Source organism: Elephas maximus, chromosome 2, assembly GCF_024166365.1.
Source record: "Elephas maximus indicus isolate mEleMax1 chromosome 2, mEleMax1 primary haplotype, whole genome shotgun sequence".
Taxonomy (NCBI): Eukaryota; Metazoa; Chordata; class Mammalia; order Proboscidea; family Elephantidae; genus Elephas; species Elephas maximus.
In genome coordinates this window covers 155,248,518-155,319,183 of record NC_064820.1, presented here as the reverse complement: position 1 = coordinate 155,319,183, position 70,666 = coordinate 155,248,518, and the positions used below count along the sequence as shown (strand labels likewise).

The window sequence follows — 70,666 nt, the reverse complement described above, 5'->3', positions numbered from 1 at the left end:
CTTGCTTTTGAACATAGAGTAGCTGGAGCAAAAGTAAGAAATGATGCAGTAAAAGAGCTGAACAGAAAATCTCAAAGGATGGCTTTAGTAGACAAAGTAAAGTATTATAATGACATGTGCAAAGACCTGGAGTTAGAAAACCAAAAGGGGAAGAACATGTTCGGCATTTCTCAAGCTGGAAGAACTGAAGAAAAAATTCAAGCCTCAAGTTGCAATACTGAAGGATTCTATGGGCAAAATATTGAACAAGGTAGGAAGCATCAAAAGAAGATAGAAGGAATATACTGTCACTGTACTGAAAAAAATTGGTTGACATTCAGTCATTTCAGGAAGTAGCATATGATCGAGAACTGATGGTACTGAAAGAAGAAGTCCAAGCTGCGCTGAAGGCAAAAAACAAGGCTGCAGGAACTGATGGAGTATCAATCAAAATGTTTCAACAAATGCATGCAACACTGAAAGCACTCACTCATCTATGACAAGAAATTTGGAAGACAGCTATCTGGCCAACTGACTGGAAGAGGTTCAAATGCATGCCCATTCCAAAGAAAGGTGATCCAACAGAACGTGGAAATTATCTAACAATATCACTAATATCACACACAAGTACAATTTTGCTAGAGATATTAAAAAATAGTTTCACAAGAGCCTTCACACAGACAGATATATGCACACCCATGTTTATTGCAGCACTGTTTACAATAGCAAAAAGCTGGAAGCAACCAAGGTGTCCATCAACGGATGAATGGGTAAATAAATTGTGGTATATTCACACAATGGAATACTACGCATCGATAAAGAACAGTGACAAATCTGTGAAACATTTCATAACATGGAGGAACCTGGAAGGCATTATGCTGAGCGAAATCAGTCAGAGGCAAAAGGACAAATATTGTATAAGACCACTATTATAAGATCTTGAGAAATAGTATAAACTGAGAAGAACACATACTTTTGTGGTTACGAGGGAGGGAGGGAGGGAGGGAGGGAGAGGGTTTTTTACTGATTAATTAGTAGATAAGAACTGATTTAGGTGAAGGGAAGGACAATACTCAATACATGGAAGGTCAGCCCAATTGGACTGGACCAAAAGCAAAGAAATTTCCGGGATAAAATGAATGCTTCAAAGGTCAGCGGAGCAAAGGCGGGGGTTTGGGAACCATGGTTTAAGGGGACTTCTAAGTCAATTGGCAAAATAATTCTGTTATGAAAACATTCTGCATCCCACTTTGAAATGTGGCGTCTGGGGTCTTAAATGCTAACAAGCGGCCATCTAAGATGCATCAATTGGTCTCAACCCATCTGGAGCAAAGGAGAATGAAGAACACCAAGGTCACACGATAACTAAGAGCCCAAGAGACAGAAAGGGCCACATGAACCAGAGACCTACATTATCCTGAGACCAGAAGAACTAGTTGGTGCCCGGCCACAATCGATGACTGCCCTGACAGGGAGCACAATAGAGAACCCCTGAGGGAGCAGGAGATCAGTGGGATGCAGACCCCAAATTCTCATAAAAAGACCATACTTAATGGTCTGACTGAGACTAGAGGAATCCCGGTGGTCATGGTCCCCAAACCTTCTGTTGGCCCAGGACAGGAACCATTCCCAAAGACAACTCATCAGACATGAAAGGGACTGGACAGTGGGTAGGAGAGAGATGCTGAAGAAGAGTGAGCTAATTATATCAGGTGGACACTTGAGACTGTGTTGGCATCTCCTGTCTGGAGGGGGGATGGGAGGATAGAGAGAGTTGGAAGCTGGCAAAATTGTTATGAAAGGAGAGACTGGAAGGGCTGACTCATCAGGGGGAGAGCAAGTGGGAGTAAGGAGTAAGATGTATATAAACTTATATGTGACAGACTGACTTGATTTGTAAACGTTCACTTGAAGCTCAATAAAAGTTAATTAAAAAAAAATAGTTTCAGAAGTACATTGACAGGGAACCACCAGAAATTGAAGCTAGATTCAGAAGAGAATATGGAGTGAGGAATATCATTGCTGATATCAGATGGATCTTGGCTGAAAGCAGAGAATAACTGAAAAATGTTTCCCTGTGTTTTATTGACTATGCAAAGGCATTTGACTGGGGTGAGCATAACAAATTATTGGTAACACTGTGAAGAATGGGAGTTCCAGAAGGCTTAATTGTGCTCATGAAGAATCTGTACATAGACCAGTAGGCAGTAGTTCAAACAGAACAAGGAGATACTGCATGGTTTAAAATCAGGAAATATGTGAATCAGGATTGTATCCTTTCATCATACCTATTCAATCTGCATGCTCAGCAAATACTCCGAGAAGCTGGACTTCATGAAGAAAAACAAAGCATCAGGATTGGATTAAGACTCATTAACAACCTGTAATATGCAGATGATACAACCTTGTTTGCTGAAAGGGAAGAGGACTTGAAGCACTTACTGATAAAGATCAAAGACTACAGACTTCAGTATGGATTACACCTCAACATAAAGAATAAAAATCCTCACAACTGGACCAATAAATAACATCATGATAAATGGAGAAAATATTGAAGTTGTCAAGGATTTCATTTTGCTTGGGTCCATAATCAACACCCATGGAAGCAGCAGTCCAGAAATCAAATGACATATTGCACTGGGCAAATCTGCTGCAAAAGACTTCTTTACAGTGTTCAAAAGCAAAGATGTCAGTTTGAGGACTAACATGTGCCTGACCCAAGCCATGGTGTTTTCAATTGCCTCATATGAATGCAAAAGCTGGACAATGAATAAGGAAGACCAAAGAATTGATGCCTTTGAATTATGGTCTGGGCAAAGAATATTGCATATACCATGGACTGCCAGAAAAACAAACAAATGGGTTTTGGAAGAAATGTGGCCATCATGCTCCCTAGAAGTGACGATGATGAGACTTCTTATGTACTTTGGACATGTTATCAGGAGGGACCAGTTCCTGGGGAAGGACATCATGCTTAGTAATGCAGAAAACCCAAACCCATTGCTGTTGAGTCAACTCTGACTCATAGCAACCCTATAGGACAGAGGAGAACTGCCCCATAGGGTTTCCAAAGAGCAGGTGGAAGATTTGAACTGTCTACCTTTTGGTTAGTATCCTGAGCTCTTAACCACTGTGCCACCGGGGTTCCCAGTAAAGTAGAGGGTCACAAAAAAAGAGGAAGACTCCCAATGAGACGGATTGGCACAGTGGCTGCAACAATGGGCCCAAACACAGCAACGATTGTGAGGATGGTGCAGGATCAGGCACTGTTTTGTTCTGTTGTACATAGGGTCACCATGAGTAGAAACCAACTTGATGGCACCTAACAGCAGAGTGCTACTCATGTCCCAAGCCATGCTCTTAACATTGTATTTTGACCCAGCTAAACCTTACAGCAACCCCATAACATGGTTAGCATCATCATCACTGTCATCCTGTCCATTTTAAAGCTAAGGCAAGTGATCCCAGAGAGGTTAAGTGACTTGCCACTGTCACGCAGCTGGTAAATGAAAAAACCAGGATTCCTGAGCCCATATTCTTTTTTTTTTTTTTTAACTTTTATTGAGCTTCACGTGAACGTTTACAAATCAAGTCAGTCTGTCACATATAAGTTTATATACACCTTACTCCAAAGCCCCACTTGCTCTCCCCCTAATGAGTCAGCCCTTCCAGTCTCTCCTTTCGTGACAATTTTGCCAGCTTCCAACTCCCTCTGTCCTCCCATCTCCCCTCCAGACAGGAGATGCCAACACAGTCTCAAGTGTCCACCCGATACAAATAGCTCACTCTTCATCAGCATCTCTCTCCTACCCACTGTCCAGTCCCTTCCATGTCTGATGAGTTGTCTTCGGGAATGGGTCCTGTCCTGTGAGCCCATATTCTTAACCCCAATTTTATGCTTAGACCAAGTTAACTCTTTGCTCAAGGAAAATAGTCAGTTATGTCAGTAAGGAGAAAACTCCAGACTAACCGTGTGACCGTGTGATGCTTCCCTGGTCAGTGTGGCCCAAACAATGCCTCAGGCCATCCCAGAGTTACATAAAAACAGATTCCTAAGAAGGTTTGAGGTGACTGGCAGTACGAAATGTTTTTCTGTGCTTCTGAGTCAAGGTAAAATTTGATTTACAATAATGGGCACAGAATGATCATGTTTATACTTGCAACCTGGCATTTTATTATTATTCTCCTGAATAACAGTGAAAAGAGCTTTGTAACCCCAAGGTAACACGACTCTCTGTAAGAAGGAAAGAGGGGTGAGATTTAGCAGCGGCTGCACCACGCCATCATAAATCAGTGTGTGGCTGTTTCTCTCAGAGCTCCAGGCTCACCTCCTGGCTGTCATAAACTTATAAAGGGAAGCCCCATGAGAATTTATATAATGATGGGAAGACTCATTTTGCTTCCTGCAAGAGCCTTTCTGAAGCAAGGAAAGAGTTAGGCTGATTAGATTCCATGTGAAGAAAGAAAATCAAACCAATGGTTTATAAGAAAATGTGGGTCAACTTGAGCTGTTTCCCGTGCCAAAAAACTGACCTTGTAAATAGAGAAGAACAAGCTGAATACCACCAAATAAATGAGTGGTTAGATGACTGAATAAATTAATGAATGAGTGTGATCCAGGATTCCTCCAGGGTGGTTCTTTCAGTGTGAGAACAGTTTGATCCTGGAGTCACCCAGAAATGCTGAATACATAACAAGGCCAATCAACACAGTCGGCTTCTGAATATTCATGCACAGATGATGCTCCCAGTCAATATGTTTGATTCTTGTGTTTACTGATAGATCTTCAAATTCACTGTGTAAACCAAATTCTAAAAAAAGAGAGAGAAGAAAAATGTAAAATGACAGAAAGAAAAAACAGAAAAAAAACTTGTGTTGAGAGCATACGTTATTTCTGTCATATGAAAATATTTATTATAAATAAAGTACTCTTTGTTTATCTGAAATTCAAATTTAACTTGGCACCCTGTATTTCAATTTGCTAAATCTGACAACCTTCTTTCTGGGCCAATAACCCCATGCAGAAGAGAAGGCTGAGGGCAGTATCTATGGGGCGTCCCTTCACCTGGGAGTCAAGAGTAAGGAAAGCCAAAGGAAGAGTTGGAGAAGCAGACAAGAGTCCACAGAAATATTGAGGGAGAATCAGGAGGGTAGAGAATTAGCAGTGACCCGAGGGAGTTGGAGCAAGGAAGATGCTGGGTAAGAAAAGCCTGAGGGTATCGAGTTTGGCCCTTACGAGGTTGCTGGTGCTTCTGAGAAGTTCTAAACCAGTGGTTCTCAGTGAGGCAGGGGTGGAGATAGAGTGTGCACGTCAGAATCACCTGGAATATATTAGAATTAAAATCTATATTCTAGAACTGTCCCACTTTCCCTCTGATGGCTGCAGAGAAAGGCATGTCTGTGTAGCCCTTATCAACCCAGAACCCATGTTGTCCAGTTTTGGGACCACGTTGTGGTTGCTAAAGCACAAAATAAGCTTTGAAAATAACATAAATCTTTTCTTGCATTTTTCTTGAAAATCACGAAGGAGATCCAAATCCATAGTTTGCAACAGCTCATTCCCAGAAGTCCCTCCCACCCTCAGCCTACTTCCTTCACAGTCCCTGCTGTTCTCTAGCATACCCCTCTCCATAATTCCCTCCACCTTCAGCAATCCTCCTCTCCATCTCTCTTTCCTTTTACTATGTAGATCAACTTAGCCTTTCTTTTCAGTAAAAAGGTCCAACCAACTTTCCCAAATCTGTCGCAATGACTGAAAGATGAAGCCTTTTAGGAAGGGCAGAGGAAATTGAGCCAGCAATTACAGAATTTTCTTTGGCAGGCTGGGGAAGCGAAGGGCATGAATTTTTTTGTCCCATCCCCGATATTGTGAAAAGCTTTCCAGGTGATCCTAATACCCAGCCTTTTTTGAAAAATGCCACTCTTAACAAAGACACAAAAGCTTTTCATTTCTTGGAAAAAATCCTATTTCTTAGCAAATTTCCCCCTGCAAAGTGCTTCTTCTTTCTGCACTGGGCCCAGCAAGAGGTGCCATTGTGTGGGAGTGGACATCTGCCATCTGTCCCAACAAAGACCACAGTGCCGTACAAGTAGCAGGTGAACCAGAACACCTACCTGAGCCTCCCAGGCAAAATTCCTAATCAGAAAGACTCCAATTTCAGCAAGGTCTTGCTGAGAAAAGTGGCTCACTTGGGGTGATCCAGCCACCTCCCCACAACTCAAATGATCCTGACGATGAACCTCCCCAAAGTTTCATCAAAGCTCCTTGGTGCTGTTGCCTGTGACTGCTGGGCAGAATCATGAGGAGCCAGCCCAGGAGACCTGAGCCCTGGGGGTGAGCACCCAGCCCAGCAGGACATTCCTAATGGTGGGCATAATCCCAACCTTCATCCACGTGGCCCTTGAGTCACCCAGGGCTAAGTCTTACCCTGATGGTATGACCCCTCAAGGCTTCTCAGGACTCCAGGCATTTTGAGAAGCTCCTCCAACCTTGACTCTTCCTCTGCCATTCCTCAGCCCCTTCCTGTGGCCGAGGACCCAGGTGTGAGCAGCACCAACGTTGGTGGTAAGCAAGGCCTCCATGCATCAACTCCAGCCCTGCCCTCCTTTTAAAAATATATTGGACTTGAGATGTAGGTAGATTACCTCTACCCCTTCAAATCTATTTTCTAAACTTGGGGTAATGAAGCCTTTTCAGACCAACTCCAGGGACAGCCCCATTTACCCCTTGGCTTGTGGCAGCTAATGATCCACTGAGCCCTGCAACCAAACAGGAGATATAGTTACTGACTGGGGTGCTCAGTCTAGAGCTAATCCCCTTTTAGAGGCCTGGTGTCTTGTTTTCTGGCTTTGGATTCTTAAAGGATTGTCTTAGCTTCATGTCCCCAGTGGGAAAAAAATTAAAACAACAATAAAAAACCACTTATGAAATCCAAATTCAAGCTTTCTTGTGACCTGTGAATCCTGGGAGTCTAGTTTTTGCATCCATGGTCCCAGTCAAGGCAACACAACACACACATACCCAACAGGCACAAATATAACAACATTCTTTTAGAAACAGAAATGTTAACACAGGCAAAATCATGAATTCCATAATTCCTTCTGTGGACATGGGTCTGCATTAAGTGTCCCTTTAAGAGATCATCTGTGTGTATCTTCTGTTGTGCTCTTCTGGGCACAGCACAGACATGGAATTGTAAAGATCTGTGAGCCCCAGGCACCCCCTTCCTGTCTAGGTGGCTGCCTCCCATCAGGCCTCTGTGCCTTTTTCTCTGCCTCTGGCCACCAGATGGCATTCTGGAAGCATTCTCACCACCAGAGTTTTCTACACCAAAGCTCCCCTGGCTTGTTCCTAATTGGCCTCCTTCCTCTCTGTGCCTTCTGATGCATTTTCCAGAGCACAGCAAGAGGAGCTTTCTGAGGCGCAAATCTGCATGATCTTGGGTAAATTACCTAACCGTTTGCATTTCATCTTCTTCAACCTGGAGGCCTAGTTGTGGGGGTGGCACGAGATGATCCAGGTAAAGCACTCAGGACAAGGAATGTAGCTGTTCTTCTCATTATCCTGCTTAGAGCCTTCCAGAAGCTTTCTATGGCTTTCAGGACAAGGCTCAAATCCTTAGCATGGGATCCCAGGCCTTCCATGGTGTGGCAGTTCACCTTCCTCCTCCCCACTCTACCACGAAGAACCTCTTGAAGTTCTGAAAGAAGCCAGCTCACCCACCTGTATGCCTTTGCCCATTCTGCTCCTCTGCCTGCTTTGCCCCTCCCCTGCCCACCCACCTTACTTTGGCTGACTCCTCCCTGTCCTTCAGGATGCAGCTGAGTACCCCCCATGAGAAGCTTTCCCTGACCCTCAAGCCTGAATCCAGAGCCACTCCACTGGTCACCCTTTCCACCTGCGCCCCACCTGCTCCTTAGACGGTAATCCCCTTGGGAGTCACTTTGTCTTACTCACTGCCTGGCACATAGTAGGATGAATGAGGCTGTCATGCAGACTGACCGTCACCATGGGGCAATGAGCACGAGGGGCATCTCTGAGCTCGGGGTGCTGCTTAGCAGCCAGGGAGCACGGACTGTCTTCCCGCAAGCACAGGCAGCACTCTGTCGATCCCCCAAGATGAGAGAGGCCTGGGAATGAGCTTTCCTGGCCAAGAAGGCAAAGAAAAAAGCAAAGGACAGGATGATACTATCCTCACCTGAACTAAACCCTGGAAAATAATAAAAGGTAAAATAATAGTCCCGTGTATTGAGTGGTTTCTCTGTGCCAGGCACTAGGCCGAGCCACAGGTGTATCAGCTCATTGACTTCTTACCATAAACTCATGAGGAGGGTGACATTAACCCCACCCTACAGAGAAGGAAACAGGCTCAGAGAGGTTCAGTGACTTGTGTGACATCTCAGAGCTTGTGAGTGACCTGTCTCCAGAGCCACATCGGGAAATGGCCCCAGGATTCAGGCCCATGGTTCAGGTGATGGTTCACAGGCTTCAGGGAGATGCTTGGGTACCCTGAAGTGTGGAATGTGGGGTGAAAGAACAGGGTTGTGCAAAAGAAAGGACAGAGGGGGAGAAGAGACCTCAGCCATGCAGACCCAAAGGGTCCCTAGGCCTGGGATGGTCCCTCTGACAGCCGGGTCCTGAAGGCCACAGGCCTTTATGCCAACAAGCCCTGCTGATTGGGGTCATTTGGATCCAGATGGGGCACCTCTGTCCCTAAGGCTTCAGGTAAAAACACCCATCTAGGGGAAGCTGGTCCTTCACCATCACCTCAAATACTTTACAGGCCTCTGGAATCAATCTCTGGGTGGAGTGAAGGTTGGGAGCTGTGGGCAGCAGACTGAGGAGGGAAACGAGAAGCAACAAGGCAAGCTCAAAGGCCACTCAAGCAAACTGCCTGCCTGCCCCCCTCCTGGGCCTCACCTCTGTGAGAAGGTGAATGGGAGCAAGGGGGCACCTCAAAGTATCTAGGGGATTGTGGGGTAGGGCAGCAAGGGAGTTATAGGCCAAGAGACTGTCTTAAACAGAAGTGGGGAGAGAAGAGTTGGAGGAAGGGAGGGAAAGACATAGACAAAAGGGCGAGGAAACTGTGGGAGAGGGAAGAGTATAAAACTCCCTGAGACAGAGGAGCAGGAGGCTGGGGGTTCCCCAGACAGGGGCACAGACTGGACAAGACTCAGAGAACAATGGACTGTGAAGCTGGGGGAAGCAGGAAGGGAAGGGGGAGGGGAGCCACAGGGTCAGGTCAGAGAGGTCTTCTGGAGGCAAGGTGATGGGGTGGGCACTCTCACGGGTCAGTGTGGGCAGGGGGCTGCCCCAGGAGCAGCACAAGAGCCAAGGCAGCCACAGGGTGGGATAGGCCATGCAGATTTCAGCAGCCACCACAAATAATACCTTCATTGCCTATGACTCTGGCAAGGCCCAGGCTAAAGCCCTTCATGTATTACTTCATTTAATCCTTACAACTTCCTACTGAGAGAGTTACTGTTCTGATCCTTGTGCCCACTCTATCGATGAGGTTGTGGAGGCCCAGGGAGGTTAAGTGACTTGCCCCAGATGACCCAGCTGGTAAGTTTCAACCCTGGGTTTGAACCCTGACAGTTTAGCTCTGAAGACCACTCTTTTAACCACAGCTGCTTTTCAGTGAGACAAAAATCGGTGGTCAGGTCAGAGTCAAGAATGAGAAGTAGACTAGTGTGGGAAAAAGAAAAGTGTGAGAGAAGAATATTGCGGAAAAGACAGGAATGGGGGAGATGAGGAAGGGAGGAGAGACAGGGAACTTGACCAGGTGGGCTCAGGTTCTCTGCTCACTTTGCATGTTGCAAAGGTTCCTTCCCTTCCCCTCAGCAGCCGCCATGCTGCGAGGACAGCACCTTCCCATCCAGCCTGTCCCTGGAGTCAGCTGCATCTTGCTCAGCGGCAGGCCACTCAGCTTCACAGGAAGTGCTCTTTCTCTAACTGGCACTGAAACTCCCAGCCCTCCCTTTTCCTGTAGGTGGGGTTTCCATAGGAAAAAAGCTGCTTCTCTATTTCCCCAGCCTACCAACTGTTTGGAAGTCAGATCCCTGCATCCTGCTCTGCTTGGTCAAGTTCCCCTTGGGCCAGCTCTTGTCCATCACTGGCTGGAGTGGACCAGCTGGTGCCTGGTGTGGGGCCTCTCTGGACAATTTTACTTCTTTGGTGCTTGAACCTCTCAGATATCTTCAGATGAAGATGGCCCTGCCTGGGAATCCTGCTTGTTCCATCATCTAACTATGGGACAAGGTCGTAGCCATGGGTTTGGGGGCAGGAGAAAGGAGCTAACCCAGCCATCTGGAAAACACTGGAGGACTTGCCCAGCCTTTAAAGGACTCTAGTGCTTTCTGAATCTACCCCACTCTGGCGGTAAGCATGATGCAACTTCTGCAGCTTCTGCTGGGGCTTTGGGGGCCAGGTGGCTATTTGTTCCTTTCAGGGGAATGTCAGGAGGTGGCTACTCTCACTGTGAAATACCAAGTATCAGAGGAAGTGCCGTCTGGCACAGTGATAGGGAAGCTATCCCAGGAATTGGGCTGGAAGGAGAGGCATGAGCTGGAGGTAGCTGCCTTCCAGGTCTTGCAGCTGCCTCAAGTGCTCGCCATTCAGGTGGATGCTGAGGATGGCTTGCTCAGCACTGGGAGGCGGCTAGACAGAGAGCAGCTCTGCCGGCAGCGGGATCCCTGCCTGGTTTCCTTTGACGTGCTTGCCACAGAGGATTTGACTCTGATTCACGTTGAGATCCAGGTGCTGGACATCAATGACCACCAACCGCAGTTTCCCAAAGGTGAGCAGGAGCTGGAAATCTCTGAGAGTGCCTCTCTGCATACCCGGATCCCCCTGGACAGAGCTGTTGACCCAGACACTGGCTCCAACACACTGCACTCATACACTCTGTCTCCCAGTGAACACTTTGCCCTGGATGTCATCGTGGGGCCTGATGAGACCAAATATGCAGAACTCGTGGTGGTGAAGGAGCTGGACCGGGAAATCCACTCATTTTTTGATTTGGTGTTAACTGCCTATGACAGTGGGGACCCCCCTAAGTCAGGCACTAGCCTGGTCAAGGTCAATGTCCTGGACTCCAATGACAATAGCCCTGTGTTTGCTGAGAGCTCGCTGGCACTAGAAATCCAAGAAGATGCTGCCCTTGGTACTCTCCTCATAAAGTTGACTGCCACAGACCCTGACCAAGGCCCCAATGGGGAGGTGGAGTTTTTCCTCAGCAAGCACGTGCCTCCAGAAGTGCTAGAAACCTTCAGTATTGATGCTAAGACAGGCCAGGTCATTCTGCGTCAAACACTAGACTATGAGAAGAATCCTGCCTATGAGGTGGATGTCCAGGCGAGAGACCTAGGTCCCAATCCCATCCCAGCCCATTGCAAAGTTCTCATCAAGGTTCTGGACGTCAATGACAATGCCCCGAGCATCCATGTCACATGGGCCTCCCAGTCACCACTGGTGTCAGAAACTGTTCCCAAGGATAGTTTCATTGCTCTCGTCGTGGCAAATGACTTGGACTCAGGAAATAATGGTCTGGTCCACTGTTGGCTGAGCCAAGAGCTGGGCCACTTCAGGCTGAAAAGGACCAATGGCAACACATATATGCTGCTAACCAATGCCACGCTGGACAGGGAGCAGTGGCCCAAGTATACTCTCACTCTGTTAGCCCAAGACCAAGGACTCCAGCCCTTATCAGCCAAGAAACAGCTCAGCATTCAAATCAGTGATGCCAATGATAACGCACCTGTGTTTGAGAAGAGCAGGTATGAGATCTCCACTAGGGAAAACAATCAACCCTCTCTTCACCTCATCACTGTCAAGGCTCATGATGCAGACTTGGGCATCAATGGAAAAATCTCATACCGCATCCAGGACTCCCCAGTTTCTCACTTGGTAGCTATTGATGCAGACACAGGAGAGGTCACTGCTCAGAGGACACTGGACTATGAGCAGATGGCCAGGTTTGAGTTCCAGGTGATTGCGGAGGATAGGGGGCAGCCCCAGCTTGCATCTAGTGTCTCCATGTGTGTCAGCCTCCTGGATGCCAACGATAATGCCCCAGAAGTGGTTCAGCCTGTGCTCAGCAATGGAAAAGCCAGCCTCTCAGTACTTGTAAATGCCTCCACGGGCTACCTTCTGGTGCCCATCGAGACTCTCAATGGCTTGGGTCCAGCAGATGCTGACATACTACCACCGGCCACCCACAGCCCCCCGCCATTCCTTTTGATGACCATTGTGGCAAGGGACGCAGACTCAGGGGCAAATGGAGAGCTCCTCTACAGCATTCGGAGGGGTAACAAAGCTTGCCTCTTTGTCCTCAGCCCCCACCTGGGGCAGCTGTTCATCAATGTCACCAATGCCAGTAGCCTCATTGGGAGTGAGTGGGAGCTGGAGATAGTGGTAGAGGACCGTGGCAGCCCCTCCTTGCAGACCCAAGCCCTGTTGAAGGTCATGTTTGTCACCAGCGTGGACCACCTGAGGGACTTGGCCCATGAGCCCGGGACCCTAAGCACATCCGTGCTGACGGTGATTTGCCTGGTTGTACTGGTGGCCATTTTCGGGTTGATCTTGGCTCTGGTCATGTCCATCTGCCGAACGGAGAAGAAGGACAACCGGGCTTACAACTGTCGGGAGGCTGAGTCCACTTACCGCCACCAGCCCAAGAGGCCCCAGAAACATATTCAGAAGACGGACATCCACCTTGTGCCTGTGCTCAGGGGTCAGGTGGATGAGCCTGGTGAAGTTGGACAGCCCCACAAGGACACAGGCAAGGAAGCGAATATGAGTGAAATCTGGGACCCCTACCTGCAGGCCCCCTTTCACCTCACTCCGACCTTGTACAGGACCCTGCGTAACCAAGGCAACCTGGGAGAACTAGCTGAGAGCCAGGAGGTGCTGCAGGACACAGTCAACCTCCTTTTTAACCACCCCAGGCAGAGGAATGCCTCCCGGGAGAACCTGAACCTTCCTGAGCCCCAGCCCACCATGGGCCAGCCATGCTCAAGGCCCCTGAAGGCTACAGGCAGCCCCACTGGGAGACTGCCTGGAGACCAGGATCTTGGGGAGGCTCAGCTAAGCCCACCAGCCTCCTCGGCAACCCTGAGGCGGAAGCGGAATCTCAATGGCAAAGTGGCTCCTGAGAAAGAGTCAGGCCCCCGTCAGATCCTGCGGAGCCTGGTCCGGCTGTCCGTGGCTGCCTTCGCAGAGCGGAACCCTGTGGAGGAGCTCACCATGGATTCTCCGCCTGTTCAGGTATATCAGGTGTGGGCGGTCCCTTTCTGGTCACCTCTGGACCACCAACAATGGCATCAGACACCCCTATTACCTTCACATTCCTTCCATCCATACCTACATGGTGCATGGTGTGGCAGTGGTTCAGGGCACAGCTCTGGGGTCAACAGAACTTACCACCTGTGTGATCCTAGGCAAATCACTCACTGTCTCTGAGCCTTAGTCTCTTTATCTGTAAAAGAGGGATGATAGGAAGAGTATCCACCTTGTAGAGATGTCCTTAGGACTTGATCAGTTAATCCCTAGAAAGCATTGGCACGAGTAGATACATAGCAAAAAACAAAAGACCGTTGCTGTCAAGTTGATTCTGACTTATAGCGATCCTATAGGACAGAGTATAATTGCCCCATAGGGTTTCCAAGGAGGGCCTGTTGAACTGTTGGTTAGCAGCCAAACTCGTAACCACTATACCGCCAGGGTTTCCAGACAGCAAAGGTAGCGATTAAAACCACAAGCTTTGGAGCAAGGCTGCCTGGGTTCACATCCTGGCTCTATCTCTTCCAAGCTGTGAACCACAAGGAAGTTACCCAATTTCTCTGTTGAGGGTGTTGATGTTAACAGCACCTACCTGCTAAATTTACTGTGGAGATGAAACAAGTTAATGAACTTAATGCCCTTAGAACAGTGTCTGGCAGGCACGCAGTGCTCAGCAAATGATTACTATTGTCCTAAGTACTTTGCAAAGCACTTTCTCATATCCACTACCCTCGTCTCATCTGGGCAACCTCCCTATGAAGTAGGCCTGCGTGGGCATCATTGCACCAGCTCAGAGGCTACATTTGACTTGCCTGAGATTCTATAGCCCATAGGCTGAGTGCAGTGGAAACAGCCTTGGAACTTGGGAGTTTAGGCAGATCTGGGTTCAAATTTCAGCACAGTCACTTAGAAGCTGTGCAATCTTGGACAAATCTTTTTACATTTCCTCACCTATAAAATGGGGATTGTAATTGCAAATTTTTCCTGCAACTACCTCCCAGAGGGGTGTTAGGATTAAACGGGATGATGAATGACAAAATATGTCTAGTGACTTGGGATTTCCTAGACACAAATGGGAAATCTTTTCCAGGGTTGGTGCTTGATCTCACACCCATATCCGCTCCTCTGAACCCTTGTATAATTTTCACTGCGCCAGGCTGCTTGCCCAAAGCACACTTCTGTTTGGTCAGGCCATCAGCTTAGGTTTCTGCAGAGCAAGGACACAGCTTCCTTCCCGCATTCTCTCCCCAGGAAGCCACCTGGAGTGAGCCCAGATGCTGTAGTAGAAGTCTTGCCGTGGGCTCCATGCAGCCCCAGAGGTTGCCAAAAGCCATTCATCCTTCAAGTGCTTATTGGATGAGCTCTTTGTTTTTGCCAAACACTCTGCTGGTTGCTGGTGAATAAAGACAACAGATTGAGGCACTATGGGTGATCCAACTAGGGCAATGGAAAGAAGGGTACCTACTTGGAAGTAACTTGAGGGTAAGAGGCAGCTTGCCCAATGTACATCTCTCGTGTGCTGTACAGCACCACAGGAGAGTCCAGGTACTAGGTATAATTCCAGCTCTGCCACTAATTGCTATGTAACCCCTGTGAGCCTCAGTCTTCACATCTGCGAAATGGGTGCGATAGTATCTCTTCCCTTGGGTTATTTTAAGGATTAAATGAGATTGTATACCACCCAATAAGTTATTAAGTGATTGTTATGGGATCTATTAATAAATGATTTTATACACTTTGGCTCATTTCATCCTCATAACTACCACACAACCTAGGTTTAACTATTATTCCCATTTTTACTGCTGAGAATACTGAGGTTCAGAATGCTCAAGTAATTCCTCAAGATCACACAGATGGGACTTGGGGCAGAGGCAGACTTGGGGTTTGAAGCTGAGTCTGACTGACTTAGAGTCTGGGCTCTGTGAAGTGACCCTGTGTGACAGTGCCCAGCACAATGCTGGGTGCACAGGAGCGTCCCTTAAATGTCAGCTATCATTCAGACAAAGGTTGTCAGGTACCTTAGGAGGGCTTCTGGGCCTCGGCCAGAGGCTCAAGTTGGGATCAGCCCTGGGGTGGGCAATGGGACTCTGACCTTCCCAAGTCACAGTGAGACCCCAGTCCTGGCCACCCTTCTTCTAAATCTCCTTTCAGGTTGGCACTTCCTGCCTCGAACTGCCCAGAGGGGCAGAGTTGGCCTCCTCATGGAGGAATAGGGTGAGCCTGGGAGGCAGGGGCTGGGTTTCCAGGAGTGATAACCCAAACTCCTTGCCTTTGAAGAACATTCTTAACTTTTTCAAACCATCTAATTAATCACAACCTGTGAAAAAGTCTGGGTGGGGATTTCTAGCCCCACCTTAGAGATGAGGAAACTGAGGTCTGAGAAGGTTCAAAACCCTGCCTGATGTTACACAACAAACTAGAAATGGCCTGAACTAGAACTCAGCCTCCCAAGACTTGGCCTGTTGCCTTATCCCTCACAAGGCCCTGAAGGGCCTGGCCATGACATCTCACCCACCCCCACTCCATTCTCCAGCTTTCCTGAAACGCCACCATCTCTTCCGGCCTTTCAGCCTCCCGGCCTTTCCGTTTGCAGTGCTTTCTGCCTGAAACCTACCCGTCACTCCTCCCCCAGGCTCTCACCCCAACTCACCTTACCAAACTCCTGTGGAAACTTCGGGACTCAACGGAGATGCCTGGCACATAGTAAGAAGTTAATAAACATTTGTTGATAAACGAATAAATTTTCCCCAGTACCCCTCTCTTGCCCCCCAATCAGGTTAGGGGCCCTCCTCAGCTTCCACAGACCCCTATCCTTTCCCAACCACCAATGCATCCTTCCTGTAGTGACCACTGCTTCCTGTCTTCCCTGAGAGACTGTGAGCCCCCTGAGGGCAGCGACTGAGTCTTGTTCTCCTTCTTATTCCCATACATACCAAGCACAGTGCCTCGCACAAACAAGTCCTTATTAAATACTTGTTGAGTGAATGAAAGGATGGATAAACAAATGATTAAATAGCACCTTTTTGCCTTCTCCACATCATACATCTGGCCCACAAAAATCAGCTGAGTGTTTGAATACTGTTGAAGGGGGAAAATAGCTGTTTGTTCAAGATAATCTTTATCAATGTAATAATAAATTTATGGTCAAGAAATGCCTTTTTCATCCCTATCCCACAGATTCCACCATAAGCAGGTCACTTTGGGGAGTGTGGGGGAGGAGGATGGGCCCAGGGGCCCCTATTCTCTCCCTCAAGCAACCCAAATCCTGGGATGACATGGCAAAGCAGGGAACCTGCCCACACAGGTCTCTGTCTGAGATACCAGGCACCATCCCCCACCTGATCACACAAACATCTGAAGCTGAAGGAAAGACTATAAAAAGAAAGCACCGGCACTGAGGGAAACATCCGGCGAGGAAGTGTGCTGGGTCGGAATTGTGTGGAGTCAACAGATTTTTCCTGTCTTGTAGCAAATTTCCCAGCTGCTGTCCTTGCTGCATCAGGGCCAATTCCAGCCCAAACCAAACCACCGGGGAAATAAGTACTTGGCCAAGCCCAGCAGCGGCAGCAGGTAAGCAGCACATAGCCCTGCAGGTTTCTGCAGCCCCTGCACCACCATGGCCCTTACCCATGTGATCACCTCTGTGCTGTGAGGAAGGGGTGAGCCCAGCCCCAGACCCTGCTTCCCTGGGAGAGTGCAGCAGACACCACTCATCCCCCATCCCAACGGGCTTGGTCCTGGCCAACTGTATTTATGGTATTTACAGGACCCAGAGTCACTAAGGAAATGACTTCATCCTCGGAGCTCTGACTGTCTTTCCCCTGGCTGCAGAGGTCCTGGGCTATCAGCTTTAAATCTGTAACTTTCGCCTGTCTTTCTCTTGACCTTAAACATAATATGAAGGCCCTCTATAAAGGTCACAGATGTGTGGGTGTGTCCCTTTGGGTAGTCCTAGAATTGAGGAGACCTCAAAAGGACATCTAATCTAACTCCTTCTTGTTACAAATGGAGAGACTGAGGCTCTAAGTAGTTTGATCCAACCTTATGTAAACTTGAGCAAGTCAGATAAGCTCTTAGGGTCTCAGTTTCCTCATTTGTAAAATGGGGGTCCCAACACTTCCCTTGTACAGATGTCGGAAGGATTTAATGATCAAATGTATTCTAAGCCCATAGTCCAGTGCCTGGCACATAGTAGGTGCTAAAGCAATAATAAGTCTTTTCCCCTTGAGGCAACTTTGCTCAAGGTCACACAGCAAGGGAGGTGGCAGAGTTGGGACTGGTTCTTAGGGCCTGGATTCCTGGTTCAGTGCTTTTGCCGTGACATCTTGTAGCTTCTTTTTAGCAAAGATGGTGAGAGGTACAGAGTAGGGGCGAGTGCACACACTCAGGCTCACATGGCCTGGGCTGGAATTCTTGCTCTATCACTTAATGCATGGGGACCTTGGGCAAGCTGCATAATCCTTATAAGCCTTGGTTGCTCATTTATAAAATGGGGGTGTTAGCAAAAGAACCCTTTACAGGTGTGAAAGGTTTAAATGAGAACGTACCCTGCTCAATCAACATTACTGTTGGAGGTAGTTGCCGTCAAGTCAGATTTCAACTCATAGTGACCCCATGTGACAGAATAGTGACCCCATGGGATGGACTGCCCCATAAGGTTTTCTAGGCTGTAATCTCTACAGGAACAGATCACCAAGTCTTTCTCCTGTGGAACTGCTGGGTGGGTTCAAGCCACCAAAGTTTTGACTAGCAGTTGAGCACTTAACTTTTGCACTACAAGGGCTCCTTCAATCAACTTCAGTTGTTGTTATTGTTACTCACCAACTTGCCACCTCCCTACTGGTTCCTTCACAGCAGCAGAAATGGCCAAGAAGGCCCCCAGGCCTTAAAGCCCCTCAGAAAGCCTTCCCATCTGCCAGGGAGAAGGGCCAGGTCACTGCCCTCATGTCAAGACAGTCCCAGCCGGCCTCCCCCCAGGGTTTATGGGAAAGAGCTGTAATCTCAATAGGAGCATGTCACCAGGGCTTTCTTCCACGGTATTGCTTGGGTGGGTTTGAACCACCTACCTTTGGTCAAGTGCAGGCAGCTTGCCTACAGAGCAGTTCTGCTCTACAACACACAGAGATGCCGTGAGTCAAAATCAACTCCGTGGCAACAGATTTTTTGTGTATGTTTTTTTATACAAAAGAGGGAGCTGGATGCAGCCAGTGTGAGCAGTTTTAGGATGCCTCATCTCACATCCTCCACAGACCTGCTCTTCTGCCCTGGAATTTGACCTCCAACAGGGAGGATGGGACATTCAGCCACCCATTCTACAAAATATTCATTACCTACTATGTGCCAGGCAGAGCCCTGGTGGCACAGTTGTTAAGAGCTCAGATGCTAACCAAGAGGTTGGCAGTTCAAATCCACCAGCTGCTCCTTGGAAACCCTATGGGGCGGTTCTACTCTGTCATATAGGGTTGCTATGAGTCGAAATCAACTTCATGGCAATGGGTATATATATGCCAGGCAGGAGCCCGGGTAGCACAGTGGTTAAAGCACTCAGCTGCTAACTGAAAGGTTGGTGGTTCAAACCCACCAGCAGCTCCAAGGGGGAAAGATGTGGCAATCTGCTTCCGTAAGAATTTACAGCCTTGGAAACCCTATGGGGCAGTACTACTCTGTCCTATAAGGTCACATGAGTCAGAATCGACTTGTTGGCAGTGGATTCAGATGTGCCAGGCACTGTTCTGAGAGAGTAGGGAGTAAGACAGACAAAAATCTGCCCTCATTGGAGCTCACGTTTTGATGGATGGACGAATGACTGTATTGCTTCCCAGGCTTTGAACCAGTTTGGTCTAGTTCAAACCTCTGCTGAGAATTTGCATTTCTAACAAGTTCCCTGATGAGAATTAGCATTTCTACCCCAGATATATTGAATTAAAATTTACATTTTAACAAGATCCCCAGTTGATTCTTATGTATAACTTCCTGGGAACTTGTTAGAAATTCAAATTCTCAGCAGGGGTTTGAACCGGAGGGAACCATTTCAAAGACCTGATTGGTTCAACTGAAGTTTACTAAATTCCTCCTACTCTGTGCCAAGAGCTGCAAAGGCATTGGAAGAACAATGGTAAGTAATAGTATCAATGCATTCATAATTACCTCCATTTGTTGAGTGTTTAGGAGGTGTCAGGCACTATGCTAAGCTTTTCATATACAAAGTCTAATTTTACCCTCACAACAACCCATTAAAAATAACCTGCTGCAGTAGGTAAAAAAAAAAAAAAAAAATTTTTTTTTTAAATTTATTATCGCCATTTTACAGATGAGGAAACTGAGATTCAGAGTAAGCAACTGGGTTGAGATTACATACCCAGGTTGGTCTGGCTCTGAAAGCTGGCCTATATATCTACTTCCCTACATGGATAAACAAATGCAGGTGTGAATAGCATGAATGAATGAATAGAATGAAAGAATCTATGCTTGCATTTCCTCACTAGCGGACTGGTTGGCTTCCTTTACAGGAGTGCAGTGCTAGACACGGAAGGCCCAGGTGCCAGGGTTGGTGGCCAGGCAGAACTAGACCAGGAAGAAGGGCTCTTGGACCCTGAAGAAGACCTGTCTGTAAAGCAGCTGCTAGAAGAAGAGCTGTCGAGCCTACTGGACCCCCACACAGGTAGGATATTCCCATGGTCATTCCAACACTGCTTCTGCCTTCAGAGTCCTCACACTCTCCGGCTTCAGAGTTCTACTCCAATCTACCGCAGGGAAACACAGCCATTATTTTTTTAGGGAGGAACACTGGCTATATTTTACTTCCCTTGGAGACTCAGAAGGTATTCGTTTGTTTAAAGACCAGGCTCTACTTTATTAATTTTAAAAGTCATCATAAGGCAGACAATTATTGAGCTCTTGCTGTATGCTAGGCACTGGGGAAGCATCTTGCTTACATTATCTCATTTAAGACTCCAAATAATTCTCTGAGGTGGGTATTATTATTAGCTCCAGTTTACAAATGAGCTAACTAAGGCCCAGAGAGGTAAAGTACCCACGGTGATTGAAGAGAAGCTGAAACCTGGGCCTGCCTGGCATCAGTTGTTGTTTGCTGTCAAGTAGAGTTCAACTTACAGCAATCCTACTTGACAGGGTAAAACTGCCCCATAGGGTTTCCAAGGCTGTAATGTCTTTTCTCCTGCAGAGTTGTTGGTGAGTTTGAACTGCTGACCTTTCGGTTAGCAGTCCAGCTGCTTACCATTCTGCCACCAGGGCTCCTTGCCTGGCATCAGACTTCCCCTTAACTCCTAAACCATTCATTTGCATGTCTTTGGTGTGTTTAAATTTCCTTTCACCCTGGGAATTGAGTCAACTCTTTAATGTGCTAATACTTCTAACTGAAGCCAAAGGGGGTTTCTTCTGTAGTGAAACAATTAGTTTTGACATAAATACATAACCGGAACTTTAATTCAAGAATTGGCTAGCTGTCCCCCGCCACCCCCGCGCCCCCTGCTGTGAACACTGGCCTGCCTTCTCTAGGTCGCATACCACACCTTGGACAATCCTCAGGCTATGGTTTTTCTGTTTATGCAGTTAACAATTTATTTCTCATGTAGACATATCCTGTCTGCTCCATCTGGCTGCAAACAAGCTAAAGGCATAGCAGGGACTTCCTTTTTCCTTGGTTAAAAAAAAAAAAGTAGGAAACAGCTATTGAGTGCTTTCTATTTGCTAGTCTTTGTTTTAAGTGCTTCACCAAAATCTTATGAATAGGTGCTATTCATTATTTCCCACTTATAAAGGAGAAAACTGAAGGGCAGAGTTGTTTTAACAGTTTGCCCAAGATCGTGCAGCTAATGGTTATTAACACAGGTGAACCGCTCTAAATTTTAGAGCTGAGTTGCCCAATAGAGTAGCCACTAGCCATGTGTGGCTATTTAAATTTATATTTTAATTAATTAAAACTAAATAAAATGAAAAATTCAGTTCTGCAGTCACACTAGCCACAGCTCAAGTGCTCAGCCAACATGGCTTGTGGCTACCGCTTTGGACAGCACATATGTAGAAAGTTCTATAGGACAGCATTGTCTAGAATGTACAACTGTCCTGTCCAATATAGCAGCCACTAGCCACATGTGGCTACTGACATTTGAAAAATGGCTATCCCAATGGAGAAGTGCTGGAAATATAAAATACACTCCAGATTTTGAAGACTTAGTATTAAAAAAATGTAAAATATGTCATTAATAATTTTTAAAATATTAATCATAGTATAAAATGATAATCATTTTGATACAATGGGTGAAGTAAAAAATATTTTAAAAATTAGTTTCAGTTGTTTCTTCTTACTTTTTTTTTAGAAAATTTAAAATTACAAATGTGGCTCACATTCTTTCTCTATTGAACTGTCCTAGGCTTGGAAACCCTGGTAGTGTAGGGGTTAAGTGCTATGGCTGCTAACCAAAAGGTTGGCAGTTCAAATCCACCAGGCACTCCTTGGAAACTCTATGGGACAGTTCTACCCTGTCCTATAGGGTCACTATGAGTCTGAATTGACTCAACAGCAATGGGTTTTTTTTGTTTTTTGTTTTTTTTTTGATTGGACTAGGACCTATGTGCTAGGTTCCCACAGGGTCCTGCCTCCCTACAGCAGAGCAGGCACTTAGTGCATGGGGACTATAAGAAGTGGGGCTGGAGTAGGGGGAATGAAGAAGGAAGCAGAGATAGAAAAAGCCTTTGCTGTTCATAGGGCTGGGCTGTGATGGGGCTACTCGTGTAGGTGCCTGAGACTGGGGCCTTTCCTACTCAAAAGCCCCATCTGATGATGTGATGATAACAGTATTTTACTGATTGCATCAGCTCATTGGATTCTCACAACAACATGACAAGATGAGTGCCGCTATCTCACCATTTTATGAGGCGAGAGAGGCTCAGAGAGGTTAAGCAATTTTCCTAAGGTCACACTGCCCCTAAGTGGCAAAGCTGGAAAATCAAACCCAGGTCAGCTGGCGCCCACCTCCAGCTGGCGCTGGTGGGTGATGCCAAGTGAATTCACTGTGCGTCTTCAGTCTCACCATGTTCTCATTCGCTCCAGTGATTTTCTCATTCCAAGCTTCGCCCTTTCTGAAGTTCTCTGACCCTTGTACGAGGAAAGGCCTGATTCTGTAACACCAAAAGTATTTCCATATTATTGCCTCAAGTCTCAGGGAACTAAGGTTTACAATTCCCGAGTGTCGAGGGTTAATATTTATGTTCACTCAATCATTCAGCAAACATTCACTAAGTCTGGGGCACCAGGCGAGGCCAAAGGATCCATTAGGGGAGGGGCTCAGCCCCACCTCACTGCCTGCATAGTCTAGCACTGACCATGAAAGAAGGAGAGTCATTTATCAGTATAATTACCTTTATTTTTTTAATAACTTTTTCAAATTACAAAATAATATTTCACTAATGTAGGAAATATAGATAATCAAAAAGAATAAAATCACTTCTGCCCAAGGGTAATTTCAGTTAACACTTTGGCATATCTCCTTCTAGCCTTTTTTTTTTTTTAATGCACAGATTTCAAACAACTCATCTTAAGGAAACATTACATAAATGTTAAAGTAAATTTTGTACCTCTTTTCTTTATGTTTAAATTTTTTTATAATAGTTGTAAATATATATATAACACATTTGTCAATTCAACATTTTTCAGGTATAAAACTTAGTGATATCAATTACATTACTCATGTCATACAACCATTACCCTTAACTGCTGCAAAATTTCCCATCGCCGTAAACAGAAACTCACTGCCTCCCAAATAATGGCTCCCCTCTTCCCCTTTCATTAGCCCCTGGTAGCCACTAATAAACTTTGGTCTCTATACATTTGCCTATTCTTGTTTCTACAGTTTCTTAAACACAAGGCTTCTACTTTCCTTTCTTCCCTCTGACTTGGCCTGTACAGTCAGACCAAGGGCTAGTTTTTTTAGAGCAATTTTCCGTGGAAGAGTTGGGAAAAGGAGAAGTGTGAAGATGGCATTGGTGATCTAAAACCAAAAACCAAACCCGTTGCCATTGATTCTGACTCATAGGACCCTATAGGACAGAGTAGAACTGCCCCATAGAGTTTCCAAGGAACGCCAGCAGATTCAAACTGCCGGCCCCTTGGTTAGCTGCCATAGCACTTAACCACCACGCCACCAGGGTTTCCACTGGTGATCTAGAGGACAATTTTTCAATTTCCCAGCCACCAGGCTGACTTGCCACTGCCTCTGCCTCAATCCCTTTTCTGGTCGGCCCTTCCCAGCATTTCCTGTCTGCAGCTTGAGAGGTGGAGGTGTTGAGGACATGGGGTCAGATGGTGACAGAGCAGGTCTGAGGACTCCAAAGGCCTTGGATGGGCACCTACAGCATCCAAGGGGAGGAAGAATCAGCTCTTCAGAGAGCCAGCAGGATGATGTAGTCACACGGGACTCGAAGTCATCAAACCTGGGGTCAAATCCAAGTTTGGTTGCCTAGTATTTGTAACTTCTTTGAGCTTCAGTTTCTTCATCCATAAAATGGGGATAATACTCTTGGCCTCAAAGGTTTGTGTGAAAGGTAAATGAGATAATTATGTAAATTACCTGGCACCTAAATACTTAAGAAGTGATCACTATTACTGTGGATATGAACAGAAGACAGCACCAAACCAGATACCCTAGCCTTGCCTAAGAAAAGGGATTTTTTTTCCCTCAACCTCAGTTCGTGGTGCCCTGAGGGGAGATGACTCCCTGAGGGGGTGAGAATCCTGGCTGTACAGGAGTGAGTGGGATGCCTAGACCTGACGTGCACCGCGGACTGGAAAATGCTTTAGAAACAGGGCAATTTCTAATTCTAGCCCTTCCTCCTGGCTCCTCCCCACCCAGCTCACCCCAGTGCTTCAGTCAGCCTCCTTCCTGCCCAGCAAGCTTCGCTGTCAGGGCCCCTTCCCTCCCTTCCCCTTCTGTCTGCCCATCTGTCCCCTTCCATTTCCCCTCCCTCCTTTGTCCTGTGCCCTCGCCCCGCCCCCAGCCCCGCCCACCGCCTGGCGCTCCCTGGCCACCCTCACTGTGTCTCTTCCTGCCTCTGCAGGCCTGGCCCTGGACCGGCTGAGCGCCCCCGACCCGGCCTGGATGGCGAGGCTCTCTTTGTCCCTCACCACCAACTACCGCGACAACGTGTGTTCCCCAGACGCTGCGACCTCTGAGGAGCCTCGGACCTTCCAGACGTTCGGGAAGGCGGCGGGGCCCGAGCTGAGCCCTACGGGCACGCGGCTGGCCAGCACCTTCCTTTCCGAGATGAGCTCGCTGTTGGAGATGCTGCTGGCGCAGCGCTCCAGCGTGGTGCCCGTGGAGGCCGCCTCTGAGGTGCTGCGGCGGCTGTCGGTCTGCGGGAGGACCCTCAGTCTGGACCTGGCCACCAGCGGGGCGTTGGGCACGGAAACCCAGGAGGGCCCTGGTGGAAAGAAGGGGGCCAAGGGCAGGACCGGCAGCAGTAGCAGCAGCAGGGGCCTGTGAATACACTTTGGGCATCTCTGGATCCAGGAACCAGGGACCTTGGGAATTGTTAGGGAGCCCAGGCTCTGAGGATCCTGGAACATGAGCTGGTTTCTAAAATCTTTGAAACTCACTGACCAGAGGCAGCCCGAGAACTTTAAGGTGACCAATGCTGCCCCTGCAAAGGAGGCAAGGGCCCCAGGACTAACAGCTGTCTCACCAAAGCAGGCTACCTTGTTAGGGACTGGCTCTGCCTGTGAATTTCTTAGAGGAGGGGGCAGTTTGGGGCTGAGATAAGTGTTTGCTGGCAAAACACACATAGAGTGCAAAGAGTTGGTCTTTTGTTGGAACAGATGCCAAGGAGTATCCCAAGCAGGAAAAGTTGGCCTTGTGGGATACTAGGGGTGGCGAGCTGGATCCTGGGGGCCCCAGGCAATGCTCTCTGACCTACTAATAAAGGTAAAGCAGTGGCTTACTGTCTGGTTTGCACTTATCAAGAGGGAGGTGGGAAGAGTGAGGACTCTTTGTCCTCCACTGGCAAGAGAGTCTTGCTGGGCCTGGACAGGACTGGGGGAAGTTGGTACACAGTGTGTTAGGTACCCCGATGATGGACATATGTACTCTTGAGCCCACTCCTCTAGTGCTACATGATCAAATAATCTGCTCAGCTGGAAAATTGGGGTAAGAAAAACATTACTATTTATGGAACATTTATATAAGCCATGCACCAGGCTTTACAATATGATTTAACTTAATTTTCACAACCCTGGAAAGGAGGTATTATTATCCCCATTCACAGACAAGGAAATGAGGCTCAGAGAGGTTGAGTGTCTTGCCCGAGACACCCCCTAAGCAGGGAGAAGAGACAGAGCCAGTATCTGGACCTAGGCTTGTCCAGCACCAAAACCCATGCCCTCAACCTTGACACTAGACTGCCAGCCAAGGAAAAGGGAGAGCCTCCAAAGGTGGGTGTTTGCCAAAGGTAGACTGGCCTGAGGGAACATTTCTAGTGCTGCTCGGGCCTGCACATCTTTGTGAACTTCCAAGCACAGAGCAAGAGAAGCTTGGATCTGGCCTGATGCAGGCCTGGGCCTCTGCAGGCCCCTGTCCTTCCCCAGCCAGCAGCCCTTCAGGTACAGAAGTCGTCTTTTCCGACCCACTGTTTGTGGGTAAATCTTCTTTGGTCACAGCAGGCTCAGGTTGTGGATTCAGGCCCTGGAGGACAGTGTATGAAATGGGTCTATGAAATGGATGTTGACAGCAGGGGACCTTCTGGGAAGGAGTGAGTGAAGAAACAGCAAATATGTTCCCAAGGCTCAGCCTTATAATTTTCCTGGAAATTTCCAAGCAGTCAGTCAGCTAGATTCTCAATAGCACAGGACTCTCTGGATGCTGAAGGCAACATTTCTTCTCTGTGTTCCTCCTTTTGTCCTCTTTTAGAGCTCAGTACTCATGACCACAGAAATGGGCCAATCATCCTTTCAACTAGGGATAATGAAAATCAACACATACTTGGAATGCAGGGTGGCATCGTCATCTCATTTTACAGATGAGGAAAATGAGGTCCAAAGTAATTACGTGCTTAAGGGGCAGGAAGAGAACTGGGTCTCTAATCACCCGACTCCAGGCCTGAGTGATCTCTTTACAAGATCTGTGATTTTCAAGCTGGTTCACAGAGCCGTTGGGTTCTGAAGGTCAATGAGGGAGGCCAGGGGGAGATCAAGAAGGCAGGATCTTCGGGCTATCCAGGCAGGTGCTGGGCATAGAGCTGATACTTGATGTTTGTTGAATGGATGAATGAATGGATGGGTAAATGAATGCTTCAACTAGAGACCCCTTTTATCTATATAGGAGCTCCAGGGAAGATGTCATTAGGAAAAAACAAGGTTGTATGATGTAAAAGCAGAGTCTGAAACTACAGCACTTGAAGTAGACCATGCTGACTGATGCCCCAGCTACTAGAGAATTTCAGTGCAGCGCTGATGTTGGGGAGGTGGAAAGGAGAAGAGATGGGGAAGGAGGTGACCTCAGGACCCTGGGACCATGGCTGGCAGCTAGACTATTGGGAACCCTAGATCACTGCATCACTCTAGTTCAGAAGTCGTAAATCTGTAGTCCTTGTGGCTCCTGAAGAGTAGGCCACACATTGTGTGTAAGCATTTTTCTGTGCAGAGGATACAAAGCTCTCCTCAGATTCTCAAAGGAACATGTGACCTATAAAATGTTATGCAGCGCTGCTCTAAGACACTATCAAACCTCTGCAGACATGGGCAATTTCAGTCATAAGGTGTCCGAACATTTTTACTTCAGCTCTTCATTTTATAGCCAAGGCTATGGAAGGGCAGAAATGTTAGAGGACTTGCCCAAGGCCATGTGGCAGGTTTGGGTAGAACTAGGATTTGGATGTGGGATTTAGTAGACGCCCTTTCAAGTACATCAAGAGTTTTTTTTTTTAATTGTATTTTTGTTGTTGAGAATACACACAGCAAAACATATACTAATTCAACAATTTCCGCATGTACAATTCAGTGACATTGATTACATTGTAGTTGTGCAACCATTCTCACCTCTTTTCAGAATTGGTCCTCCCCCATTAATGTAAACTTACTGCCCCCTGAGTTTCCTACCTAATCTTTCTAGTTGCTGGTACAGCAGGAGTTCCTAACCCGGGGTCTTTGCTGAGACTTCAGGATCTATGAACCCTCTGAACTGCGTGCACATCCGGAAAGATGTGCAGTTTTCTAGGGGAAGGAGTCAGCCCTTTCATCCAGTTCCCAACGGGGTCTGTGACCTAAATAAGATTAAGGACCACTACCTTGCAACCCTCTAGCTCAGTCTTCAGCTCTGCCCCCCTGCAGAAGCCTGAGGAACTCATGTGTAGATCCTGTCCTGTGAAAACAGATCTTTGATAGGGTGGGGTGTATGTATGTGAGGGTTGGCTACACTTGGCTTGTTCTCTCCCTGCATAATACAATCCACCCCCGACCCTGCACGCTGATACCAGCCCCTTTCCCAACAATAGGCTGAGAGTGAAACAGTGTATATGGTGACAGAACTGAGAGTGCTGAACAGGAAGGTTACAGAAACTTCTTGACCTCAACCAACATGTCAAAGCTGAGACTTTGGACAGGCTCAAAACAGTTCCCACCAAGCTGGGCTCTGTCCCCTGGGAGGTTGAGGTAGCAGGCAAGCCAGCAAGCGCTCAGTTAAATGTCGTCTTAATTTGGAAAGCACAGAGGGACATTTTTTATCAATAGTCAGTCTTTCCCCAGCACCAGGAGTGCAATGCGGTGCTCACTCAGAGCCTGGGGGCAGCTCGGAGATTGACAGGCAGCCTCCTTACCTGTCACCCAGCTTCGGCTTGGCAGCTCACTGACCCTACTTCTCCTCTGGCTGAAACAAGAGTGAGATGGCAACTACTACCTTGGGACTCTGGAAGAGAACCAAATCCCCAAAAGAAGACAGGTGGGGTGGGAAGGCTTAGCACCAGTCCAGCCTGGCACATAGTGTGCGTTAGCAAATAGGTACAATGTAATGAGTGGGAAGGTGCATGATCAGAAACACTCATTCAACAAATATTTTGTATTTATTGAACACTATTAAGTGCCAGAAGTAGCACTAGAACAGCAGTGCAGAGAGGGGTATACAGAATCATTCATTCATTCACCAATTATTTAAATCACCTACTATGTGCTGGATAGGCCTGGTGCCAGGCATTGAATGGACAGGCGAGTAGATGTATAGATTACTGAATAAATATTTACTGAACACCTACTAAGTACTTAGTACCATATTAGCACTGAAGATAAAATGAACCAAACGGCCTCGTTCCTATCTAGAATTAGGGCTCCCTGAGAAGTGTCCCCGGATAAGGAAATGGATGCAGTAGAACCTCGTATAAGGTCTCATCGCTGAGGGCACTGGGGCCTGAACCTTGAGCCACCCAGCATCCTGACCCAGGCTGGATGTTGATGGGGAGCCGCCTCCCTGTCCTTCCCCCACATTTCCTCTCAGGGTGCTGACAACAAGTCATTAATAACAGAGTTTTAATGGCAAAAGCACAGCAGCTCAGTCTGCCGATGAGATCCTTCCCCTGGGACTGTATCAAGACCGCAGTGTCTGAACAGCCAAGGATTTTTGGTCCCTTGACAACATCTCTCACGACTCTCCCATCCTTCCCTCTCCACCCAGAGAGGCCTTTCCTTTTTAAATTGGAGAGCTTAAAAATATCCCACCCCCACCTTTGGCACCCCGAACTGAATCAATGTTTAACTTGCAAGAAGGAGAGCTGCACCAGCTGTCCCCACAGGATGCCCAGTGCCCATGGACTATCTGAACTGCCCCTTGGCTCCCAGGCACAGTCAGGAGGAAGCTGTAATCAAAGAACCCAAAATGACAACATGAGGGGACAAGGCTGGTGAGTGGGGCTCTGTGAGGAGGGCAGGAGGTGACATTTTACACAGAGCCTTCCGAACAGTGCCCCAGGAAGCTTAACAGGCAACCTTCGGGGAACAGGTCTGCTCAGGGCAGTGAGGGAAACACTGGGTTAACCAAGTTCTTTACTGTAGGACTTCTTGGAACTTTGAATATGCTGATATGCAATGTGAATCTATAAAAAGGGGATGTCTAGTGCAGCGTTTCCCAAACTTATGTGACCACAGAAATCTTTTTTTTTTTTTTTTGCAGAGTGATTAGTGCACTGCACAGCTTTAAAACCGAGCTTTGACCATGCATATTGAGCTCCTGCAGGCCCCTGCATGGGGCACTGGGCTAAGTGCTGGGGATACTGAGACACAAAGAAGACAGGGTCCCTGCTCCCAAGGAGACAGGCATGTGAGGGTCTGGTGGGGGTTAGGCCGGTGTGTAGGGCAGCTGTGGAAGAGGAGCAGAGGACCGGGGCTGAGGGGTGGTGCGGGGAGCTGCTGGGGCAAGAGGAAGCTTAAGGCACCATCAGTGAGAGCTAGGCCGGGACCACTAGAGGTGAGGGAGAGGTAAGGGTGGGCAGTAGCACGGGAAATATGGGAAACTCTCCCCCAAATCCCCCTACTTTTGAGCTGGGTGGTCCCTCCTATTTGAACAGTCACCCGTGGGTTTGGCCCTCAGTCCTCCCTGCCCCCCACCCTCAACCACATCTACGCTATTGAACTCCGGCTAACATCCAGAAACCAGGGAACAGCTATTCGCAAATTCAGTAATTGGAGCCATTAGCGTTGACTCAGAAATCATTTTTTTCTAAGTCTCTCTCTTGGAGAAGCTTTTAAGACCCTTTAAATTGGTTAATGGAGAGTTTAGAGATGAGGATGGAGCCTCAGCTTTCAGCTGTCCTGTCCATCACCCTGGCACTCCACAACACACTCAAGGGCTACAGTGATGAGATAATCCAGTATCAGTTTTATTAAACACTCATAGGTTTCTGGCACACCATCCCCAAAGAAGGACCTCAAAATCTATGCTCTCCTGCCCCAAGACACCAGGTATTAAACCTCCATTTACCCCCTCACATTGGTAGAACAATCATAACGCTTTCACATAAAATCACAGCGCAAACCAGTGGGAAAGAGCCCTGGACTGGGAGTCAGGAAGCCCGGGTCCTCATTCTGGCCTGACGACTCAGAAAGCTGTATAACCTCAGGTATCACTCTGCCTTCCCAGGCCTAAGTGAGCACCAGCCAAGGTCCCTTTCACAGTCAAATGCTGTGATGGTCTCGTTTAACCTCCACATCAGCCCTGTAAGATAGGAGGGCAAATACCGTTATTGCCCTTCGTCTACAACTGAGTGAACAATGCAGTGAGTCAGGTCACTGCTTCAAGAGGGTATGCCAGGCAAGTAGGCAAGCCAAGAAGAGCCTGGGTCTTCACATACTTTCCTCTTCTTTGCTGTGCTGAGGCAGGTGCTCAAGGTTCTTTGGGGAAGTGAGTGGATAACTGGTCTCTTCTGTGGGACTCAAGGTCTTGCCACCTCTCTGATCACCCACAGGCTCCATCTTCAGGGCTGAAGTGTGAAGGTACAAAAAACTCAAGCAAACACATCCAGGCATTTAGGTAAGAAATTCCTTCCAAATCTATGGAGAAATGAAAACGACCATGAACCCACTGGGGTTAAACAAAGGCAAATGTTGGAGCCAGTCTCAGGGATGGCCTGACTCAGTGTTTCCTGAGTTTTAGCCATTCATGGAATGACCCTCATGATTTTTGCCATGTCTCAGGATCTATACCCCCCTTCACACAATGTTTTTCTTTAAATTGGTTCACTTGTTTTTAAGTTAGCCTCATCTTAAACGTAATACCTGTGAAACTAGAGATCAATATGCTGGTCATCTTTTTATATTACATATTAAATACATAACTACAAAAATGTAAAATATTGTGTACCACCTAAAATCCTCTTGTGAACACATCAGAGGAATACGGTCTAAGCCTGAGGAAACTGAGGCACAGGGATGGAGAAGGTAAACCATTTGCTCAAAGACAAAGGCTAAGGCCATGCCCAGGGTCTCTGGACCCATCAAGAGAGTTGTCCATAGGTCACTGAATTTTTTTTTGTGACAGACCAAAAGTAACTGTGAGTGCATCCACTGCTCATCTGTGAAGCTACCAGCTGTGGGAAAAGGTCAAAGTCATTTATTAGCCATGCACTTGAAACTGCTTGGGACCCTGAGCTCCCACTGGAATTACTGCCCTGGAAAGGAATCCTGACACCCTATTTTTATTGTCATCCAACCTCCTGGCCCCCCTGGCCCTAAGAGGTACCAATGACTGTGTTTTATCTCACCTTAGCCAAAGCCCAGTCTTACGAGACTCCTTTCCAAGGAGTGGGGGTGTGGCAGGATAGCGCTGCTGTTGGCACGGGGGTTGGGTCTGAGATGCCCACTTCTGCAGAGGAGTCCAAGGTTCCCTGTGCTCCAGGCGTGTGGGAGGCGCAAGGCTCCTGCCAGCAGGGTATTCAGACTGCAGAGGGAGGGGCTGGAGAAGGACTTCAGTCCTGTAACTGCCAGGTCGTTGGGCCCGAGGGCTGCAAGGAGAAGTGAAAGCAGCTCTTACCCATGCTGTATTCTTGGACTCCTACCTTGGAGCAAGAACTTCTTAAAGGACTTGGTTCCCCCTACCATTGCTAATCCACCCCAGCCCCAGTGAGTCATCACTCAGCAGAGTTCTCAGAGCCCTAGGCTGGTAAGTCAGGGCACTGAGGCAGACTCAGGATATTATCCCACTTAAAAATCATCAGAGCAGCTACCACTTACTCAACACCTACTCTGTGCCGGGCTGTGCTAAGCCCTTTACAGTCACCTCATTTAATCCTAACAACAACCCAATGAGTTAGGTATTACTATTACCCTCAATTTTAGAGGTGAAGAAACTGAAGCTCAAAGACATGGGGTCCAAGTTCAGCGACACAGCAAGGGTTAAAACTCAGGTCTGTTGAATTCAAAAGCCATGCTCTTAACCAACACTGAGGTAGGAAATGGAGACCAGGGACCACTGCCACCCCCTTCTCTGTCACAGGGTGCCAAGCTTGGGTGGTGGGAGGGCTTTGACTTGTGACTGTACCTGCTGTCTCCATGGAGAAGAGGGTCCGCAGCCTCTCCTGGGCAGGCTCGTTCCCCAGAGCTGCCGATTGCTGGTAACATCTCACAGCCTCCCCCAGATTTCTCTGCACACCAAGGCCCTTCTCATAGCAAATTCCCAAGTGGTACCTGCTCTGTGAGTCCTGAGGAGAAAATGGACAGACACATAGACACACACATGTGCAGGACCGAGAAAACGAAATGCTACGGCAGGAGGAAGGCATGCTGGGGCTTCATCCAGACAGGGTCAAGATCCACCCCCACCTTCCCCATACCAAGAGACCTCAACTATGAAAATCCAGAGGCCTAGAGCTCACCCAACACAAAGGAGCCAGCGATCCCTCCACCCAGGGAGATTCTAGCCAGAGCAATGAGGAAGCTTCTCTCACAGAGGCTGGTGCTGAAAGCATGCACAAGTGAGGGCTGCAGGAAGCACTCAGTCCAGCTAGGGACACCTGGGAGTCAGGCTCCTACATTATCCCAAAAGAGCAAGGAGGCAAGGGTGGATGGTAGGCTTTCCAAAAGGCCTAAATGCCTTCCTGAATCTCTGTCTAGAGGGCCAAAAAGAATAAATTATGGGAAAAGTATTTCTATTCCTTTAAAAGGCTAATCCCTATACCTACAGCTCTGGACCTTCTCACCTCTCACTGAGAACTGTGAGGAGCAGGATCAGGTAGGTGTCAGGTGCCCATCTATATACCCAGACTGCTTGGGTTCCAATCTTGGCTATACCACTTACCAGCTGTGTAACCTCAGGCATGCTATTCTACATCTCTGTGCCTCAGTTTCCTCATCTAATAACATCTACCTTACTGGGTTGTTGTGAGAATTAAATGTGTTAATATATAGAAAGTGCTTAGACTAGTACCTGGTACATAGCAAGTCCCCCACGTGTCTGTCAGTTTGTCGTACTGTTTCTCAAGCTGAAAGAACTGAAGAAAAAATTCAAGCCTCGAGTTGCAATAGTGAAGGATTCCATGGGGAAAATATTAAATGATGCACAAAGCATCAAAAGAAGATGGGAGGAATACACAGAGTCATTATACCAAAAAGAATTAGTCGATGTTCAACCATTTCAAGAGGTGGCCTATGATTTAGGAACTGATGGTACTGAAGGAAGAAGTCCAAGCTGCTCTGAAGGCATTGGCGAAACACAAGGCCCGAGGAATTGATGGAATATCAATTGAGATGTTTCAACAAACAGATGCAGTGCTGGAGGTGCTCACTCGTCTATGCCAAGAAATATGGAAGACAGCTTCCTGGCCAACTGACTGGAAGAGATCCATATTTATGTCTATTCCCAAGAAAGGTGATCCAACCGAATGTGGAAATTATAGAACAATATCATTAGTATCACATACAAGCAAAATTTTGCTGAAGATCATTCAAAAACAGCTGCAGCAGTGTATCGACAGGGAACTGCCAGAAATTCGGGCCAGTTTCAGAATAGGATGTGGAACCAGGGATATCATTGCTGATGTCAGATGGATCCTGGCTGAAAGCAGAGGATAGCAGGAGGATGTTTACCTGTGTTTTACTGACTATGCAAAGGTATTCGACTGTGTGGATCATAAAAACTATGGATAACATTGCAAAGAATGGGAATTCCAGAACACTTAATTGTGCTCATGAGGAACCTTTATATAGATCAAGAGGCACTTGTTCAGACAGAACAAGGGGATACTGATTGGTTTAAAGTCAGGAAAGGTGTGTATCAGGGTTGTATTCTTTCACCATACCTATTTAATCCGTATGCTGAGCAAATAATCCGAGAAGCTGGACTATATGAAGAACGGGGCATCAGGATTGGAGGAAGACTCATTAACAACCTGCGTTATGCAGATGACACAAACTTTCTTGCTGAAAGTGAAGAAGACTTGACGCACTTACTAATGAAGATCAAAGACCACAGCCTTCAGTATGGATTGCACCTCAACATAAAGAAAACAAAAATTCTCACAACTGGACCAATGAGCAACATCATGATAAACAGAGAAAAGATTGAAGTTGTCAAGGATTTCATTTTACTTGAATCCACAATCAACAGCCATGGAAGCAGCAGTCGAGAAATCAAAAGATGCATTGCATCGGGTAAATCTGCTGCAGAGAACCTCTTCAGTGTTGAAGAGCAAAGATGTCACCCTGAAGACTAAGGTGCGCCTGACCCACGTCATGGTATTTTCAATCGCGTCATATGCATGTGAAAGCTGGACAATGAATAAGGAAGACCAAAAGAAGAACTGACGCCTTTGAATTGTGGTGTTGGCGAAGAATATTGAATATACCATGGACTGCCAAAAGAACGAACAAATCTGTCTTGGAAGAAGTGCACCCAGAATGCTCCTTAGAGGCATGTAGGATGAGACTGCATCTTACATACTTTGGACATGTTGTCAGGAGGGATCAGTCCCTGGAGAAGGACATCACGCTTGGCAGAGTACAGGGTCAGCGGGAAAGAGGAAGACCCTCAACGAGGTGGGTTGATACAGTGGCTGCAACAATGAGCTCAAGCATAACGATTGTAAGGATGGCTCAGGACCGGGCAGTGTTTCGTTCTGTTGTGCACAGGGTCACTATGAGTCAGAACCGACTCAACGGCACCTAACAACAACAACATAGCAAGTGTTCCATTATCTTTATCTCCTTTAGCTGCCTGCATCATTAATCTCTCCCTCTCTACCAGAGTATTTTCATCATACTCAGTATCTCAACTTAAAAAAAGAACAACAACGAAAACCTCTGTTGACTCCCAACTGTGGTCCCATTTCTCTGCTACCCTCCACAGTCACATTTCTGGGAAGAGTTGTCTGTACGTTCTGCTCCCACTTCTGTAAAAGTCAGGCCAAAGTCTATGCAAGAGCTATGGTGAGCTCATGGCTACAGACCAGGTCAGAAAACAGAACCGGACATACATAAGGCCCAAACACCCACGCAACGCTGCTCAGTACGTGCCTAGAAAGACAACTCCCCGTGGGGTGGACAAGTGTGAGGTCTGTGCTCCGACACAGTACTGCATAAGGGTGACACGTGTCCCTCTGTGTAGTGCTTCTCCTCGTACCATGCTGGTCTTGCCAGGCTTGCCCGGCACATGGACGTGCACCCACTCAGCCTGAGGAAGGTGCATGGGGGCTCTTTCAGAGGAAAGGAAGGCACAGCAGCAGGTACGGGTTGATGACATCAGTCCTGTTTTGCTAGCCACTACAGACACTTTGGGCAACACAGAGTGCCCGAGAACTCAATGAAGCTATCGATGTGTGGGCCAGGGCCAGAAACAAAGGGCAGCAGCAGGCCCCTGTGCGGCAAAGTATAGTACAAATGCATTGCTTACCTTAACCCAGCACTCTTGGTCCTTCGAGGTGCAACTCAAAACACACGTGGGTCAAATACATTTGGGGAATACAGCACACATAGATAGATCCCCTTCTCTGTGATTCGCACAGAGCTATGAGATTTCCTGCAGAACAGAAACCTTTCTAACTCTGCTTAACCCAGTATTGCCCAAGCCCAACTGACCTTTTTTTTTTTCTCATATTACTTATAAACATCCCATGGAACGAATACTCTGTGGAACACACTTTCAGTCATGCTGCTTGAATGCCATATCCCCAGTTTAGAGGAGGCATTTGCTCCCCAAAGCACTCAGTGTCTTCACCTTATGTGTCTCTGACTTCCCCAGACTGCCAACCCTTGGAACGACCCACCTTGCATGTGTACAGTTTGCAAAGTGCTTTCACACCTATTATCTCAGTTAGATTTTGATCCTCCCAGCAATTCTGTGAAGTAGTAGACAAGTAAGACAGGCATTACTATCCTGATTATTGAAACAAGGAAACGGGTTTGGATTAGGAAATGACTGACCCAGTAATGTGCTAGTAAATGTTTAACAGCTGGCTCTCCAGCGGAAAAAGCCCTGCTTCGTGGCATTTGGAAACCTTGGTGGTGTAGTGGTTAAGTGCCACAGCTGCTAACCAAAGGGTCGGCAGTTCGAATCTGCCAGGCACTCCTTGGAAACTCTATGGGGCAGTTCTACTCTGTCCTATAGGGTCGCTATGAGTCGGAATCGACTCGACGGCACTGGATTTGGGTTTGGGTTGTGGCATTTGCCAGTTTGGGGTGGGGCAAACACTCCCACTATGGCTGATTTTAAGCTACCAACAGCTCTTGCACTGGACTTGCCCCAGGGTCACACAATGAGTCAGTAAGACCTAAGGCGTGAAGCCGGCCAAAGCTCCTATGGGTCCAAGGGGTCTCCTTAGCACAGGAGAACTCGACACCAGTTCCAAGTGCCTTCACTTGTCAGACTTGATCCCCAACATGCCTGGATACCAGAGACCTCATACCCCATTGTTGGCTGCAAGCCAAAGGTACTTCACAGCTCTCTGCTCATTCAGGTGTGGCTCCTTGGTGAAAAGTACCCCAAGGAAAGCTTGGGCCTGTGGTCAAGAAGGAAGGAAAAAAGGCATCTTAGTCACTGCCAGGCCCCACATGCCCCAGGTGCCCAGCCCAGACCCCACCAAAGGCACTTGCCTCTCTTAAGCCTGAATCTGCAGCTTGCTTCAGCATGGACATGGCTCTCTGCTGCTCAGGGTCCCCCAAGAAGGCAGGGTCTTGCAGTAGGCACCTGGCATAGCGGTACTGAGCCAGGCTGTGGCCCTGGTTGGCAGCCAGCTGGTAATAAAGGACTGCCTGGCCAAAGGGAGAGATACCCAGTCAACTGGTAACTCTATAAGCAACTTTTCCTTTGAGTGAAATGTTTAAAAATTATTTTAATTAAATAATAATCATTAGAGATAAGTCCAGAAAATGCAGTTAAGCCAAAAATTAAAAATACAGATAAGGCAAAATTAGAAATACAAAATCTCCTTAAGACCACCTCCTGAAGATCACTCTCTGTTAACATTTTAGCAGGTAGCCTTGCAAATGTCTTCCCACATATATGCGTGTTTTAACACATATATAAATACGTTTGTGTGTGTATTCATATATATATACACACACACACAACACATATGTATATATAAAACATTGGATACTATATTTGCCATTTTATAACCTATGTTTTCACTTGACAATATATGATAAATGTCTTTCCCTGCTAATAAATATAGATCTAGCACATTATTTTTAAGGACCAAAACCAAAAACCAAACCGGTTGCTGTCGAGTCAATTCCAACTCATAGTGACCCTATCGGACAGAGTAGAACTGCCCCGCAGGGTTTCCAAGGAGCGGCTGGTAGATTCGAACTGCCAACCTTTTAGTTAACAGCCAAGCTCTTAACCACTGTGCCACCAGGGCTCCTTTTAAGGACCAGGTAGATATAATAAACTAATTCTCTACTGAAGGAACTTTAAGTTGCTCTCCTTCTTCTTTTTTTTTTTGTCATCACATACAGTTCTAAGAAATATATCCTTAAATATAACATCTTTGTGTACTTACCCTAGTTTTTTTGTATCAATTCATCAAACTGCTATTCTAGGCACTGAGGATATAGCTGCAAACAAGAGAGAAGGTCCCTGCCCTCTGTAAGTTTCGAGTTTCAATTCCTAAAAGTTAATAGCCTCTTTCTTACTTTTCCCTGGCAACTGGGCTGGAACCAAGTGGGAGAGAGAAGCTGGACTTTCCCCAAGCCCACTGCTCATTTCTGGAGATCACTGTGGGAAGCCAGGCAGAGGGGATGGGCCTGCGGGCAGGGAAGGAGGGGCAGTACCTTGCTGAGGTCTCGGGAGGTGCCTCTGCCATGCTCATGACACAAGCCCATGTTGTACTGTGCTTTGCTATACCCACAGTCTGCAGCTTTCTGGAAGTAAGAAAAGGCTGCTGGGTAGTCCCCATTCCTCATGTTCTCTGTCCCTGGAAGAAAGCACAGGGCACAAACACTTCCAGCTTCCTCTACAAACTTCCCTACATGCTCAGCCAAATACCCACAGGCTCCTTCCTTTCCTTTTTGTGTTAGACACTTTGCATATATTTCTATCCTGTGAATATTTACTGGTGAGCCATAGATGTAGACATCAGTGGGTTCTGCCCTCCTATAATTCACTCTTCCTTCTCATGGTAACTGCATCCCAAATTCCCTTTGGGAATGTCCCCTCCCTAATGCTATCAATCAATGTGCCTGTACTCCTCCTGACCAATAAGACTCTTTCCCTAAGGAATCTGAATCAGGCTGAGTGAAAGACACAAAATAGTTTTTGCAGTTTTTCTGAAAGCAGCACTCTGAAGACACTATTAGTTGGAGCCCCCTGGATCCCTGGAGCTTCCCTGAATCCTGTCCTTTCCGAGGCTTGGCAGACCAATACATTCCTTTTTTGCTTAAGTTAGTCAGAGTGGGTTTAGGTTGCTTGCAACCAATAAGCCCTAACTGATACAAGTAATACAGTTAATCTCATTTTATAAGGAGAAAACTGAGAAAGGTAATGTAAGAAGGCTGAGACCTGAACTCAGGTATGTCCAGCTCCGAAGTCCATGTTCTTCTCATTGCCCAAGCACAAAGGAAAACAGGAAAGAAGCAGGGCATAGCCCATTCTCAACTCTAAGCCTTTGCTCAAGCAGTTTCTCCTGCCTGGAATATCTTTGTCTGCCCCTACCATCAGGCCTTCGCATTCTATTTCTGCCCAAGAACTTTCAGATCACACTCAGGCTTTAAACATTTTTTGGTACTTACTTAATATACCAAGCCTGTTTCTCTGAGCTAAACTGTTTCAAGAGTACAAGCCCTGTCTCCTCAATTAGACTGTAAAATCCTGGAGGCAGAAGCAGAAAAAGAACGTAGAAGAAATAACTCTGCATTGGGTGATAGCTCTATACAAATGCAAAACATGATTATGGCTTATGCTTCCTCTGTATTCCGCCACAGTGCCTAGCACTTGCTGAATAAATGAATATATGAATGAAGGAATGGGCAAGAAAATTCTCAGAAGGGACTGTCTGCCCATCAACATCACGAAAAGTTAATGAGGTAGAAGCGAGGTTGAATTCAGTCAGCCGTAAATTAAAGTCACCTCCTTGCTGACGGAAAGCTTACTGTCTAGGGTTGACAGAGTCCTCTTTTTCAGGGGAAAAGGCTCGAGAGGGCAAAGGATCTCATGTGTTCCCATTCCCCACGCTGGCTCCATCAACATACCCTCATCCATTCACTCTTCTAGGTTTCTTCTGCCTCTAACCTAGACCAAGCCACAATTGTGTTTTGCTTAGTCATCAGTGACAGCCCCTACCCAGTCTCCCTGAGTCCCCTGTGGCATCCCTACAATTCACATCTATCCATAGCACAGCCAGAGAGATCTTAGAAAAAAATAAATCAGATCACACGACTATCCCTCTCCCTGCTCCGGCTTAAAACCCTCCAACGGCAGCTTCCTGTCTCACTTAGAAAATCCACACCCTTTACCTTGGCTCAAAGGCCTCACCTTCGTGGGCCCTTGCTCTGACCTCATCTCCTTCCACTCTCCCCATGACCTCTAAGCTCCAACCAACCACACTCACCTTTCTTTTATATCTTTAACAAGCAAAACTCAAATCCTGCCTCAGGACCTTTGCACTTTCTGTTCACCATGCTTGGGTGACTCTTTCTCCAGATTGTCACCAAGACTGGCTCCTTTTTGTCGATCAGATCTTAGCTGAAGGATCTTCTCTTCAGTGAGGCCTTCCAATTTCAAGACACTAACACATGACTCTGTTTTATTTTCTCCATAACATTTATCATCATCTGAAATTCTTTGTTTGCCAATTTATTGTCTTTCTGTCCTTCAACTCAAATGTCAGCTCCTTGAAAGCAAGGACTTTAGTCTAGTGAATTACTGTATCCCCAGCACGTAAAGTGTGGGCTAGCAAAAGGTAAATGCTTGATAAATTTGTTCTGAATGAATCTCAACTTCTTACCCACCTGCCCACTAAATGCTACTGGGAATCTGGGTCTCCATGCTAGAAGGCCTGAAACTTAGGTCAAGTTGCTGCAGAGGACAGGACAAACGGGGGGAGAGGCATCCAGAATCTCCAGAGGTGCATCATTATTGTTGTTGTTAGGTGCCCTGAAGTCGATTTTGACCATAGTTACCCCATATGACAGAGTACAGCTGCCCCACAGGCTTTCCTAGGCTGTAATCTTTATGGAAGCAGATCGTCAGACTGGAACTTAAGATGGGCCAATCTTAAGAATGGCCAAACGAGTGTGAAAGAGAATGGGTCTGACACCACTGAGTGACCATGCCAGATACGGTCTATCTACCTGGGAGAAAACATAAACTGTTTTGTTTAAACCACTCCCCACCTGGACTCTATTTGACCCACCCCATACTCTTCCCATTTTTCTACCCATCTGCCATGAGGCAGGGTCCACTCAGTTACCCAGGAAGTTGAAAGCGATGGAAACACTGAGCTGGAAGAGCTGCTGAATAGAAGTCGCTGCCTCCTCAAGGGAAGGAATTTTTGATTTATCTTGTTCCTGAGAAAAAACATGAAGGCTCATTATGGGATAGTTCACAGGAATCGCTACCTGCCCAGGGGAATGTTATGGTCCTCCAAGTGGCCAAATCTGGACAATACCTGCTTTTCCCCAGTTGTCTGAGGCTGGGCTAGCCTTGCCTTGGACTCAAAGCTGCTGCTGGCATGCAGGGAGTCAATATCACTGGGATCTGCAAGAATGGCCAACACCCAGCCAGGGAAAAGGAGAGAGGTCTTATGTCTCCTTTTTTCCTACTCCCCCAGCCCACCCAGCCCCTCCATCCAACCCCACTGCCAGGAACCAAAATAACTGAATGGCCCCAGAAAGCATGGAACCTCACAGGAATAACAATTCCTTTATCTGGGAATATGTAGCTACAGACATGCATCTGCCCAATTCTCCCCATTCCCCTTTCTGCTGATTCTAGGAGCTAGGGACTTACCTTCCTCAGAGAAGTCCTGAACACCGGCTGCCCTCAAGGAACTGCGTGAGGGGAGGCTCCTGGGCTGAGCTGAGGACCCTTCCTGGCCCAGCCTGTACTCCCTGAGGCCAGTGTGCCCGGGGGCTGGGCCTTCAGGGCTGGGGAGAATGTGCCTCCGCAGTGCTGGAAAGAGCCAGCAAGAGTGGTCGGCAAGAAGCCTGCTCTGGCTTGACTGTGTCCTCCCTGAGGTTTTAGAAACCTGTGACGTCTCTTTCACACTCCTCTTCCTGCTACTCTGCTTCCTTTGCAGGCTTCCCTCCACAGTAGTCTAGAGGGGCCCACTTTTAGCATAAACTCACTCTATTGCTCCTCTGATTGAATTCTAGTGACAGGGAAACCAAACCCATTGCCCTCGAGTCGATTCCAACTCATAGCAACCCCATAGGACAGACTAGAACTGCCCCATAGAGTTTCCAAGGAGCGTCTGGTGGATTTGAACTGCCGATCTTTTGGTTAGCAGTCATACCTCTTAACCACTACACCACCAGGGTTTCCTAGTGACACGGAGCGAATAAGATATTTACCTTATTCATTGTTGTAGCCCCAGCACCTAGCACTTTGTTTCATGGTAATACTAGTAACGATCATCATCATCATAATAACCGAGAAGAACTAATACTTACTGAGTGCTTACATGTGCCAAAAAACAAAAAAACCAAACCCACTGCTGTCGAGTCAATTCCGACTCATAGCGACCCTATAGGACAGAGTAGAACTGCCCCATAGAGTCTCCAAGGAGCGCCTGGTAGATTTGAACTGCCGACCTCCTGGTTAGCAGCCGTAGCATTTAACCACTACACCACCAGGGCTTCTACATGTGCCAAGCACTATTATAAGTCCCTCATATGTATTAATTCATTTACTCCTTCCAAGAACCCTATGAGGTGAGTCCTGTTATTCGCCCATTTTGCAGACGAGGACACTGAGGCACAGGGAAGTTACGTGAATTTACCAGGGATATAAGACTAGCATGCAGCAGCTTTGAGGCTTGATCCCTGGCATTCTGACTTCAGAGCCTTAATCACTAGGCTATATCATCTCTGCACTATAGCACGTAGTAGGTACTCAATAAACATTCACTTATTAATGAATGACTGAGCAGAGAATGACCTAAATGGCTAAGTGGATAGCAGGAAGCCACACCCCGGATCTAGGGTAGCATGGACCCCTGTGGGGCTTCCTCCATGGGTGGTGGTAAAAGGGCATGGAAGGACACGGAGGGGCAGGTGTGGCCCACACCCTGGGTGGATAGAACTGCCCCACGTTCTCCTTCCTCTGACTTCAGATAGGAAAAGCAAGGAGCTGCTGATGGCTCTTTTCCTGAGGTGTGTCCAGAGATGCTTCCTGGCCCAGGGAAACTCCCCACACGACCCTTCTGCCCCAGGACCAAAAACTCACAGGAGTGTGGGTGCCACAAGGGAGATGAGAGGAAACGGTCCAGGGGACTGCGCCAAGAGCATGGCTCCGCTCGCCAAGGCGCTCCTGGCAGGGACGACTGGAAGTGGATCTGCCTTGCCAGCTGCAGGGCCAGCACAGTCAGAGTGCCCTGGGAAAGACAGCACATCAGGGGCACAGCCCTTAGCAGTCAACTCCCTAGACTCATTCTTTGGCTCTCAGCTCAAACATCACTTCCTCAGGAAGCTGCTCCTGACCACTGGCTGGGGCAACTCCGCCACTACATGCTCTCACTGCACTCAAACTTGTCCTGTGGAGCCCTGCTCACACTGGCACTTCAGTGATCATCTATATAATTATTCATCTAGGGTCTGTCCCTCCTGTTAGTCTCTAAGCACCACGGGGTAGGGTCCATGTCTACTATGCTCACCAGTGTATCCCAGTGCCTAGCAGAGTGTGAAGATATTTGTTGTTGTTAGGTGCCATTAAGTCAATTTTTGACTCATAGCGACCCCATGTGACAGAGTAGAACTTCCTCATAGGGTATCCTAGGCTATAATCTTTACAGGAGCAGATCACCAGGGCTTTCTCCTGCAGTGCCACTGGGGGGTTCGAACCACCAATCTTTTGGTTAGTAGCAGAGCACGTAACTGTTGTGCCACCAGGGCTCCTGTTAAGATAAAGTAGGGGCTTAATAAATACATGGTGAATAAACTCATGAAAAAGTGACAGAATAAACAAAGTCTAAGAGGGCAAAAAGACAGTGTAGTAAGCTGGGGCTTAGCCACAAATGCAGCAAGAGGTCAGACTTCCCCCTGGTTCAATCTTCTTCTCCAGCCTGGCACAGCCCTTCCCTCCGCTCCCGCCACCACACGCACATTCACCAGTGCAGGCTTGCTAACACAGAAGGTGTCTCTTCTCTGACATGTCTGCAAAAAGCCTGAGCTAGCTGTTATCCTAATGACTGCCTCTTCCTCTGTGTGCCAAATACTTACTTGTTGCAACAGGCACTGTATACAATGGCTCACAAGACAATATACAGTCTCTGCCTTATGGAGTTTATGGGGAGAAAGACAAAAGCCAAATACACAGACAATAATTTCAATAATGACAAATTATGCTAAATGCCAAGAGACAAATCAGGGGTTTGTCCAGAGCATAAGAGGAAGGCCTTACAAGGTATGGAGTCAGGGACAGCCTCACCATGGGGACTATGTGTGGGCTGAGGCCAGGAGGAATGGAAGCCCCCATTCTTGTAAAGAGTAGGGATAAGTGTCTATGGCCATTGAGAACAGTATATTTGCAGATCCTTTCACATGGGTGGTAGTGACAAAGCTGAGGGGAGGTATCAGTACCCCTGGGATCCAGGTCTAGTTCCCAAAAGGGCTCAGTGTGGGACCACCCTTCGGATCAGATCTTCTTCAGCAAAATGGAAAAGCACTCTGCTCTCTAGGATATGTTACGTAAGCTGCTTAGCTCTTGCTTCCTGGCTACATTTGCAAGCAGGATCCTTCTTGTCTACACTGAGGGTCAAGGACAGGGCTGAAGAAGTCTTACCCATGATAACGCATCCCACAAGGTGTTTGGGGAGACACGAGTAGACATCCACTGGAAGGCATCCTTCCATCCATGAGTCCTTGGGCCCTTGCTTGTGCCTGGGCTTGGGCCATGGGGGCTGGAGCTAGAGAGATACAATAAAGGCTGTCAAACTCCGCCTGAAGCAGGTGCAGAGGGAGGCCAGGGGAGGAGATGGAAATGGAATGGTAGTGTCTCACCTATCAAGGCTAGGCACAGGGACCAGCAGGTTGGAGGAGGGAGCCTGAGGTCCACCTGGGCTTGTGGACCTGTGGTTCAACTCCCGGAGGCCAGGTCCTGGCACACGGTGAAGGGCTGTGCACAGAAAAGGATCAGTCATCTCAACAGCGACAGGACCGAGGCAAGGCAGCCCTAACAATATTCCTTCCAGCTCCCAACCCAGCCCAATCCCAGGGACTCAGGAATCACTAGCTTTGCCTCGGCAGTGGTTCTTACACAAGGATATGTGTGGGAATCACCTGGAGATTATCTGCCAAGTACATATTCTAGGGTGCCACCCCTAAGCAATACACCAGTATCTCTTAGGGTGGAGCATCTATATTTTGAAAAAACTCCCAGGTGATTCTGATGCTCTGCTATTCCTGACAACCACAGTTGTAAGATTACCAGACATTCACACTCACACCCCCAACCACTGTTTGGAGCGCTTGGTCTCTAAACCCTGCCTCTCTTCCTACTGGCTCCTCCTACTCCTTTCACGCTACGCCTACTCTTTCATTGGCTCCTCCTAACACCTCCTGACACTTGACTCCTCCCCCTATTAGTAGCCCCACTCACCAACTTGGAACTAAGCTCCACCCCATTCCCATTAGCTCCACCTCCAGATCCTAGAGTCTAAACCGCACTAGTCCCACCCATATGTCAAAATCCAACAGCCTCTGACTGCTTGACTGTGTGCGCCCCTTTTGAGGCCCCGCCTTTCCTCAGCTCTAACCCCGCCCACCGTTGGTTTGGCTCTATCCACAGGCAGCCTCCTCCTCCAATTCAGAGGATCCGCTGCTTCAAGTCGCGCGGCTCGGAAGCCCCTTACCTCGGCCCAGGAGTCCCGGGAGGCGCCACATGTCTTCCCCAGCACCATAGAGAGCTAGGGGCCGAAAGAACGAGGCCGAGCCTCGGGATGGCGGCTAGAGCGGCCGCTGTGACGTCTCGGAGTGGCCGAGTCCCTGAGGAAGCTCTCAGCCAGCCAATTAGAAAGGAGCCCGAGCGGAAGAACGGCGCTCAGCGAGAGGAAGTGGCGGTGTAGGAGTCTTTGGCGGGAGCGGGGAGGTGAACTGCATCAAGGACGCGGGGGTGTGGGCCCAGTTTTCCAGGGAAAAGGTGTCATTTACTGTACCTACAAGAAGGGCGAGCGCACGGGGGGGAGGGGCGCAGGTGGCCTAGTTGAGTCACCTCGGAAGCAGGACCATTGAGAAACACGGTTAGAGCGGCCTCGGTGGAGCAAGAGGACCTTGCAGACACCGTGGAGCAGGGGAGGAGGAAAAGTCTTCCTCAAACCCTGAGGCTTGAGGTGGGGTAACAAGGCCCAGTGATCGGAGATGAGCTTGGGGCCCGACGAAGGATGCCGGCAGTCAGAACTTCCGGTCCAAGGCTGCGGCTGGGAGATGTGGCCGCGACCTGACTGGGTAGGCGATGAAGAACGGCGCAAGGCAGTCTTCTGATTAGTTTGCGCCACGCTAGGTTCGGATGGAATGGTTCTCGACTGGGCCGACAGGCTGTGACGCTTGAGTTGCTCCTTTTACAATACCCTATGGGGAGAACCGCCCCTCCCCCTCCACCCACGTTTTTCAGAGCGTGGGTAGCTCAGTCGGTAGAACATCAGATTTTGGACCCCTGGTGGCGCAGTGGTTAAGAGCTCGGCTGCTAACCAGAAGGTTGGCAGTGTGAATCCACCAGCTGCTTCTTAGAAACCCTATGGGGCAGCTCTACTCTGTCCTATACTGTCACTGTGAATCTGAATCGATTCGACCTCACACAAAAACGTGTGAAAGTTGCATTGATTTGTTCAACATTAATTTTTGAGCCATATGTCAGCCATCATCCTAGGAGCTGAGAAGAGAGATGAATAAAGAGCATTTGTGGCCTCCATGAACACGTGGTCCAGGGTTTTAAGAGTGGGCTCTGGAGTCCTACAACTCTGGATTTGAATCCCAGCTGTATTATTTCCTAGCTGTATGCTCTTGATCAAGTTACTTAACCTCTGTAAGCCTTAGGCTCTTCATCTATAAAATAGGAAAAATAATAACTGCTGAGATTGTTGCAAGGCTTAAATAAGATAATACATTTTGAAAATGTTTGACAAGTTTCGTGGCACATTGGAAGAACCACTTAATAAATGTAAGCTGTGATTAATTGCAGTAGTGGAGGAGGTGAGTAGGCAACTATAACATTCCAATGGAAACGTGAACAATGGACTGTGGGATACCATAGAATTCAGAGAAGTGGTTGCATTTGAGCTGGGCCGTTAAATAGGAAAGAGTTTGCCAGGTGGAGAAGGGAGAAAAGGCATTTCAAGTAGAGGAAACAGTAAAGGATTGGGGGTTTGAATATTGGGAAACTACTCAGAAATATTCTTGCTTTGATATTTGAGCAGCTACCTTTCACATTCCTTGTGTTGCTGCCTCAAAATAGAATAACAAACAAGCATACAGGTTCAGCTCTGTTCTACCTGGTACTTCTGTACCTTCTTTCTTTCAGCCTGACTGCAGTTTGTTCATTCTTCAAGGCTCAGCCCAACCCCACATCTTCAGTGAAGACTCCCCAACTGTTTGAGGCCTCACTGCTCTCTGCTTTTCCCAGTTCCTGTAGTACTTAATTTCTTACTACACAATTTAGCAGTAATTATATGTTGTCCTGTTATTTAATTATCTCATTTGCGTAAGTCTAGTTTCCCTTGTCTCCCTTAGGGCAGGGATGGCATTTTCTTATTCTGTGTCCCCCTACAGGGCTTGATATAAAGTGTCGGCCTAGAGAAGATGCTGAAACAATGTTGACTGACTGAACACCTTGTGTGCATAGTGATTTCAGCCAAGAGCATCAGACCCAATCATGGGATTTATTGATTCGGTCCACATAAAAGCATTCACTGAGGGCCTTCCCTGTTTGAAGCTAGTTGAAAATTTTTGAAGCAGGTGATAGGGTGCCTGTCCCCATGTGTAAAATGGCATTATGGTATCTCTTGTCCCCAGAAGCTTGAGAATACAGACAAAACACTTGTTTGAGGAGTAGATGGCAAGAGCAGCTGGAGTCCTTAGAGTCCTCCCTGGCACACTGGTTTACCCCTTCAATGCTGCCCAGAGAACACCATCAGGGATGGCAAATTTGTTCCCTTGACCTTTAGCTTTGCCTGATCTTCCAGGCCCAAATGTTTGGCCATTCTCTTCTCCTGCTCCCAAGACTGCTCTGTGTTGCTGGATTGTGGCCCAAAGTCAAGTTGACTCAAAGTCAGGGTAAACTGTCTAACTTATATTGGGAACTTATTGCCCAGATGTCTAGTGAATCGCCTCCTATTCATGCCATTGTATACTTACCACAGTGACTGTACTAGACATTTGTTGGTGCCTTTTTTTCTGTAGACACCCTTAATTGGTGTTAATCAAATATAGGAGAGCTTATTCTGTGCTGGAGAATGTCCTAAATATATAATACTTTTTAAAAATGGATGTAGTCCCTACCTTACAGAGAAAATAGTCTAGTGAAGCAAAATAAGTCAGTAGGTAATTAAAATACAGAATGGTGTGTCAGTTATTTATTGCAGCATAACAAACACCCCAAAATTTAGTGTCTTAAAGCAATCATTTTATTATCACTCACACCAATAAAAAGATGATTGTTTTAAGCCACAGATTTGTTGTGTGTTGGCTGGGCTCAGCTGGGCAGTTCTGCTGGTCTCACATGGAGTCTCTCATGAGGTTGCAGTCAGGTAGCAGCTGGGGCTGGAGCCATCTGAAGGCCCAACTAAGAGTATGGGCCTCTTTCCCTCTCCATGTGGTCTCAGGGCTTCTTGGCTCCACGTGGCCTCTCCTGCTGGGTAGCTGAACTTCTTACACGGTGGCTCAGGGCTTCCAAAAGTACAAAAGTGGAAGCTGCCAGGCTACCTAAGTCTTAAGCCTGGAACTGGCACAGCATCACTTCCCCTGCATTCCATAAAAAAAAAAAAAAAAAACAAGTTACAGGGCCACCCAGAGTCTGCAAAAGAGGGGAAGATATGGGGCATGAATCCTGTGAAGTGTGATTCTTTGGACACTAGCAAGTGCTATGGTGGGGAAAGTATAGGGTGCTGTGGAAACGCCCAGTGGAGGCCCATAACCGAGGCTCAGAAGTCAGGAAGACCTTCTGGAAGCAAGATATCTAAACTGAAGCCTAAGTGATGATGACCGGGAACTAGCCAGGTGAAGAAGGGGTAGGGAAAGCACAGTTCAGGCAGGGGAACAAGTTGATGCAAACAAAGTCCAGAGAGGCAAAGAGCACAATTTAAGATCAGCCTGGTTGTAGACTTTCATAGGAGGGGGCTCAGTGGTGATAGCTTTCTAGGCCCCAGGGGTAAATGGGGCTGGGTCATAAATCCTTGTAAGGCACTAAGCTCTGCTAAGGTGTCTGGACTCATCCTGAGGTCATTGGGACACCAAGGGGGGCTTTTCAGCAGAGGAGTGGCCAGGCCAGAGTGATCACAAAAAGGCCATTCTTGGCTGTTGTGTGGGGGATGGACTAGAAGGGGTTAAGCCCATATTTTCACCTTGTCCCTTCTAGGCCAGTGACCACACCTTTGTCACCGAGAAGGATGAGGCATCACCTCAGCACTGATACAAGTTCTTTTTGTTTTGTATTAATGGGATTTTTTTTTTTTATCATAAAAGAATGCAAATTCCTTTATATGACTTCCTTTCAATTTTATTTTGAAAAGAACATAGTAGAAAGCCTCCTACCCAGTAAAACCTGGGCAAGGGCGGGGAAGGTGATCAGATAGTTTAACAGTTGAAGCCTAAGTGTAAAGTGGGTTAAGGAAGAGGCTACTAGAAGGGAGCATGTAGCACGCCAGGCTCAATGGATATTACCTCTCAGAAAAGTAATGTTTGGGTAAAGAGCTCTTACTCTAGGAAAAAATCAAATAATACAAAAAGGCTTATAACAAAAAACAGCAGACCCCTCCACACGCAGCTGCCTACCCTCTAGTCCGACTTACCAGAGGCAGCCATTTTCAACTCTTTGAAGCTTCAGGAAGTAGCACAGAAGAGCTCAGGTTCTGGATTAGATTGCCTGGAATCCAGCGCAGCTCTCCCTCATACCAGCTGAGTGACCTCGGTAAAGTTAATTATAATAGCTTAGTATCTCAGTTTCTTCATCCGTAAGATGGGAGTGATAATTGTATCCTGGTCATGAGAAAACACATATAAATTGCTTGACCATGGTCAATAATGGTAGCTATACATAATAATGATGAAGAAGAATCTAATGTGGAGAACAGTTGCAAGTATGCTTGGAAATTAGTTGTACACTATACAAATAAATGTAAGGCATGGTTTTGACTTAAAGGAAATGACAAGAATACAGACTCAGTTGGAGAGATCTCTCCCTTTGTTCTCTGTGTTTGCTCTCAGTCCCATTCCCTTCCTGTCTCTTCTAGAATCTTGTCTTTTTAATTATCCTGACCCTCATGCCAAAGCATACATCTCTGTACTATTTTTCTTTTTGCGTGTTGTCTTAGTCATCCAGTGCTGCTACAACAGAAGTACCACAAGTGGATAGCTTTAACAAAGAGAAAATTGTCCTCTCACAGTCTAGTAGGCCAAAAGTCCAAATTCAAGGATCATCTCTAGGGGAAGGCTTTCTCTGTCAGCTCTGGAGGAAGGCCCATGTCGTCAATCTTCCCCTGGTTGAGGAGCTTCTCTTCACAGGAACCTTGGGTTCGAAGGACGCACTCTGCTCCCGGTGCTGCTTTCTTGGTGGTATGAGGTCCCTGACCCTGCTTCTCTTTCCTTTTATCTCTTGTAAGATAAAAGGCGGTGCAGGCCACACCCCAGGGAAACTCCCTTTACATTGGATCAGGGATGTGACCTGAGCAAGGTGTTACATCCCACCCTAATCCTCTTTAACCACAGGCCAAAACCAAACCAAACCCACTGCCGTGAGTCGATTTCGACTCATAGTGACCCTACAGGACAGAGTAGAACTGCCCCATAGAGTTTCCAGGGAGCACCTGGTAGATTTGAACTGCTGACCTTTTGGTTGGCAGCTGTAGCACTTAACCACTACGCCACCAGGGTTTCCAAACCACAGGCAGAGATTATGATGTATAACACATAGGAAAATGACAAAACAGGACAGCCACACAATACTAGGAATCATGGCCTAACCAAGTTAACACATATTTTTGGAGGACACAATTCAATTTGTGACAACCACCTTCTCTTTGGATCTTACATACAAAACTGCCTCATCACCCCACTTCCTTATTTCCATCAATTGTATCCTTTCCTCAAGTCATCTAGGAAAGAAACCTTGAACTTGGAATTGACTCAACTCCGTTCTCTGCCCTCCCCCATATTAATTTTGATTCTTATTAGAAACTCTGAGTAAGAGTTTTAATGCACTGAAGCTATGTTTTTTTTTGTTGTTGTTGTTTGGTTTTGGTTTTTTTAAGTTTTATGAAGACATGAAGGGGTGGGGGTAGGAGGAACAGCTAACGTACTCCAAGGGCAGGATGCAGCTGGAACCCAAGAAAGACCAGAACTGGAGACTCAAGAGCCAATAAAATGAATCCTGTCTCTCTAGCTTTTTTTCTGGCTTTCTTGTGATCTGCACAGACACCCCAAAGGTGTCAGACACTCCCACACCCAGCTAGTCACCAGGTCCTGTGAAATCTCCGTCTCTTGCGTCAGGCCCTTGAATCTTCTCCTCTCCAGTGTCCCTAGTGCTGCATCTCCCTTGTTTGCCTCCCAATAGGCTCTCTTTCTGACAGCTTCTTCCTCCTCCTGACCCCTGGTATGAGCATTTCAGTTCTTTGCCCATTGCTCTTTATTTGAACTCCCTTCTGTGCTGTTAACTCCCACATCAGAGTATAGTGGTTAAGAGTTTGAATTCTGGAGTTCTAATGACCTGGGTTGAACCCTGTACTTTGCAGTTGTGTGAACTTAAGAAAGTTACTTAAATTTTTTGAGCCCCAATTCGTGTACTGTGAAATGGCAATAATATTGGTACCTACCTGACAGGGTTGATGTGAGGATTACTGAGCTAATGCATGTAAAGTGCTTAGCACAGGCCTAGCAAACAGAAAGTACTCAATAAAGGACAGTACTGCCAGAATGCACCTTAGGAGTAAGGATGGCAAGACTTCGTCCCATATTCTTAGGACATGTTATCAAGAGGGCCCAGTCCCTGGAGAAGGACATCATGCGTGGTAAAGCAGAGCGTTAGCAAAAACGAGGAAGACCTTCAACCAGATGGATTGACACAGTGGCTACAAGGGGCTCAAACATAGCTTGTGAGGATGGCACAGGACCTTATGTTCTGTTGTACATGGGGTTACTATGAGTCAGAACCAACTCAACAGCACCTAACAGCAACAATACTCTTGTCCTCTTTCCAGTCCTACATCACCTGCTAGACTTTTCTTTAAGAAGCCCTGCTGTGGCCTCAGACCTACCCATCAGAATTCTCCAGGTACTGCTGGAAGATGTCCTTTCTGAGAGGTGGGGGGTGGGGGACCTGAAAAAGAGGATTGTCTATGGAACACCCTGCCTGACCTCAGCCAGGCCTCAGCAGAGAAGATCCTGGGGAACAGAGTACCCCTTTAAGCCTCCATACTCTGTGCTGGCTAACTCCTTTGGGATCAGGAAGGCTGGCAGGACTTCCATTAAGACTGCAAATGGAGGATGTGAATCCAGCCTTTAAAAAAAGCCCCAGGGATGGTGAGAAGAGAGGTAGCAAGATCAGTGGAGCAGTGAGGTGGGTGTGAAAGGTGACAGCAACACCCTCAGGGCGTTGAGCCATGCTTAGGCTGGGGCCTCCCTGGAGTGTTGTAGATTTGGCAGCACAGAAACCAGAGACACTCCTGTTTTTAGCTGAGATAAAAAAAAATTTTTTTTTTATTTTTATTGCAGGTCCCCTTTGCCGCCCTTGTGAACGCTCCTCATTAAGCTTAACGTGAGGAGCAGGATGTACAGCTTTCCCTGCTCAGCCCTGCTCACCCCACCTCCCTCATTGCTCCTGGGTGACACGGCATTCCTACTGGTAGGAGCCTGGTGGGGGCCTGCGCCCCATTCACCGAGTGCAGAACTGGGGTCATGGACTGGGAGGGTAGCCCCACAGCTCTCTGCTCTGGCTCTGAAGTTAAACTTGCCCCATTCAAATCCCTCTTCTCCCATTACTGTCTTTGTGACCCTGTTGTGGTTGTTATTAGGTGCTGTCAAGTCAGTTCTGACTCATAGCAATCCTAAGTACAACAGAACAAAACGCTGCCCAGTCCTGCACCATTCTCTTGATCGTTGTTATGCTTGAGCCCATTGTTGCAGGCACCGTGTCAATCCATCTCCTTGAAGGTCTTCCTCTTTTTTCACTGATCCTCTACTCTACCAAACGTGATGTCCTTCTCCAGGGACTGATCCCTCCTGATGACATGTCCAAAGTACGTGAGATGTAGTCTCACCATCCTTGCTTCTAAGGAGCGTTCTGGTTGTACTTCTGCCAAGACAGGTTTGTTCGTTCTTTTGGCAGTCCATGGTATATTCAATATCCTTCGCCAACACCGTAATTCAAAGATCTCAATTCTTCTTCCGTCTTCTTTATTCATTGTCCAGCTTTCACATGCATATGAGACAGTTGAAAACACCACGGCTTGAGTCAGTTGCACCTTAGTCCTCAAAGTGACATCTTTAGTTTTTAACACTTTGAAGATGTCTTTTCCAGCAGATTTGCCCAATGCAATGCATCATTTGATTTCCTGACTGCTGCTTCCATGGATGTTGATTATGTACCCAAGTAAAATGAAATCCTTGACAACTTCTATCTTTTCTCCATTTATTACGATGCTGCTTATTGGTCTATTTGTGAGGATTTTTGTTTTCTTTAAGTTGAGGTGTAATCCATACTGAAGGTTGTAGTCTTTTATCTTCATCGGTAAGTGCTTCAAGTCCTCCTCACTTTCAACAAGTAAGGTTGTGTCATCTGCATGTCACAGGTTGTTAATGAGTCGTCCTCCAATCCTGATGCTGCGTTCTTCATATAGTCCAGCTTCTCAGATTGTTTGCTCAGCATACAGATTGAATAGGTATGGTGAAAGGGTACAGCCCTGATGCACACCTTTCCTGACTTTAAACCATGCAGTATCCCCTTGTTCTGTTCGAATGACTGCCTCTTGATCTATGTACAGATTCTTCATGAGCACAATTAAGCATTCTGGAATTCCCATTCTTGGCAGTGTTACCCATAATTTGTTATGATCCACACAGTCAAATACCTTTGCACAGTCAGTAAAACATAGGTAAACATCCTTCTGGTATTCTCTGCTTTCAGCCAGGATCCATCTGACATCAGCAATGATATCCCTGATTCCATGTCCTCTCTGAATCCAGCTAGAATTTCTGGAAGTTCCCTGTTGATGTACTGCTGCAGCCGTTTTTGAATGATCTTCAGCAAAATTTTGCTTGCGTGTGATATTGATATTGTTCAACAATTTCTGCATCCAGTTGGATCAGCTTTCTTTGGGATAGGCATAAATATGGATCTCTTCCAGTTGGTTAGCCAGGTAACTGTCTTCCAAATTTCCTGGCATAGACGAGTGAGCACTTCAAGTGCTGCATCCATTTGTTGAAACATCTCAATTGGTATTCTGTCAATTCCTGGAGCCTTGTTTTTTGACAATGCCTTCAGTGCAGCTGGGACCCTTCCTTCAGCACCATCAGTTCCTGATCATATGCTACCTCCTGAAATGGTTGAATGTCAACCAATTATTTTTGGTATGGTGACTCTGTGTATTCCTTCCATCTTCTTTTGGTGCTTCCCGCGTCATTTAATATTTTCCCCGTAGAAACCTTCAATATTGCAACCTGAGGCTTGAATTTTTTCACCTCATGTTGAGCTTAATGAGGAATGTTCTTCACAAGGGAACCTGTAACAGCTCAACTAAAAAATAGGAGCGCCTCTGGATTCTGTGCTGCAAGATCCCCACAGTACGACAAACTGACAGATTTGTGACCCTAGGCAAGTTTTTTTAATGTCTCATCTATACAATATGGATACTAAAGTCCTTTCTTATAGTTATGAGTTTTAATAAGATAATGCAGGTAAAGCACTTAGCATAGTCTCCTATACCTCCTGGATCCAAGGCCCTGCCCTTGCAGGAACAGCCACCCCCATTCCTCCACACACCCTGTCTGTTGTCACTGCCTCATCTGTGTTGTCCTCTGTATGTGTCTGGCTCTGTAACTCATTTAACTGTGAGCTCCATTAAGTTAGTAATGGAATTGTATGGGGCAGTTCTTCTCTGTCCTATAGGGTCGCTATGAGTCGGAATCGACTCAACGGCAGTGGTTTTTTTTTTTTTTTTTGGCCCTTGGTTCCCTGGTGGCACAGTGGTTAAGTGCTACGGCTGCTAACCAAAAGGTCAGCAGTTCAAATCCACCTGCTGCTACTTGGAAACCCTATGGGGCAGTTCTACTCTGCCCTATAGGGTCACCAAGAGTTGCAGTCAACTCGACAGCAATGGTTTTACAGGTCCTTGGTACCCAGCACAAAACCTGGCACATAGATGAGCTTAATAAATACTTGTTTTCTGTTCAGAAAAATTGGTGAAACAATGTAGAAGACGCAAGATTCCCTCTAGCCTCAGAGTCCCATCATCCACTCTGGGTTATTCACCACAGATGGAAGGCCTAGGGCAGTCACTGTCCTGGGGAACAGGAATACTGCAGTGAAGGCAGTAGGCTGGGCCCCTGGGTTCATGAAGTGAACCGGGTGGGTGAAATGGGTGATGGACTTTAAACATATAACAAAACTGGTTATATGTTTCAACTGCAATCATTGCTAGTAAGGAGAAGCCCAGATTTCTATGAGAGTGTAGAGCAGAGGGAGAAGAGGAAGATCTGGGAGAGTTTCCCAGATGATGCGACAATTAAATTGAGGCCCAAAGTAAACTGGGTTGAAATAGAGAGTAGAAAAGAGCCTTCCAGGCAGAGATCCTGAAGCAGAAGGGAGCTAAGTTGCTAGGTGGAAGACAAGGCTAATATGGCTGGAGGCTAGTGATGCAGGAGATGAGTGGCCTCTTCAAGGCCACAGAGTTGGGAGCACAGATTATACAGAGCCTTGTAGGCCAGGATTAGAGTTTGAGCCTCTCTCCCAGTAAGGAAGCCCTGGCGGTGCAGTGGTTAAAATGTTCGGCTGCTAACCAGAAAGTCTGTGGTTCAAACCCACTAGCTGCTCAGGGAGAGAAAGATGAGGCAGTCTGTTCTGTAAAGATTTACATCCTTGGAAACCCTATGGGGCAGTTCTGTTCTGTCCTATAGGGTCGCTATGAGTTAGAATCGACTCGAGGGCAGTGAGTTTGGTTTGCGTTTTGAATCCTAGCAGTACCAAAACAAAACTAAACCACTTGCCACGGAGTTGATTCTGACTCATGGCGACCCCATGTGTTACAGGGTAGAACTGTTCCCTGAGGTTTTCTTGGCCGCACTCGTTAAGGAAGCAAATCGCCAGGCCTTTCTTCAGTGGTGATGCTGGTGGGCTCCAACTGGCAGCTTTCAGGTTAGCAGACTAGCTGTTCCCTGGGGATTTTTATCCTAATAATAGCTACCATTTCTTCAATCTTATGTATATGTGCATCGTGCTAAGTATTTGTATTTTCTCATTTACTTTTCACAACTCCTAGGGGGCCGATGCTATTATTCTTATTTACAGATAATGAAACCCTAGCTCAGGAAGATTTAACCTGCTCAAGGTCACACACTTGGCAGTGGCAGGGTTGGTCTTTGAACCCAGGCATCAGGATGCAACACCTGCTTGGTCCAGCCTAAGAGCTAAGTGTGGGCTTCGATCTACACTGTAGGTTCCTCAGGGTCCAGATTGCTCTTTCACCGCATGTCACCGCTCCTTCTCCCGGAATTGGGGTACCCCAGCACAGGTTCACCTTCCTGTGGCACCTCCCACCTACGTAACGTGTCGGGGCGCGGGCACGACGGAGCCTCCGAGCGCGTCCGCAATGCGTTGGGCGGTGGGGTGTGCGCTCGTTCTGCCCTGGCGGCTGTGCAATCTGGATGTCGCGGACCCCAGAGAGAGCCAGGGGCCCGAGGGAAGGGGGCGCCCTCCGCGTCCGGCAGGGGGCACTCTCTCTCCGCGATCCCTGGCCGAGCGCCGCAGCCCCGCCGCCTGGATCACGTTCCCTTCGGCCTTGGGGAAAACAGCCTTCATCTCTGATTAAAAATGACTATTTTTTAATGGACTTCATTCTTTATTTCTTTCTGTCCTCTCCCAGGGCCAAAAAGCGACGCCTAGAATCCATTCCAACCGAGCAGCCAAGAGGAGACGCGGCAGCTCCCAGATGTTGATGTTTTGTTTTTTGACATAAATCTTTGCACTCATATGGGAGTTTTTATTGATTCATGTTCCCATCTGCTGAATTTCCTTGTATTTATTTAGTACGGCTTTTTGAGGAAATATTGCTCTGAAGCTCTGGAGGCGCATAAACTGTGGCAACCGCTACACCCCTTCTCCCACCCCCAAACCTTGGCTAGGGCGGAGGGGAGGATTCAGCGGCACCCTGCAAAGAAGAGGCTGTTCCATGTCCTCATCTTGGGGAGAAGGGCCCTAGGCCTGTGTTAACGCGGCAGTTCCCCTGCTTGGTCGCCTGCTCAAGGCTGTAAACCCGTCAGAGAAGCAATGCATGAGAGTCAAGTCACATTGAGTCTCTGTTCCTCCTCCTTCCTGCCCACCCACACCACCGCGATTTCTTCATGCTAACTCACACTTATTCTCGTTTTATTATGGGAATCAGGAAGCATCTAGCAGTGGCTACTGGCATTAAGTGTGGTAGAGTATCACCCTCTCTCTCTACTCACACTTCACCCCGATAATAATTGTTAGTCATTAAAAAGCTCCTACTCCTGGGCTACTGATGAACACTCCTGAGCCTCAGTTTCCTCATCATTTAAATGAGAGGGTTAAATATAACAGTTGCCATAACCACTTTGGAAAACAATCTTTGAGCATCTCCATTCAAATTGAAGATACTCATAATCTATGACCCAACAATTCCACTACCAGTTATATACCCTAGAGAGTTTTGTACCCAATTACACATGTGCATGAATTTTTGTAGTGTCGGAAAGGGGGAAACAACGCCAATACCCATCTCTAGTGAATGGAAAGATAAATTGCTGTATTTCATACAATGGAGTATATAATTAGCTTCAGATACATGAAACAACATGTGTGAATTTCACAAAGATGAGTAAGCTAAAAGAAAACTCAAAAGAATAGAGACAGTATGGACTATAAGACAGAAAATTATACTGGTGAAAAGCGAGCTTCTCAGCCCAGGTAGACACATGAGACTATGTGGGCAGCTCCTGCCTGGAGGCGAGATGAGAAGGCAGAGGGGGACAGGAGCTGGTTGAATGGACAGGGGAATACAGGGGGGAGAGGGTGAGTGTGCTGTCTCATTAGGGGGAGGGCAGCTAGGAGTACATAGCAAGGTGTATACAAGTTTTTGTATGAAAGACTGACTTGATTTGTAAACTTGCACTTAAAGCACTATATGTGTATATATATACACACGATGTAATTCCATTCATATATAGTTAAAAAATAGAAAAACTAAATTCTCTCTGTTAGCCCGGCTACCACTACTGATTGCTCTGACTGGGATCACAACAGAGGGTCCCAAACAGAGCAGGAGAAAAAATTGTCAAACAAAAAGTCAAATTTACAAAAAAGACCAGACTTATTGGTCTGACAGAGATTGGAGGAATCCCAAAGCTTATGGCCCTAAGACACCCTTCTGAACTGGAAGTGAAGCCATTGCCTGAGAACTCCTTTCAGCCAAACCATAGACAGACCCATACAAAATAAACAATAACACCCAAGAGGAACATGCTTCTTAGAACCATCAACTATACGAGATCAAAATGGTGACATTAGCCTAAAAGCAAAGATGAGAAGGCATGAAGGGGTAGAAAACCAGGACTAAAGGAAACAAGGAAATGGGGAACCTACAATAGAAATAGGGAGGGTGCTGACACATTTTGAGGAAGGGAACCAAAGTTAAGGAACAGTTTATGTACAAACTATCGAATGGGAAACTATTTTGCTCTGTAAACTTTCACCTAATGCACAATAAAAAAATTTTTAAATAAAAATAAGTAAATGCTATCAGATAGGAGGAGGCCCGGTGGAGCAGTGCTTGAGAACGTGGCTGCTAACCAAAAGGTTGGAAGTTCAAATCCACCAGCTGCTCCTTGGAAACCCTATGGGGCAGTTCTACTCTGTCGTATAGGGTCACTGTGAGTCAGAATTGACTCAATGGCAACAGGTTTGGTATCAGTTAGGAATGTGTAGATGGGTATTAAACTGTAAAGAAAAGTAGGAAGGGAATGTTTTTCACAGATGTAATATAGGAGATAATTATTTGCTAAACCATTCATATATATGTTTTAGCCATCTTATGTATATATGTTCTATTTTATAATTAAGTCTTAAAAATATCACTTACCTGGTATAGTTGCATGAGAACAGAATGAGGTAATTAATGCAAGTAAATCACCAAGCTCCAGTGCCTGGCATATAGTGGATGCTCAATGAAAGCGACCTTTTTAACACCAGGGGAAAGACTTGGGGTCTTGGAGAAGGTCACATAATTAGCGAAGGATGAAATTAAGAAAAAGTCCCAGTACTTTCCTTTGAAGCACTTTGACTTCCTATTTTGTGTTATCCTATGTGTCTGGGTAAGTGTGCGCATATGGGTATATGTATGTGGGGTGATTCATTTATGGTTAATTGATGGTCAGAAACAGTGCAAAGTTGGAAAACTTCACTCTTTTCCTCAGAGAAGACACAAAGGGAAGGGGGAGAAGAATTGTTTGACTCGAGGGGGGCTAGGTAAGAGGAGTAAACATAGTGAAAAAAAAATTACATTGTGCAGGCCGCATATGAGAGGCCCAGGCACAAGGCTTCAGCCAATCCCCTGGATGTCTCACCTACACTCTCTTGGCTGCATCATGCTTCTTGCAGTGTAGATGAGGCCTCGGAAGTCAACACAGGCAGCAGTGGAGATGGCCCAGGCCCAGGCCCAGCTCGGCAACAGTGAGGGAGGTTGGGAAGACATTCTGCTGACTGTATGCTCTAAGATATTGTGGAAGCTGCTAAGAGCAAGAGTGGTCACCCAGCCAAAAGGCACTAGGATCAGTCAGGGAGGCCAGGAAAGCCTGGCCAGTCTTCCAGCCAGGGGTGCCAACTGATGTGTGTGCCTCTGGATGGCACGCCCAAGGGTCTTAGAACTCAGTCTGCTGCTATCCAGGCTTGGCCATGAGCTCCCTACATGTCCCTCACCAAGGGGGACCCAATTTGGGGCTCTGGGGCAGGCTTCCTTTCCCAACCTTAGTGTGCTGATTTCCACACCTGGGACTAATACACTTCCTCACGCAATGGAAGTCATGGAGAGAAGGGGGTTTAAACTTCGGACCCATCACTTGGACCATGGGTTCTTGAGCCAGAAACTCCTCAAGATTTTCCACCTTTTAGTTTGGCCTCTTCTAGGTAATCCAAATCAGTAAATCAATTCTTCTTATATCTACTGAACACCTATAATGTCTAGGTGCTTTTTTAAATGCTGGGGATATTATGATGAATAAGGAAGGCATGAACTGTGCCATTATGGGGCTTACCATCTACAGTTCACAGTTTACAAGGGAAAAAAGGTACAAGATAAGTGATTAGGATTATGAGATGTGTTATAACAAGAGATGCTTAGGGATCTATGGAAGTGGATCCACAGGAGACTTAACATAATTTAGTGATGTTTCTCAAAATATAGTCCCTGGACCACCTGTATCAGAAGCATCTGAGGTACTTGTTGAAATGTAGACTCCTGAGCCTTGTGCCAGATGCACTAAGTCAAAGCCTCTGAAGGTGAGGCCCGGGAATATGCTTTTCTCATTGAGGTAAAGTTCACATAACATAAATTTAACCATGTTAATATAACCCTGATACCAAAAGAAGACAAAGAAAACTGCAGGACAATATCCCTATGAGTATAGATGCAAATATCCTCAACAAAATACTGGCACATGGAATCCAACAGTTTATTAAAAGAGCCATACACCATGACCAAGTAGGATTTATTTCAGGAATTTAGGGGTGGTTCAACATTGAGAAAACATTGATTAAGAAAATCAATTGATATAATATACCGCATCAACAGAAAAAAGGAAAAAGAACCACATGATCATCGCTTCGGATGTAGAAAAAGTATATGTTAAAATCCAACACATTTTCGTGATGAAAACCCTCAAGAAGACTGGAATAGAAGGGAAGCCCTCAATATAATTCAGGGCATGTATGAAAATTCTACAGCCAACATTATGCTTAATGGAGAAAGACTGAGAACTTTCCCCTTAAAATCAGGAACAAGACAAGAGTGCCTGCTCTCACCACTGCTATTCAATATTGTATTAGAAGTCCTACCCAGAGCAATAAGACAAGAAAAAGAAATAAAAGGTATTCAGGTTAGGAAAGAAGAAGTAAAAGTATCTCTATTCACGGATGACATGATCCTATGTATAGAAAATTCCAAACAGTCCTCAAGAAATCTTCTAGAGCTAACAGGGGAATTTAGCAAAAGTGCAGGGGACAAGGTCAACAAATAAAAATTAGTTGGGTTTCTATACACTAGCAATAAGAAATCTGAATGGGAAATTAGGAAAGCCATTCCACTGATGACAGCACCTAAGAGAATAAAATACCTAGAAATAAATTTAACCAGAGATGTGAAAGAGTTATACAATGAAAATTATAAAACACTGCTGAAACAGATTAAAGAAGCCTTAAATAAATGAAAAGATGATCTGCGTTCACAGAACGGACTGGAAGACTTAATATTTTGTAAGATGTCAATACTACCCAAAGTGATCCATAGATTCAATGTAATCCCGATCAAAATTCCAACAGCCTTCTTTACAAAAATGGAAAAGCCAATCCTCAACTTTATATGGAATGGGAAGAGGCCCTGAAGAGTTCAAACAAGATTGAAAGAGAAGAACAAAGTAGGAGGATTCACACTTCCTGATTTTAAAACATATTATTCAGAAACCCTAGCGGCATAGTGGTTAAGTGCTACAGCTGCTAACCAAAGAGTCTGCCCTTTGAATCTACCAGGTGCTCCTTGGAAACTCTGTGGAGCAGTTCTACTCTGTCCTATAGGGTTGCTATGAGTTGGAATCAACTTGATGGCAACGGGTTTGGTTTTATACAGCTGCAGTAATCAAAACAGCCTGGTACTGGTATAACAATAGACATATAGAACAAAGGAATAGAATTGAAAGTCCAGAAATAAACCCACACATCTATGGTCAACTGATTTTTGACAAGAGTGCTAAGTCAATTCAATGAGAAAAGAAGAGTTTCCTCAACAAATGGTGCTGGGAAAATTGGATTTCCACCTGCAGAAAAATGAAACAGTTATCCATGCCTCACACCATACACAAAAACAAATTCAAAATGGATTAAAAACCTTAATATGAAAACTAAAACCATAAGATTCTGAAAAGAATATGCCAATACAACATTGTTTGGCCTAACTTTTAACAATGAGTTATCTAATACGATAACAAAAACACGAACAACAAAAGACAAAATGGGACCTAACAAAACTAAAAAATTTGTTCATCAAAAGATTTTACAAAATAAGTGAAAAGACAAGCTACAGACTGAGAGAATATATCTTCAGAAACCATATATCTGCCAAGAATCTAATGACCAGGTTAAGAACCTAAGAATCAAAATATATATATATATATATAACTTCAACAGCTTAACAACAAGAAGTCATATAGCCCAATCATAAAATGGGCAAAAGACTTGAATAGACATTTCACCAAAGAGAACATGCAAATTGCCACCAAACACATGAAAAGATGCTCAACATCATTAGCCATCAGAGAGATGCAAATCAAAACCACGACGAGGTACCATTTCACTCCCACCTTAGGGTCGCTGTGAGTCGGAATCGACTCAATGGCAGTGGGTTAAGATAGCTAAGGTTAAAAATAAAATAAAAATTTTAAAAACCAGAAAATAACAAACGTGGGTGAGGCTATGGGGAGGAAATTTGGAACTCTTATCCCACAATCCCGCTGGAAATGTGCAATGGTACAGCTGTTGTGGAAAGCAGAGACTCAGAAACTTGTACGCCAGTGTTTGTTGCAGCACAATTCACAATAGTCATGAGGTGGAAACATCCTAAATGCCCATCAACAGATGAATAAACAAAATGTGGTACATACATACCATGGAATACTACTCAGCTAGTAGAAGAAATGAAGTATTGATACTCCACTGCCGCTAAATCTATTCTGACTCATAGCAACCCTGTAGGACAGAGTAGAACTACCCCGTAGGGTTTCAAAAGCTGTAAATCTTTATGGAAGCATGCTGTCATGTCTGTCTTCCATGGAGCATCTGGTGGGTTCAAACCACCAACCTTTTGGTTAGCAGCCGAAAGCATTAACCACCATGCCACCAGGGCTCCTTGAAGTGTTGATACATGCTACTATATGGATGGAACTCAAAGACATTATGCTGAAAGAAATAAGTTAACCACAAAAGGACAAATATCGTATAACCTCACTTATATAAAAAGACAAGTGAATAGAGACCAAAGTTTATTAGTGGTTACCAGGGGCAGGAGGGTGCGGGAAAGAGAGGGATTATTGCTACTGTTCATGGTGATGGCAAAATTACACTTAAGGGTAGGGTTGCACAGCCAATGAATGTAATTGCTCTCAGTAAGTTATACGCTTATACAAAGTTGAATTGGCAAACGTTGTGTAATAGATATGTTTACAACAATGACAAAAAAAAAAAAGAGTAGCTGCTGAAGCTGCTTATGTACAACCAAAGACCTTATGGGATTTGGTTCCTTGGTTTGGAGGTTTAAAGTCTTGGTTTCAGGAAACATGCCAGTTAATTGCCCTAATAAAGTGTTTAGTGCTTCTGCTCTACCTCCTAATTCGTGTTTATTGCCTGGGGTCTTAAAAGTTTGTTATTTGGCACCTGGGGTCTTAAGAGCTTGCAAGCAGCCATCCAAGTTACAACAATTAGTCTCTACTCACCTGGAGAAATAGAGGAAGAAGGAGAGTCAGAACTGGGAGGAGGAAATAGAACGTGCGACTAATTGCCTCCATGAACAACTGCCTCCTTTGCCATGAGATCAGAAGAACTAGATGCTGCCCAAAAAACCAAAAACCACACCCAGTGCCGTCGAGTCGATTCCGACTCATAGCGACCCTATAGGACAGAGTAGAACTGCCCCACAGAGTTTCCAAGGAGCGCCTGGCGGATTCAAACTGCCGACCCTTTGGTTAGCAGCCGTAGCACTTAACCACTACGCCACCAGGGTTTCCAAGATGCTGCCCATCTACCATTAATGAACATTTTGATCAAATTCTGTAGAAGAATCTTGATCAAAAGGGGGGAAAGGTAGGACAGAATTTCAAATTTTCATGGAATCCAAACTTCTGGAGCGATAGAGGCTTGATGAATCCCTGAAAACATAGCCCTAATCTTAAACCAAAAATATCCCCTGAAGTCTTCTGAAAACCAAACAACAGTTCAGCTTAACTAGTAAAGAGCGTCTGCCTTGAGCATTGTGCTCTTTTAAGATCTATCTTTATGGAATCAAATTGACAACAACAACTTGAAATATTAGATAGGAACCTTAGGGGGCAGTGAGTTTATGTTAATGGGGGAGGAACAACTCAAAAAAGGAAGGTGAAAATGGTTGCACAACTCAAAAATGTAATCAGTGTCACTGAGTTGTACATGTAGAAATTATTGAATTGGTTTATGTTCTACTGTGTATGTTCTCAACAATAAAAATAAAATAAATCATAATTTAAAAAAGAAACAAAAGTTATCTATTTTAAAGTGTACATTTCAGTGGCATTTAGTACACTCACGGTGTTGTGCATCATTACCTCTATCTAGTTCCAAAACCTTTTTATCATCTCAAAGGGAAAGCCACTCTCATAAAGTAGCCACTTCCCCTACCTTTCCCCCTAGCCCTAGGCAACCACTAATCTTTCTTTCTCTATGGATTAGCCTATTCTGGACATTCCATACAAATGGAATATTTTACAGTATGTGACCTTTTGTGTCTGGCTTCTTTCACTCAGCATAAAGTTTTCAAGTTTCATCAATGTTGTAGCATGTATCAGTACTTCATTTCTTCTTATGGCTAAATAATATTCCATTGTAGAGATAGACCACATTTTGTTTATCCATTTATCAGTTGATAGACATCTTAGTTGTTCCCACAATTTTGCTGTTGTGGATAGTGGTAATCCTATGTTTATCCTCTGTGTGTGTGTGGGGGGGGTGCTTTAGGTGAAACTTTACAGAGCAAATTAGCTTCTCATTCAACAATTTGTATATACAAATTGTTTTGTGATTTTGGTTGCCATTCCTGCGATACGTCAACACTCTCCCCTTTCACACCCCAAATCCCCATTTCCATCCATCTATTATTCTCCTCCCTTCCTGCCTTCTCGTCTTTGCTTTTGGGCAGGTGTTGCCCATTTGGTCTTGTATACATGATTGAACTAAGAAGCATGTTCCTCACGTGTGTTACCGTTTGTTTTACAGACCTGTCTAATCTTTGGCTGAATAAAGAACTTTGAAAGTGCCTTCAGTTCTGAGTTAAAAGAGTGTCTAGGGGTATGTTTAACTTTTTGAGGAACCACTAAAATGTTTTCCACAGAGGTTGCACCAATTTACTTTCCCACCAGCAGTGGATGAGGTTTTCAGTTTTTTCACATCCTCATCAATACTTATTTTCTGTTTTTATTATCATTATAGTAATATATCATTGTGGTTTTGATTTGCATTTCCCTAATGACTAATGAGGTTGAGCATCTTGTGCTTATTGGCCTTCTGTAGATCTTCTTTGGAGAAATGTCTGTTCAAGTCCTTTGCCCATTTTTTGATTGGGTTGTTTGTCTTTTTGTTGTTGAGTTGTAGTTCTTTATATATTCTGGATATTAGACCCTTATCAGATACAAGATTTTGCAAATATTTCCTCCTATTGTGAAGGTCGTCTTTTCACTTTCTCGATAGTGTCCTTTGATGCACAAGTTTTTAGTTTTGATGAAAAAAATTATCTATTTTTTCCCTTTTTGCTTATGCTTTTGGTGTCATATCTAAGAATCCATTGCCAACTCCAAGGTTCCAAATACTTACCCTATCTTTTCTTCTTAGAGTATTATATTTTTAGCTCTTACATTCTAGTATTTGATCCATAGTGAATTGATTTTTGTTATATGGTGTGAGGTCGGAATCCAGCTTTATTCTTTTGCACGTGGAAATCCACTTGCCCCTGCACCATCTGTTGAAGAGACTATTCTTTTCCCATTGAATGGTCTTAGCACCCTTGATGAAAGAAAATCAATTAACCATAGATGTATGGGTTTATTTCTGGATTCTCAATTCTATTCCATTGATCTATGTCTATCCTTGTGCCAGTATCACACTATTTTGATTTTTATAGCTTTACAGTAATTTTGAAATTGGAAACTGTGAGTCCTCCAACTTTGTCTTTCTAGTCAGAGTCCATTGCAATTATATATGAATTTTAGAACCAGCTTCTCCATTTCTTCACTGAGTCAAAATCCCTGAAGGCAGGTTCCAGGAATCTACTTTTTAAAAATACAGTTTTTATTTTGGATGATTTTAGATTTGCAGAAAGTTGCAAATATAGTACAGAGTTCCCATTTATCTCTCCCTCAGTTTCAGTTTCCCTTAATGTTATCCTCTTATGTTACCATGGTACTTTTGTCAAAGCTGGGATTCTTCTTTGTAATAAACCTCTACTCCCTCACTGGTGATTCTTGCAAGCGCTTAAGTTTGAGAGCCACTAATCTAGGGGGCCGGGAAGTCCTTCCAGGGAAATACATTTCAGCAGTTACTTGAAAGATGAAAAAAAGTGAGTAAAGGGAGTGGATGTGATCCAGGCAGAGGGAACAAACTGTGCCAAAGCCTGGGGGTAATAAAAAAAAACTTGGAGAATTTGAGAATCATCATTATAGTAATAATAATCATTTATTGAGACATATCGTATGCCAAGCTCTGGTAAGCACTTTAGAACATTATTTTACTTAGTTTTCACGACAATCCCATAAAGTGGGAAATATTATCATCTGCACTTTATAGATGATGTACCAGACTTGAGTGAGAGAAGTAACTTGTCCAAAGCGACCCAACTATAAAGTAGCAAAGGCAAGATTTGAACTCAGATCTGTCTTTTCCAGTCCTTTCTTCCCACCAGGCCCCAGTAAAGTTTATTCACCTGTTTGCAGCAAAGAACAAAGCATTGAGTACGTTAATTGCCATTCCCACCTTCTGGTTGACTCTTTCCACTCTCTTCCCCCAGCCTACTTATCCTGCAGGGCTCAGAGACGCCTTCCCATTTCAAAGCTGTTCTTTACTGTTATCCTTCCATTGAACTGATGATTGAATGAATGAGTGAATAAAGAAATACATGAAAAATTAGCATTAGCAACAGTGTGCAATTATATACTCAGTTCATATTTGTTTGTTTAATGGCTGCCTCTCCTGCTATACAGTTAACCCCAAGAAGGCAAGGATCAAATCTGTTTGGTTCCACTATTACCAGTAGGTGCTTACTAAGTACTTGCTGAATAAATGAAGAAAGGTAGGAACTCAATAAGCATTTTTTGGATGTTGAATGAGTGATTTTTTGTGTGTGTGTGTGTGTGTGTTTTATTGTGCCTTAAGTGAAAGTTTACAAATCAAGTCAGTCTCTCACACAAAAACTTATATACACCTTGCTACTTACTCCCAATTACTCTCCCCCAAATGAGACAGCCCGCTCCCTCCTTCCACTCTCTCTTTTCATGTCCATTTCACCAGCTTCTAACCCCCTCTACCTTCTCATCTCCCCTCCAGACAGGAGATGCCAACATAGTCTCAAGGATCCACCTGATCCAAGAAGCTCACTCCACCAGCATCGCTCTCCAACCCATTGTCCAGTCCAATTCCTGTCTGAAGAGTTGGCTTCGGGAATGTTTCCTGTCCTGGGCCAACAGAAGGTCTGGGGGCCATGACCACTGGGGTCCTTCTACTCTCAGTCAGACCTTTAAGTCTGGTCTTTTTACGAGAATTTCAGATCTGCAACCCACTGCTCTCCTGCTCCCTCAGGGGTTCTTTGTTGTGCGCCCTGTCAGGGCGGTCATCAGTTGTAGCTGGGCACCATCTAGTTCTTCTGGTCTCAGGATGATGTAGTCTCCGGTTCATGTGGCCCTTTCTGTCTCTTGTGCTTATAATTACTTTGTGTCCTTGGTGTTCTTCATTCTCCTTTGATCCAGGTGGGTTGAGACTCATTGATGCATCTTAGATGGCCGCTTGCTAGCGTTTAAGACCCTAGATACCACTCTTCAAAGTGGGATGCAGAATATTTTCTTAATAGATTTTATTATGCCAATTGACTTAGTTGTCCCCTGAAACCATGGTTCCCAAACTCCTGCCCCTGCTACTCTGGCCTTTGAAGAATTCATTTTATTCAGGAAACTTCTTTGCTTTTGGTTTAGTCCACTTGTGCTGACTTCCCCTGTATTGTGTGTTGTGAATGAGTGATTTTTATTTTTGAGAAAGAAGAAAATCAAATGAGTTGTGGGACGCTGTTTAAGACATCAGCCATAGATTCTCTCTCTCTCCAGCAAAAACCTTAGCTTCACTCCTCCAACTGTCACAAACCCATAGAAGGGGACGTTGGTTTTGATTCCTTGGAGAATGATACAGAAGAGACCTTGGTCTGACCTAAGAAACACCTCTTTGACAGTTGAAAAGGTGAAATCCTGAGATGGGGTGACAAGTCTCTATTCAAGACTATCATCAAAAAGAAAATAGAAAACCATCCTAACAGCTCAGGTAGTCAACTGCCTGCAAGGAGGGAAGGGGGCCGGTACCCTCCCAGCTTTTCTCCCACTCTTGGATCCTGCTTTCTGGAGCAGCACTAGAGCAGTAGCAGAATGACCATGCTGCAGGTGAAGGCATAGTTGCTCCTTACTTCCCCTGGCACCCTCAGTGTTAAATTAGCTTTATGTCAATACCACATCAGTGGCTGGGATGAATTATTGAAGCTCATTCACTGCTATGTGCGCAGGTTTACTTGCTTTATGGAATGGAGGTGAATGTGAGCGTATTATTTCTGTTTGTCTTCTTGCCGTCAGTACATTTTCAGCCTGTTGCTAATATGAAGGGACTCGGCCCTGAGCAGCAGATAATCCCAGCCTCTGCTTCTCACGGGAGCAGCAGGGACAGGCAGAGTAGGAAGGGAGGAGCCTACAAACATGTTCGATGGCACCAAACTCACAGGGGCCCTTAGCTAGTCCCCAAATACCTATTCATATACTCATGGGCACATGCAGTCAACACTCATACACATATATGTATGAATACATACATTTAGAGTCTTAATAAAGGTATACTCACCACTGGCCCAGGAACAAAAGTATAGAGAGTGGCAACACTGAAATAAGGTTTTTCTAAAAGAGTACAGCCAGCTTCTCCTCCCCCACCTTCAACACCAACGCTTCCCCAGCAGTGGAGGCAAGTTTGCCACACCACTTGACAGAAATGGATGACCTGGGATGCCCAAGGTCAAAGGTGGGGAACCAAATAGCTGGAGGCTCCTGTGTGTATGTGGGGGAACAGCCTTTCCCCTCTGCTTTCTCCCAAACCCCCCATGAGCTGGTGCATCCCTGGACTTTAGTAGATGTTTCTGCAGCTGGGCTCAGATGCCACAATTTACTAGTTCCAGCTCTGCATTTATCCACACACATCTGCATTGATATTCAGTCATACACATTGGTTCACACTCGTACACACGCAGATACATGTGCACATGCGTACCACATACTCAGAGATAGGCCTCCTAGCCACGTGGTTTGCTTTGAAAGCTGCCGGAAAGGCCCCCTGACCCTATCAGCTGGTCACACGCCTCTCAAAAATCCCGCTATTAAATATTTACCCTTTGGGAGTCCCCAGTTAAGAATCAAATACCTCTTGTCAAGGCAACACACCATAAAGTTATCATCTAGCATCTTGGCAGGAACTCATGTCTTCCCAGGGTGCTCCCCCTCCCCTTGGCTGGCTGACTCCTGCTCATTCTTCAGGTCGGCTCTGGCTTCCCTGACCCCCTGCTACAGACTAATAAGGAAGGCTGTGTTCCCCCATTATCCACTCTCATTACTCCCAGTACCTGTCCCTGGTTGCACCTATCTTAACTGTAATTAAAAGATTATTTGTGTGATTGTATTTGTATAGTTTGTGGCCCCAGTAGACTGGGAGCTCTAGATGGTTAAGGGGCTACCTCTCTTTCTCTCTGTTCTTTACTATCCCCCCAGTGTCTAGCACAGTGCCTGTAGGTGTTCAATAAAACTTGAATGAACTTGGAGGGTTTGGAGAAAGGAGACCAGAGGAGGAGGGAAAGGGGCACAAAAGGTCAGAGCAGATGGTTCCAAAACCTTTCTGATCTTGGGCCTCTCAACATCACCAGTTCTTCCCTTCCTCACCTGCCAGGGTGACATGATGTCCACCCTTTCCCACACCAGGGCATGGTAAGATGCCCAATGGAAACACACAGGGACAACTCTAGGATTCAGGGGGACAGAGCCTACTCAGCTGGAGGGAACAGGCTTGAAGGGCATCCTGCCCTGGTCTGACCACTACTTTTCCAAAATGTGACTAAGGGATCGTAGTTCCAGAGCAAGTTTGGGTGAAGAATTCCTTCTTCTAGATGTATTTTGGTAGTTAAGATGGAAAATGTGCACAGAACATATGTTATCAATAATAGTAACAAAAATACTATCAGCTACCATTTATTGAAAGCTTACTATATGCCAGGCACTGGGCTAAGCACTCAATACATATTTATATATGATCATCTCAATTAATCCTTATAATCACCTCATAAGGTTAGGAATATTACTGTTCTATTTTACAGATACGGAAACAAGTTCAGAGAGATGACTAAGTAATTGGTCCAAAATCATACAACCAGGAAGCAGCTGAACCAGGACAGAACTGTTGAGCCTGAGCTTTTAATCACCAGGCTACATAACCCTCCATTTCAGCCCTTGAGGTGATGTCAGACCACCCTGTATCCCTACACTCTCATACTCTCGGCAGATATAAGCTGATGCCATTGAATGGACTTGGAGTTTCTTTGGGG

At 46.1% G+C, this 70,666-nt stretch overlaps 2 protein-coding genes across 5 annotated transcripts; one reads left to right on the top strand and one right to left on the bottom strand.

The window, feature by feature from the left end:
• The first annotated feature begins 10,036 nt into the window (after positions 1 to 10,036).
• Positions 10,037 to 25,232, top strand: PCDH12 (protocadherin 12). 2 transcript variants are annotated; one of them, XM_049873932.1, is made up of 4 exons: positions 10,037 to 13,246; positions 16,731 to 16,831; positions 19,771 to 19,922; positions 24,338 to 25,232. In XM_049873932.1, the coding sequence occupies exons 1-4, from the start codon at positions 10,367 to 10,369 to the stop codon at positions 24,760 to 24,762; spliced, it is 3,558 nt and encodes a 1,185-aa protein (XP_049729889.1). In that variant the 5' UTR covers positions 10,037 to 10,366; the 3' UTR covers positions 24,763 to 25,232. The 2 variants fall into 2 exon arrangements, 1 of the variants encoding a protein (XP_049729889.1); XR_007516117.1 differs by lacking the exon at positions 16,731 to 16,831 and having other exon boundaries at positions 24,338 to 24,423.
• A 4,880-nt stretch (positions 25,233 to 30,112) lies between these two features.
• Positions 30,113 to 45,394, bottom strand: DELE1 (DAP3 binding cell death enhancer 1). Of its 3 annotated transcripts, none has more exons than XM_049873933.1 (13): positions 45,251 to 45,394; positions 44,400 to 44,514; positions 44,182 to 44,305; positions 42,628 to 42,775; positions 41,191 to 41,352; positions 40,850 to 40,938; positions 40,652 to 40,748; positions 38,016 to 38,158; positions 36,834 to 36,992; positions 36,647 to 36,739; positions 32,290 to 32,449; positions 31,514 to 31,753; positions 30,113 to 30,803 (listed from the first exon to the last, which is right to left on the bottom strand). In XM_049873933.1, the coding sequence occupies exons 1-12, from the start codon at positions 45,279 to 45,281 to the stop codon at positions 31,515 to 31,517; spliced, it is 1,560 nt and encodes a 519-aa protein (XP_049729890.1). In that variant the 5' UTR covers positions 45,282 to 45,394; the 3' UTR covers positions 30,113 to 30,803; position 31,514. The 3 variants fall into 3 exon arrangements, with proteins under 3 accessions (XP_049729890.1, XP_049729891.1, XP_049729892.1); XM_049873934.1 differs by having other exon boundaries at positions 30,113 to 30,733; XM_049873935.1 differs by lacking the exon at positions 41,191 to 41,352.
• Between the last annotated feature and the right edge of the window lie 25,272 nt (positions 45,395 to 70,666).

Bases quoted from the DNA above. Each gene is read 5' to 3' on its own strand.
- PCDH12 (XM_049873932.1), top strand. From the start codon at position 10,367: ATGATGCAACTTCTGCAGCTTCTGCTGGGGCTTTGGGGGCCAGGTGGC. The intron at 13,247-16,730 runs GTATATCAGGTG...CCTGTCTTGTAG, and splicing joins TGGATTCTCCGCCTGTTCAG to CAAATTTCCCAGCTGCTGTC. The intron at 19,923-24,337 runs GTAGGATATTCC...CTGCCTCTGCAG, and splicing joins CCTACTGGACCCCCACACAG to GCCTGGCCCTGGACCGGCTG.
- DELE1 (XM_049873933.1), bottom strand. From the start codon at position 45,281: ATGTGGCGCCTCCCGGGACTCCTGGGCCGAG. The intron at 42,776-44,181 runs GTAAGACTTCTT...TGTCTTTCCCAG, and splicing joins TGTGGGATGCGTTATCATGG to GGCACTCTGACTGTGCTGGC. The intron at 38,159-40,651 runs GTAACTGAGTGG...GCTTTCTTCCAG, and splicing joins CATCGCTTTCAACTTCCTGG to GGACAGAGAACATGAGGAAT.